At 47.5% G+C, this 62132-nt stretch overlaps 2 protein-coding genes across 2 annotated transcripts; both read left to right on the top strand.

Annotated features, from left to right (window-relative positions):
- The first annotated feature begins 40382 nt into the window (after positions 1 to 40382).
- LOC123066862 (DIMBOA UDP-glucosyltransferase BX8-like) lies at positions 40383 to 40964 on the top strand. Its single transcript, XM_044489857.1, has 2 exons — positions 40383 to 40797; positions 40859 to 40964. The coding sequence occupies exons 1-2, from the start codon at positions 40400 to 40402 to the stop codon at positions 40962 to 40964; spliced, it is 504 nt and encodes a 167-aa protein (XP_044345792.1). The 5' UTR covers positions 40383 to 40399.
- A 4624-nt stretch (positions 40965 to 45588) lies between these two features.
- On the top strand, positions 45589 to 46461 carry LOC123068027 (UDP-glucose iridoid glucosyltransferase-like). The gene has a single exon (XM_044490553.1). It carries the CDS (start codon positions 45589 to 45591, stop codon positions 46459 to 46461), a length of 873 nt encoding a protein of 290 aa, XP_044346488.1.
- Positions 46462 to 62132: the final 15671 nt, after the last annotated feature.

Genomic DNA, 62132 nt, shown 5'->3' on the forward strand with positions numbered 1-62132 from the left:
TACGTTGTGACGTTTGGTAGCACACAAAGTGTTCCTCCGGTAAGTAGGAATTACATAATCTCATAGTCATAGGAACATGTATAAGTCATGAAGAAAGCAATAGCAACATACTAAACGATCAAGTGCAAAGCTAACGGAATGGGTCAAGTCAATCACATCATTCTCCTAATGATGTGATCCCGTTAATCAAATGATAACTCATGTCTATGGTTAGGAAACTTAACCATCTTTGATTCACGAGCTAGTCAAGTTGAGGCATACTAGTGACACTATGTTTGTCTATGTATTCACACATGTATTATGTTTTCGGGTAATACAATTCTAGCATGAATTATAAACATTTATCATGATATGAGGAAATAAATAATAACTTTATTATTGCTTCTAGGGCATATTTCCTTCAGTCTCCCACTTGCACTAGAGATAATAATCTAGATTACACAGTAATGATTCTGGAAGAGGCTTAGTCAACGGGTCTGCAACATTCAAATCCATATGTATCTTGCAAATCTCTATGTCTCCCACCTGGACTTGGTCCCGGATGGAATTAAAGCGTCTCTTTATGTGCTTCATTCTCTTGTGAAATCTGGATTCCTTTGCAAGGCAATTGCACCAGTATTGTCACAAAAGATTTTCATTGGACCTGATGCACTAGGTATGACACCTAGATCAGATATGAACTCCTTCATCCAGACCCCTTCATTTGCTGCTTCCGAAGCAGCTATGTACTCCGCTTCACATGCAGATCCCGCCATGACGCTTTGTTTAGAACTGCACCAACTGACAGCTCCACCGTTCAATATAAACACATATCTGGTTTACGATTTAGAATCGTTCGGATCAGTGTCAAAGCTTGCATCGACGTAACCATTTACGACTAGCTCTTTGTCACCTCCATAAACGAGAAACATATCCTTAGTCCTTTTCAGGTATTTCAGGATGTTCTTGACCGTTGTCCAGTGATCCACTCCTGGATTACTTTGGTACATCCCTGCTAAACTAATAGCAAGGCACACATCAGGTCTGGTACACAACATTGCATACATGATAGAGCCTATGGCTGAAGCATAGGGAACTTCTTTCATTTTCTCTCTATCTTCTGCAGTGGTCGGGCATTGAGTCTGACTCAATTTCACACCTTGTATTACATGCTAGAACCCTTTCTTTGCTTGATCCATTTTGAACTTTTTCAAAACTTTATCAAGGTATGTACTTTGTGAAAGTCCAATTAAGCGTCTTGATCTATCTCTATAGATCTTGATGCCCAATATGTAAGCAGCTTCACCGAGGTCTTTCATAGAAAAACTTTTATTCAAGTATCCTTTTATGCTATCCAGAAATTCTATATCATTTCCAATCAATAATATGTCGTCCACATATAATATTAGAAATGCTATAGAGCTCCCATTCACTTTCTTGTAAATACAGGCTTCTCCAAAAGTTTGTATAAAACCATATGCTTTGATCACACTATCAAAGCATTTATTCCAACTCCGAGAGGCTTGCACCAGTCCATAAATGGATCGTTGGAGCTTGCACACTTTGTTAGCATCCTTTAGATCGACAAAACCTTCTGGTTGCATCATATACAACTCTTCTTCCAGAAATCCATTCGGGAATGCAGTTTTGACATCCATTTGCCAAATTTCATAATCATAAAATGCGGCAATTGCTAACATGATTCACATAGACTTAAGCATCGCAACGGGTGAGAAAGTCTCATCGTAGTCAACCCCTAGAACTTGTCGAAAACCTTTCGCAACAAGTCGAGCTTTGTAGACAGTAACATTATCATCAGTGTCAGTCTTCTTCTTGAAGATCCATTTATTCTCGATGGCTTGCCGATCATCGGGCAAGTCAACCAAAGTCCACACTTTGTTCTCATACATGGATCCCATCTCAGATTTCATGGCCTCAAGCCATTTTGCGGAATCTGGGCTCATCATCGCTTCCTCATAGTTCGTAGGTTTACCATGATCAAGTAACATGACCTCCAGAATAGGATTACCGTACCACTCTGGTGCGGATCTTACTCTGGTTGACCTACGAGGTTCTGTAGTAACTTGATCTGAAGTTTCATGATCAACATCATTAGCTTCCTCACTTATTTATGTAGCCGTCACAAGAACCGGTTTCTGTGATGAACTATTTTCCAATAGAGGAGCAGGTACATTTACCTCATCAAGTTCTACTTTCCTCACACTCACTTCTTTCGAGAGAAACTCCTTCTCTAGGAAGGATCCATTCTTGGCAACAAATGTCTTGACTTTGGATCTGTGATAGAAGTTGTACCCAACAGTTTCCTTTGAGTATCCTATGAAGACACATTTCTCAGATTTGGCTTCGAGCTTATCGGGTTGAAGCTTTTTCACATAAGCATCGCAACCCCAAACTTTAAGAAACGACAACTTTGGTTTCTTGCCAAACCACAGTTCATAAGGCGTCGTCTCAACGGATTTTGATGGTGCCCTATTTAACGTGAATGCGGCTGTCTCTAAATCATAACCCCAACACGATAGCGGTAAATCAGTAAGAGACATCATTGATCGCACCATATCTAGTAAAGTACGATTATGATGTTCGGACACACCATTACGCTGTGGTGTTCCGGGTGGCGTGAGTTGCGAAACTATTCCGCATTGCTTCAATTGTAAACCAAACTCGTAACTCAAATATTCTCCTCCACGATCAGATCGTAGAAACTTTATTTTCTTGTTACGATGATTTTCAACTTCACTCTTAAATTCTTTGAACTTTTCAAATGTTTTAGACTTATGTTTCATTAAGTAGATATACCCATATCTGCTCAAATCATCTGTGAAGGTGAGAAAATAACGATACCCGCCACGAGCCTCAATATTCATTGGACCACATACATCAGTATGTATGATTTCCAACAAATCAGTTGCTCGCTCCATAGTTCCGGAGAACGGCGTTTTAGTCATCTTGCCCATGAGGCATGGTTTGCAAGTACCAAGTGATTCATAATCAAGTGATTCCAAAAGTCCATCAGTATGGAGTTTCTTCATGCGCTTTATACCAATATGACCTAAACGGCAGTGCCACAAATAAGTTGCACTATCATTATCAACTTTGCATCTTTTGGCTTCAACATTATGAATATGTGTATCACTACTATAAAGATTCATCAAAAATAGACCACTCTTTAAGGGTGCATGACCATAAAAGATATATTACTCATATAAATAGAACAACCATTATTCTCAGATTTAAATGAATAACCGTCTCGCATCAAACAAGATCCAAATATAATTTTCATGCTCAACGCTGGCACCAAATAACAATTATTTAGGTCTAAAACTAGTCCCGAAGGTAGATGTAGAGGTAGCGTGCCGACGGCAATCACATCGACTTTGGAACCATTTCCCACGCGCATCGTCACCTCGTCCTTAGCCAGTGTCCGCTTAATCCGTAGTCCCTGTTTCGAGTTGCAAATATTAGCAACAGAACCAGTATCAAATACCCAGGTGCTACTGCGAGCTCTGGTAAGGTACACATCAATAACATGTATATCACATATACCTTTGTTCACCTTGCCATCCCTCTTATCCGCCAAATACTTGGGGCAGTTCCGCTTCCAGTGACCAGTCTGCTTGCAGTAGAAGCACTCAGTCTCAGGCTTAGGTCCAGACTTGGGTTTCTTCTCTTGAGCAGCAACTTGTTTGTTGTTCTTCTTGAAGTTCCCCTTCTGTTTCCCTTTGCCCTTTTTCTTGAAACTGGTGGTCTTATTGACCATCAACACTTGATGCTCCTTCTTGATTTCTACCTCCGCAGCCTTTAGCATTGCGAAGAGCTCGGGAATTTTCTTATCCATCCCTTGCATATTATAGTTCATCACGAAGCTCTTGTAGCTTGGTGGCAGTGATTGTAGAATTCTGTCAATGACACTATCATCCGGAAGATTAACTCCCAGTTTGAATCAGGTGATTGTTATACCCAGACATTCTGACTATATGCTCACTGACAGAACTATTCTACTCCGTCATGCAGCTGTAGAACTTATTGGAGACTTCATATCTCTCAATCCGGGCATTTGCTTGAAATATTAACTTCAACTCCTGGAACATCTCATATGCTCCATGACGTTCAAAACATCGTTGAAGTCCCGGTTCTAAGCCATAAAGCATGGCACACTGAACTATCGAGTAGTCATCAGCTTTGCTCTGCCAGATGTTCATAACATCTGGTGTTGCTCCTGCAGCAGGTTTGGCCGGTGCTTCCAGGATGTAATTCTTCTGCGCAGCAATGAGGATAATCCTCAAGTTACGGACCCAGTCCGTGTAATTGCTACCATCATCTTTCAACTTTGCTTTCTCAAGGAACGCATTAAAATTCAACGGAACAACAACACGGGCCATCTATCTACAACAAACATAGACAAGCAAAATACTATCAGGTACTAAGTTCATGATAAATTTAAGTTCAATTAATCATATTACTGAAGAACTCCCACTTAGATAGACATCCCTCTAATCATCTAATTGATCATGTGATCCAAATCAACTAAACCATAACAGATCATCACGTGAAATGGAGTAGTTTTCAATTGTGAACATCACTATGTTGATCATATCAACTATATGATTCACACTTGACCTTTCGGTCTCGGTGTTCCGAGGTCATATCTGCATATGCTAGGCTCGTCAAGTTTAACCTGAGTATTCTGCGTGTGCAAAACTGGCTTGCACCCGTTGTAGATGGATGTAGAGCTTATCACACCCGATCATCACGTGGTGTCTGGGCACGACGAACTTTGGCAACGGTGCATACTCAGGGAGAACACTTTTATCTTGAAATTTAGTGAGAGATCATCTTATAATGCTACCGTCAATCAAAGCAAGATAAGATGCATAAAAGATAAACATCACATGCAATCAACATAAGTGAGATGATATGGCCATCATCATCTTGTGCTTGTGATCACTAGTAGAAAAGGGGGCAATGGTCCAGGCCGGTCCAGCCCATTAGTCCCGGTTCAATCCAGAACCGGGACCAATGGGAGCATTTGACCCGGTTCGTGAGCCCCGGGGGCCGGCCGGGCCACGTGGGCCATTGGTCCCGGTTCGTCTGGACCTTTTGGTCCCGGTTGGTGGGGCGAACCGGGACCAATGGGCCGCACTCCTGGCCCACCACAATTGGTCCCGGTTGGTGGCATGAACCGGGACCGAAGGCAAACCTTTAGTCCCGGTTCGCGCGACCAACCGGGACCAATGGTGGTGCCTATATATACCCCCTCGCGCAAGAGCAGAGCACACTGCTCTGTTTTTTCTGGCCGAGGGGGAGAGGGCTTGGTGGTGCTCTAGCTCACCTCCTATGCACACAAGGTGTTCGATGGAATGCCCGAGCCACACTACTTAAGGTTTCTCCTCTCCAAGCTCGACCGCCAAGCTCCATTTTCCTCCATATTTGTCTAGGTTTAGCGGTCCGTCACGCCCCGTCCCCGTCTTCAACGTCGTCGATCACCCGCACCGATCTCATCGCCGGCACCACCGTGGTGAGCCTCTTGTTCTTATCTTCTTTCTGAAAGGAAAAATATTCTTATTTGTATGTTTAGATAGATTACTTGTATAATTTTCTTACTTTTATTATTGCATCTTATATAGTGCGATGGTTTTGGTATCCGCCCCCGTCGGCCCTCGTCCTGTCTATGATTCGGATGTGGTATATATTATCTTTTCATAACTATTGGTTCATTTATTGTTTATGACAATTATGCCGACCAACGTGACATAGATTTTATTCATCTAGGAGGTTGTTGAACCGGAAATTCCAACCGACCCTATTGTCGAGAGGTTAAATTTAGTTGAAGAAGAAAACAATTTGTTAAAGGAAAAAATTAGAAAAATTGAGGAGGAGAAGATGATATTGGAGTTGCATGTTGCGGATGTCGTCGATGATCACAAGATCAAGATGGATGCAATGCGCTTGAAGATTAGAAAGATTAGAAAATATGCCATTCATACCGAGGCTTGGTATCATTATGCCGTTGGATCAGTTGTTACATTGGTTGCGATTATGATCGCATTTGTTCTCGCATTGAAATGTTTTACATAGTTTCAGTGTATGGTTTAATTAATTTAGATGCTCTGCAGAGCTTTATGTTGTTAGATGAGAACTATGTATGTACTTTGGTTTTAATGTGATGATGAACTTCTATTAATTTGGTCACTTAATTATCTATTCATGATGTTCTGTAATGATTTTTGACACACTTAATTATATATAATGCACACAGATGAACCGACAATGGATGTACGGTTCAAGACACACCTCCGAGTACATTAAGGGCGTGCATAATTTTCTCGAAGTGGCTGAGGCAAACAAGCAGAATGGTTTATGTGTTGTCCATGCCCTATATGTGGGAATACGAAGTCTTACTCTGACCGGAAAATCCTCCACACCCACCTGCTTTACAAGGGTTTCATGCCACACTATAATGTTTGGACGAGGCACGGAGAAATAGGGGTTATGATGGAAGACGGCGAAGAAGAAGAGTACGATGACAACTATGTGCCCCCTGAATACGGTGATGCTCCAGAAGATCAAGAGGAACCAGACGATGTGCACGATGATGCTGCAATGGGCGAAGCTGCTGAAGATGAAGAGGAACCAGACGATGTGGCCCGATGATGATGATCTCCGCCGGGTCATTGTCGATGCAAGGACGCAATGCGAAAGTCAAAAGGAGAAGCTGAAGTTCGATCGCATGCTAGAGGACCACAAAAAAGGGTTGTACCCCAATTGCGAAGATGGCAACACAAAGCTCGGTACCGTACTGGAATTGCTGCAGTGGAAGGCAGAGAATGTGTGCCTGACAAAGGATTTGAGAAGCTACTTAAAATATTGAAGAAGAAGCTTCCAAAGGATAACGAATTGCCCGACAGTACATACGCAGCAAAGAAGGTCGTATGCCCTCTAGGATTGGAGGTGCAGAAGATACATGCATGCCCTAATGACTGCATCCTCTACCGCGGTGCGTACAAGGATCTGAACGCATGCCCGGTATGCGGTGCATTACGGTATAAGATCAGACGAGATGACCCTGGTGATGTTGACGGCGAGCCCCCCAGGAAGAGGGTTCCTGCGAAGGTGATGTGGTATGCTCCTATAATACCACGGTTGAAACGTCTGTTCAGAAACGGAGAGCATGCCAAGTTGATGCGATGGCACAGTGAGGACCGTAAGAAAGACGGGAAGTTGAGAGCACCCGCTGACGGGTCGCAGTGGAGAAAAATCGAGAGAAAGTACTGGGATGAGTTTGCAAGTGAGCCAAGGAACGTATGGTTTGCTTTAAGCGCGGATGGCATTAATCCTTTCGGGGAGCAGAGCAGCAATCACAGCACCTGGCCCGTGACTCTATGTATGTATAACCTTCCTCCTTGGATGTGCATGAAGCGGAAGTTCATTATGATGCCAGTTCTCATCCAAGGCCCTAAGCAACCCGGCAATGACATTGATGTGTACCTAAGGCCATTAGTTGAAGAACTTTTACAGCTGTGGAATGGAAACGGTGTACGTACGTGGGATGAGCACAAACAGGAGGAATTTAACCTAAAGGCGTTGCTGTTCGTGACCATCAACGATTGGCCCGCTCTCAGTAACCTTTCAGGACAGACAAACAAGGGATACCACGCATGCACGCACTGTTTACTTGACACCGATAGTATATACCTGGCAAGCTGCAGGAAGAATGTGTACCTGGGCCATCGTCGATTTCTTCCGACCAACCATCAATGTCGAAAGAAAGGCAAGCATTTCAAAGGCGAGGCAGATCACCGGAAGAAGCCCGCCATGCGTACCGGTGATCACGTACTTGCTATGGTCAATGATTTACACGTAATCTTTGGAAAGGGTCCCGGCGGACTAGCTGTTCCGAGTGACGCTGGGGGACACGCACCCATGTGGAAGAAGAAATCTATATTTTGGGACCTACCCTACTGGAAAGACCTAGAGGTCCGCTCTTCGATCGACGTGATGCACGTGACGAAGAACCTTTGCGTGAACCTGCTAGGCTTCTTGGGCGTGTATGGGAAGACAAAAGATACAGCTGAGGCACGGGAGGACCTGCAACGTTTGCACGAAAAAGACGGCATGCCTCCAAAGCAGTATGAAGGTCCTGCCAGCTATGCTCTTACCAAAGAAGAGAAGGAAATCTTCTTTGAATGCCTGCTTAGTATGAAGGTCCCGACTGGCTTCTCGTCGAATATAAAAGGAATAATAAATATGGCAGAGAAAAAGTTTCAGAACCTAAAGTCTCATGACTGCCACGTGATTATGACGCAACTGCTTCCGGTTGCATTGAGGGGGCTTCTACCGGAAAACGTCCGATTAGCCATTGTGAAGCTATGTGCATTCCTCAATGCAATATCTCAGAAGGTGATCGATCCAGAAATCATACCAAGGCTAAGGAGTGATGTGGTGCAATGTCTTGTCAGTTTCGAGCTGGTGTTCCCACCATCCTTCTTCAATATCATGACGCACGTCCTAGTTCATCTAGTTGACGAGATTGTCATTCTGGGCCCCGTATTTCTACACAATATGTACCCCTTTGAGAGGTTCATGGGAGTCCTAAAGAAATATGTCCGTAACCGCGCTAGGCCAGAAGGAAGCATCTCCATGGGCCATCAAACAGAGGATGTCATCGGGTTTTGTGTTGACTTCATTCCTGGCCTTAAGAAGATAGGTCTCCCTAAATCGCGGTATGAGGGGAGACTGACTGGAAAAGGCACGCTTGGAAAGGACTCAATAATATGCAGGGACGGATATTCTTGGTCTCAAGCCCACTACACAGTTCTACAGAACTCTACCTTGGTGACCCCGTATGTCGATGAACACAAGAACAGTCTGCGCTTCAAACACCCGGAGCAGTGCGACGACTGGATTACATGTGAACACATCAGGACTTTCAGCAGTTGGTTGGAAGCACGTATCAGAGGTGACAACACTGTTTGTGATGAGCTGTACTTGTTATCCAGGGGACCATCTTTGACTGTATTGATTTGGAAAGGATACGAGATAAATGGGAATACATTTTACACGATTGACCAAGATCAAAAGAGCACCAACCAAAACAGCGGTGTCCGCTTTGATGCAACAACCGAGAGGGGAAAGGACACATATTATGGTTACATAGTGGACATATGGGAACTTGACTACGGACATGATTTTAAGGTCCCTTTGTTTAAGTGCAAATGGGTCAATCTGTCAGGAGGCGGGGTACAGGTAGACCCACAGTACGGAATGACAACAGTGGATCTGAAAAATCTTGGGTACACTGACGAACCGTTCGTCCTAGCCAATGATGTGGCACAGGTTATCTATGTGAAGGACATGTCCAGCAGACCGAGAAAGAGAAAAGATAAGGAAGCAAATACATCATACGATGAGCCAAAGCGCCACATAGTTCTTTCAGGAAAAAGGGACATCGTGGGAGTGGAGGACAAGACAGACATGTCTGAAGATTATGAAAAGTTTCATGAAATTCCTCCCTTTAAAGTCAAGGCTGACCCCAGCATCCTGATAAACGATGAAGATTATCCATGGTTACGGCGCAATAAGCAAATGACACAAGCGAAGAAAAAGTGAAGACTTACACCCGCAACTATTATGATGATACCATGCCAACTTTGTAACTGACGAGTATGATACCATTGTTCGTTTTGTACATGCACATGCTATGTGTGGGTCAATTTATGATACCATGCCAACTTTCAACTTTTTCAGAGTTCATTTGAAATGCTTTAATGTCTTATGGTTCGGCCCTCGTAATACTTAAAAATAGCAACAATAAGTATTTTGTTGTAAGTAGGAACAAAATAAAGTAAGAAAGAAAACAAAAAAACAAAAAAAGTGGAAATTTATAATTTTCCTAAAACTAAAAGCAAAAAGAATTAAAAAATAAAGCAAAAAACAAAAGAAAATAAATAATGCAAAAAACAAAACAAAAAAACAACAATAAGTATTTTGTTGTAAGTAGAAACCAAATAAAATAAATAAAGCAAGAAAGAAAACAAAAAAAAAGTGTTTCAAATTTGAAAAGTAATGACACTAACAGAAAGTTTATAATTTTCCTAAAACTAAAAGCAAAAAGAATTAAAAAATAAAGCAAAAAACAAAAGAAAATAAATAATGCAGAAAACAAAACAAAAAAATGGAAAAAAATAAAAATAGCAACAATAAGTAAAGAAAACGAAAAACAAAAAAAAGTGCCCCCTACTGGGCCCCCACGGCCTGAATCCCTACTTTGGGCCAGGATTCAGGACCGTAGAAGGCCCAGAAGGCCCATCGGGCAAAGCAGTAGCAAGTAGGCCCATAAGCCTGCAGTAGATAGGAGTTTAAGAGGGGAGCGGCAGTGGGGCTTATAAACCACTGCGCTCCCCTCTCAACTAGCGAGGTGGGACTAAACTTTGGCCCCGATGCGGGCAGCACAGGGGCCTTTGGTCCCGGTTGGTGGCACCAACTGGGACTAAAGGGGGGGGGGCATTGGTCCCGGTTGGTGCCACCAACCAGGACTAAAGGCCGCAGCTTCCCGCCCTTTGGGCTGCCGAAAAAGAGGCCTTTGGTCCCGGTTGGTGGAACCAACCGGGACTAAAGGGGGCATTAGTCCCGGTTGGTGCCACCAACCGGGACCAATGCTCCTTGTATATAAGTAGCACTTCGCAGTTTTGCAGAGTTCATCGCCACCAGTTGCCCCCCGACGACGCCGAGCACATCGACGCCGCCAGGCTGCCCCGACACCGCCCGCCGTCCCCGCCGTCGCCGTCGCCGTCGCCCGCGCCCGTCGTCGTCGCCGGCCTCCCCGAGCCCGCACCGTCCTCCCGAGCCCGCGCCATCCTCCCCGAGCCCGCGCCCGCCGTCGTCGCCGCCAGGCTCCCCCGTCGCCGTCGCCCGCCCCCGCGCCCCGCGCCCCGAGCCCCTGCCCGTCGCCGTCGCCCGCCCCCGCGCGCCGCCACCGCTGTGAGCCGCCGCGCCGCACCGGCTCTATTTTTTTCATTTTTATTAGTTTAATTTTTTTGTTCAATGTATATATATATATGTGTATGTATGTGGCTATATATATATGCGGCTCTGTTTTTTTTTCATTTTTATTAGTTTAGTTTTTTTGTTCATATATATATATATATACAATGTATATGTGTATGTATGTGGCTATGTGTATGTAATGTTCAAAAATTGTTCAGATTATGTTTTTGTTGATATATGTATTTAGTGTTCATATGTGTATTAATGTTTTCATATATGCAAAAGATAGATTTTTAGAAAAGTTAGGTTTTTTTCTGTTCATAGATTTTTTTTGTTGATATTAATTATTGTAGAATATGCAAATGTTTGTATATTCATATGAACAATGCATTAGGCAAAACCTTTGTTTTTTTCGAAATTTTCTATTTGAACATTTTTTTTAAAACAAGCAATACTAAAAGAATGAGAGAAAAAAGGAAAATAAGAAGAGGAAGAAAGGAGAAAAAGAGGAGAGGAAGAAGAGGAGAAATAAATAAGAAGAGGAAAAAAGAAGAAAAAGAAGAGGAGAAGAAGAAAGGAATAGAGGAGAAAGAAGAAATTATATTTTTTCTTCTTCTCCTCTATTCCTTTCTTCTTCTCCTCTTTTTTTCTTCTTTTACTTCTTCTTCTTCTTCCTTCTTCCTTCTTCCTCTTTTCTTCCTTTTCCTTAATTATTTTCCTTTCTCGAGGGAGAAGAAGAAAAAGAAGAGGAGCAAAAGAAAGAAAGGAAACAAGGGGGTGGTACCGATACCCCCTCCCCGATAACATTATTTTCCCATGTATATGTATGTCGCGTCGTTGTCGATATAACCCCCTCTAGATACAACTGCAGCACCCCCCTCGGCCCTCTCGCTCGACCAAAACTCTCGAGGACACCCAAACCCTAGAGAGAAAACGATGTTGCAGGTCTCCTACGTACCCCCTCCCGCCGCGCCCCTACCCGACAAATTAACTCTCTCGAGGCCACCCAAATTTATCAAGTTAAAAGAGCGTTATCGTCGAGGCCACCCCAAACCCTTGAAGCTTTCTGTCGAGGCGACCCCAAACCCTAGAGAAGCAGCGTCGAGGCCACTAACATGATTCCTTATTGTGATTAGCTAGCTAGTTCTACGTTTGCCACTATGTACCATGTTTGAATAATAATTGACATGTTGTCAATATTTGCAGAAACTATGGAGCACTCCTGAGACGAAGAAACAGAAGCGATGTTGGGGGAAATAATCGCAAATGGAAGTGATGATGTTGCGTCATTTCTCATCGACACCGTTGGTCAGCTGGATGGAGAAGAGGGCTATGATTATGATGGCTTCGACCCATTAATGCCGGTACAAGAGGAGGACTATGTTCATGATGGCTCCGGTGACACAATAGAGGTACAAGACGAAGGAGACCGTGCTGACTGCTCCGGTCACCGAACCGAGTCCGGCCAGGTATATATATATTAGTTAAGCCCGTGCTGACAAGTTAATTGATGCATCCATTGTTTTGGTATATGTACACATATTAATTACTGTCGTCTTTCTTCCTTGTAATTTCTAGCCCTCCGGATCGAGCACAACTTCGGTAAGGAGACGAGGCCCGAAGAAAAAGTTGAGCTCGGATGAAAAATTTGAGATCATAGAAATCGCGCCCGACGGCGAACCGATTGAACCATCCGGACAAAGAAGGCATTTTCTGCTCAGTGCGGGGTTCTTGTTAGGGACAGGATCCCGATCAGCATCCAGCAATGGTATAAGCCTGCTAAGGATGAAGACGCTGAGGTGTCTTATGTCAATGATATGCAGAAAGAAGATCTTTGGACTGAGCTGAAGGCAAATTTCACCCTACCGCCAGAGGAGGATCCAGAGAAGCCAGCTAAAGAGAAATTAATCATGTCTTGTGCTCTTAAGAAGATGGCAGGCCTAATGAGGAGGTGGAGGAAAGAGTTGAACCAGTTTGTCAAGAAAAAAGAGACACCAGAATTCATCGGCAAATATGAGAAGATCAAAGATCACTGGCCCGCATTTGTGGCCCACAAGACATCGGAAAAGAGTAAGAAGATGTCGAAGACAAACAAGAAAAATGATGCGAAGAAGACGCTTCACCATCGCACGGGGTCAGGTGGCTACCTCAAAGCCCGGCCTAAGTGGTCCAAGGCTGAGCATGATCTGCTTGAAAAAGGGATCGAACCAGAGACAATGCGCTGGCCAGACCGTTGTCGGACTTGGTTCATCGGGGCTGGCGGAACCTTGGACCCTATAACAGGGCAGTGTTAGTTGACGGACGAGCAACTGCAAACACCAGTCAAGAACCTTCGACACTATATCGATGCAGCGCAGCGAGGGACGTTCCTTCCAAACAGGGAGAAGGACGAGCTCACAATGGCCCTTGGGAATCCCGAGCACCCTGGACGGACACGAGGCACGCCAGGCTCCCTTCCATGGAAGGTTGGTTTTCCGGACGCAGGGGGTTACAAAACCCACAAGAGGAGGAAGAAACTGGAGCAGGACCAAATGCAGGCGCTGCTTGGAAGGGTAATGGGGCTAGAGGATCGAGAAGAGGAACGAGAAGCAGCAGATCGCAACAAACGACATGCCGAAGCTTCCCCCGAAGCTACCCCGCCATCTCAGCGGAGAAGCAGCGTTGCTTCCACCGAGCTGCTTCAGCTGGAGCATGTCTTGACGGCTCCTGCCAGCTATCCCGTGGATGGTATCACGGAGTCTCAAAATTGCCATATTATGGCGCGATGCATGAATTTGAAGGTCAAGGCGGCTGTTGGCCAAGTTTATCCTAGTGGACCCGGCACAACTTATCACTGCCAGCCGATTCCAGAAGGATTTGCTAAGGTGATGGTGGATGAAATAACGGAGGGATTTGAGGACCTCGCGCTTGAGCACCCTAGTGGTGAAGGGGAGACTAGGCTGGGTTCTGCTCTAAAGACTCCATGCCTATGGCGGAAGGAGCTCATCGACCTTCTGAACTGGACGCCTCCGCCTCCTCCTCCTCCGGCGAGTCAGGGCACTCCGCCTCCTCCACCTCCTCCTCCTCCGACGAGTGACGATCAGGGCACGCGTGGCGGCACTCCGCCTCCTCCACCGCCTCCTCCTCCCGCGAGTGACGATCAGGGCACGCGTGGCGGCACTCCGCCTCCTTCTCTGGCGCGTGGCGGCACTCCGCCTCCTCCTTCTCCACCTCGCCAGCAAGGGCGGAAGAGACCCGCCGCCGCCCCGGCTGCTCCGACGCGTCGTAGTCCTTCTCCTCCGCCTCGTAAGCAAGCACGAAAGAAGATAGATGCCGCAGCCGCTCCATCTGCTCCGGCGTCTAGCAGCACAAGAAGAGGGAGGCAATACAGATACAGTCCACCTCTAAAGCCTGTAGAGAAGTTACCGTACGAGAGGACCAAGGAGGAAAACAATACGATCGTGCAGGCCCAAGTGAAGGAGTTCTTTGAAGGGGTGAAAGCAAAGATACATCCACCTCCGGAGGAGAAGGTAGATCCGGTGAAAGCAAAGTGCACTCTCGATGCCCTGAGGAAACCACCAAAGTCTCCGCTGAGAACCAACTATGAGCGCATTACTGAACAGACATATCTCCAAGCCAAGCGGTCGGGAACTACTGTCAGTGGTAAAAGGTCAAAAGAACAACGAGCAAAGGGGAAAAAATTGCCCAGCTCAGTGAACAAGCACATCAATCGTGCCCCCCGCTCAATGTGTCTAATCCTCCGGGGACGGTGGCCGGTTATGGCAATTTTGAAGATTACCTGCCTGACGATGTACTTCCTGATTTCATGGAGGTGGACTTATTCAGATACGAGTACGGGAAGCCTCTCGTCAAAGATGAAAAGTCTCTGACAACAATGATGCGAAGATTCCATAGTTGGTACATGAAAACCTGCAGAGAGTCTGAGGGGACGAACACTTTGTATCTGAAAATTAAAGAGGAGCACGACCTCGTTTCAAATGATGTGTTGGCTATTCCATTTGAGGAGTTCTTCGAGTTCTTCAATCAAAAGGCCCTCGATAAATTAATGGTCTTTTGCTACTGCCTGTAAGTACTATTTCTGTCATTAGTCTGTATATATAGCTCGGCTCTTTCATTGCATGTATTTATAATTAATTATCCTCAATATATTATGCAGATTGAAGATCGTCGAGTGCAAAAAAATGAAATCTATGATATTGGGTTCATTAACACAAATATCATAGATGTATTTCTGGTTAAAAAGCGCGTCAAAGAGGCCGAGGACAACTTGCTACAATCGTTGATCAAAAATCAAAACAAAGATACCATACTCTTTCCTTACAACGGCCCGTGAGTGTTACTGTCGTGTGCATATTCGGTTTTCCTTATTACTCGAGCGAGGTTAATGTAATTGATGAGTTATGCATGCGTGTGCAGGTACCACTATATTCTTCTGGAGATTAAGCTTGAGCGTGGACTAGTAACCGTCTTAGACTCCAGACGGAAAGATCCCAGCACCTATGCGGACATGACTGAAATGCTACTGGCGTGCAAGTAAGGTCAATCGATCATTATCGCACCATATCGGAAACTTTTTGTTCATTTCCCGACATCTCAAGTAATAATAATTATTTTCTTTGTCTTGCAGGGTTTGGAAACAGTTCACCGCACAAGATCCGGGACTGCCGAAGGAGCTGCGATATGTATACCCGAAAGTAAGTACTACTGGCGTGCATCTCCCGTTGATTCTATAGCTATACTTTCATCAATGCCATTTATATAATGCTTCGTTATCAGTTTGATTGACCTCTATTTCTCGTAAAGTGCTTGTGGCAGGAGGAAGGGAATGATTTCTGTGGATACTACGTGTGCGAGTTCATCCACAACGCGACTTTGAAAAACAAGTGGGGCTACTCTAGAAGACAATATGAAGTGCGTAAGCAATATTCACAATTTCATTTTATTACACCATCATTTCTGTTGAGTTTCATTCATATATATGTATTAATTAACCCCCTTCTTCAAATTAATTAGACGTGGCAGATGCGGGATGAACTCCTAGAACCAGATCGCATGAAAGCAATTCAAGAGGAATTGGCGGGATTCTTTCTTGAACACGTCATCAGTAAAGCCGGAGAATACCATGTGGAACTTCATTTCAAATGCTAGTGGTTTGTAATTAAGAGATCTTATGCATGTATGTAGCCAGTAAAAAACTTGTTGTTCGACCAATCTCTCGGAGAAGGAGAGGTCGATCGATCTTCTCTCGGTATGCATGACGAACTTCTTTACTGAATGGTTCTCTCGATCACTTATGTATATATACTACGTAGCGTCGACCAAGCACGGACATAAGAGAGGACACTTCTCTCTATTAATTAGCTAGCTAACACAATATACGAAACACCTAAATTAAACCACCAACCCCCCTCCTTTCAAAAAAAACAGCCACTAGAATGCAGACACATGGATGCCTTTTGGTCCCGGTTGGAGCCACCAACCGGGACCAAAGGCCCCCTGACTGGGCTCGGCGTACAGGGCCACGTGGAGGCTCATTGGTCCCGGTTCGTGTTTGAACCGGGACTAATGGGTGGAGGCATTAGTAACGACCCATTAGTCCCGGTTCATGAACCGGGACTAAAGGCCCTTACGAACCGGGTCTAATGGGTGGTTTTCTACTAGTGGATCTCCATCTCCGAAGCACCGTCATGATCACCATTGTCACCGGCGCGACACCTTGATCTCCATCGTAGCATCGTTGTCGTCTCGCCAACTATTGCTTCTACGACTATCGCTACCGCTTAGTGATAAAGTAAAGAAATTACAGGGCGATTGCATTGCATACAATAAAGTGACAACCATATGGCTCCTGCCAGTTGCCAATAACTCGGTTACAAAACATGATCATCTCATACAATAAAATATAGCATCACGTCTTGACCATATCACATCACAACATGCCCTGCAAAAACAAGTTAGACGTCCTCTACATTGTTGCAAGTTTTACGTGGCTGCTACGGGCTAAGCAAGAACCGTTCTTACCTATGCATCAAAACCACAACGATAGTTTGTCAAGTTAGTGTTGTTTTAACCTTCTCAAGGACCGGGCGTAGCCACACTCGGTTCAACTAAAGTTGGAGAAACTGACACCCGCCAGCTACCTGTGTGCAAAAGCACGTCAGTCTCGCGTAAGCGTATGCGTAATGTCGGTCTGGGCCGCTTCATCCAACAATACCGCCGAACCAAAGTATGACATGCTGGTAAGCAGTATGACTTGTATCACCCACAACTCACTTGTGTTCTACTCATGCATATAACATCAACGCATAAAACCTAGGCTCGGATGCCACTGTTGGGGAACGTAGTAATTTCAAAATTTTCCTACGTACACGCAAGATCATGGTGATGTATAGCAACAAGAGGGGAGAGTGTCTCCACGTACCATCCTAGTACGAAAGCGGAAGTGTTAGCACAACGCGGTTGATGTAGTCGTACGTCTTCACGGCCCGACCGATCAAGCACCAAAAGCACGGCACCTCCGAGTTCTTGCACACGTTCAGCTCGGTGACATCCCTCGAACTCCTATCCAGCCAAGTGTTGAGGGAGAGTTACGTCAGCATGACTGTGTGGTGACGATGATTATGTTCTACCGACACAGGGCTTCGCCTAAGCACCGCTACGATATTATTGTGGAGGACTATGGTGGAGGGGGGCACCGCACACGGCTATGAGATCAATGATCAATTGTTGTGTCTATGGGGTGCCCCCCTCCCCCGTATATAAAGGAGTGGAGGAGGGGTGTCGGTGTCAAAACCGACGGATCTCGGGTAGGGGTCCCGAACTGTGCGTCTAGGCGGATGGTAACAGGAGACAAGGGACACGATGTCTTTACCCAGGTTCGGGCCCTCTCGATGGAGGTAAAACCCTACTCCTGCTTGATTGATATTGATGATATGGGTAGTACAAGAGTGGATCTACCATGAGATCAAGGAGGCTAAAACCCAAGAAGCTAGCCTATGGTATGATTGTTGTAATGGTTGTTGTAATGGTTGTTGTCCTACGGACTAAAACCCTCCGGTTTATATAGACAGTGGGGAGGGCTAGGGTTACACAGAGTCGGTTACAATGGTAGGAGATCTACATATCCGTATTGCCAAGCTTGCCTTCCATGCCAAGGAAAGTCCCATCCGGACACGGGACGAAGTCTTCAATCTTGTATCTTCATAGTCTTGGAGTCCGGCTGACGATGATAGTCCGGCTATCCGGACACCCCCTAGTTCAGGACTCCCTCAGTAGCCCCTAAACCAGGCTTCAATGACGATGAGTCCGGCGCGCATAATGTTCGGCATTGCAAGGCGGGTTCCTCCTCCGAATAATTCATAGAAGATTGTGAACACCAGGATAGTGTCCGGATCTGCAAAATAATTTCCACATTTCCCCGTAGAGAGAATATTATGTACACAAGTTCAATCTGCTGACGTATCTTGTAGCATGACGTCACGCCACTACTGAGCCTTTACTTGAATCGTTTTTTATTATACCACCTCAGCGCGTTTAGCGAAGCGGTTTCCTTGGCACGTCTTGTCGAAGCAGAGATTGTGTTCCCCTTATTCCGGGATTCTCATCAATACGGACGTGGGTAACCCAACCACGCCATTGATGGTGGCGCTTGGGAGATAAGCGAGTTTTACTAGGCCGGTGGGGACGCATAGTTTTCGTCCGCCCATATATAAGGGGATAAGGATCCACCTTTTTATCTACGCCTTCTTCCTCCTTTGCTTATCCATCTCTGCGCACTCGAGCTCCAGCACCCAAGTCCGCGCATCTCGTCTCGACCTTCTCCGACCATGTCTGGAGCGGGAGGCAAATGGTTGGCCTCCTTCGTTACGGAGGAGCACATCGCAAGGCTGCGCAGCACCGGATACCTCTCCGGCGACATCGCGCACCGGCTGCCCGACAAGGGGCAGCTCATCCCCACCCCGAGGCCCCATGAGAGGGTCGTATTCCTTTCCCACTTCCTCCGCGGACTGGGCTTCCCGTTGCATCCCTTTGTCCGGGGGCTCATGTACTATTACGGCCTGGACTTCCACGACCTGGCGCCAAACTTCATCCTCAACATCTCGGCGTTTATCGTCGTGTGCGAGGCCTTCCTCTGCATCCAGCCCCACTTCGGCTTGTGGCTCAAGACCTTCAATGTCAAGCCGAAGGTGCTGAAGGGCACTCAAGAGGAGTGCGGAGGCGCCATGTTGGGCAAGATGCCCAACGTCATCTGGCTCGAAGGGGCCTTCGTGGAGTCCATCAAGGGGTGGCAATCAGGGTGGTTCTACATCACCGAGCCGTGCGACCCTAAATGGGCGGCGGCCCCCGAGCTCAGATCTGGTATCCCTATGCAGCTCACCTCCTGGAAAGAGAAGGGCTTGCTATGGGGTAGTTCGGAGAAGCTGACAGGACTCCAGTCCTGTCTCCAGACCCTGGTGAACAAGAAGCTTAGGCTCGTCAATGTGATCCAGGTCATGCTCGTCCGCCGGATTCTCCCTTGCCAACAACGGGCTTTTAATTTGTGGGAGTTCGATCCGGCACAGCACCAGGCCTTGAGCGGGCTCTTCGACACGACGTACGAAGCCGCCTGGAGGGTGCTATTCAAGGGCGGAGAAGCCCCCGCATCCGTGACGGAAGACCGCAGATTCAGCACCAAGCGCCCGGCCGGCGAGGTAACTTTGTTATCCTCTATGGGACATTTATTTTCTTTCATAGTTTGACTCTATGTGGGATCTAAAAACTCCCAATGCCTTTGACAGGACTGGCGGAGGACGTTCGGACAGGTAGACTGTCCGGCTCCCCTTCCCGAAGACCCAGCGGACGCCCGCTTAACGGGGCTGCTAGTCCCGGCACTCTATGTGGTGCTGGAGAAGAAGGCCAAGAAGAAGGCCACGGGAACTCAAAGAAGTTCCCGGCGCCAGGCGATATCAGACTCATCGTCCGATGGCTCCGAGGCGGACTCCTCCCCCGAAGACGAGGAGGAGAAAGAGGACTCTCTCCCAGAGGAAGGAGACAGGAAGAGGAAGGCTTCCCCAACAGGGGAGGCCGAAGGGTCCAAGAGGGGAAGGACTATTCCCCCGGACAGCTCCGCCAATGCCAACGTTGGCGACGAAGAGTGGCCCTCAAGGGCCAGGCCTCCGGCAAGATCGTAAGTATCCGGATTCCTGAATGATTTATAATTTCTCTTTTGTGTCACATAGTGTCCTTCTAATGCCGCACACTGCCTGCAGTCCGGTCGATGATGATCTCCCCGCTTCATCGAGCGGGTCGTTGGCTCCGTCGGATGTAGATTCCATCCCGACTACCTCCACCCCTCGCGACGCTGAGGACACCGAGGTGGGATCCCAGGAAGGGACCCATCAGGAGGAGGCTCCGGAGGCGCCACAAGGTAGCCTCCCAGACTTTGCGCCGGACTCCACGCCGGAACCCGCAGTGGTTCCGGAGTCCGGTAGGCGGCCCCTTCGCAAGAAGGGCAAGACCATGACTCCGGCGGCTCCGTCCAACCGGAGGCGCCGGACAACTTGTTGGAGGCGCTCAAAGGCGCTTCCATCAAGGAAGAACACCGCACTATCATGAGTGCGGTGATTCAGAAGGTTCAGCTCGCCAAGAGCGGGCTGACCGAAGCCTGCAGTAGCCTTCTAACAGGCTTTGAGGTAAGAAGTTAAAAATATGTAATGTAATACCGCATAGACAGTAGCCCCTGATGCTCGGTTCGGTGTTCGGAAAGAAAAACCGGATTGAGGATCTAAAAAAGATATACGCAGGAGTGCTAAGAATTATGTCAATATGGGTTTGTAGGTTGTGCTGCTGACCTCTGCCGCACTGACTGCGAAGGTCGGTGCTTTGAAGCAGGACCTCGAGCGGTCTGAGCAAGAGCTCGGCCTTGCCAAGAAGCAGCTCGAGGATAAATAAGGTGCGTAACACCACTTTTTAAATATATATACCTTACAGAAAAGGATTTTGGTTGCAATAGAAATAACAAGGATAACGTGGGTACTGCAGGGGCCACGAACGAGGTGGCAACCCTGAAGGAGGCCGTGTCCGCGGCCGAACGCAATGCGGCCGCGGAACGGACGGAGCGAGAGAAGCAGGAGGCGCGGGTGGCGGAGGTGCGGCAAGAGCTCCAGGCTCTCATGGAGAAGCATGAGAGTTTGGAGCGTGACTCGAAGACTCGAGAGTCCGAGCTTGCCTCGGCTCTTGAAAGTGCCAAAGCCGCTAAGGCCGAGGCCCATAAGTCCCTCCAGGAGATTGAGGCGGTGAAGAAAATAACGGCGGGTAAGGCATTTTTCATGCAAAGTAAGCATGTTAATGTAAACTACCTGACACTTACCCGAATTCGGAGCTCTCCAGGGGCGTTTGCAGATCTGCCTCGCAGCGTGTCCGATGCCGCCGCATTCTACCGAGTCGAGGAGGGGAGCTCAACAGAGAAGGTCTTCTGGTCTCAGTACGCTAAGGCCGGCCATCCGGTGCCCCCTAGCGACCAGCTGAAGCAGCTGGTCGAGCTCCACAAGGTAGCCAAGCAGGCCATGAAGGGCCTCATAGTCTGGCTGTGGCCTGGAGAGGCCATGCCTGGGAGCTACTTCGGCCTCGTGCGGCGGCTGGTGGATGTGTGCCCCTGGGTGGAGGTCATCAAGCGCTCCGCCTGTATTGAAGGTGCTCGTCGGGCCCTTGCCCGCGCAAAGGTGCATTGGAGCAGGCTGGATGCGGAGAGGCTTATCACTGACGCGCCGCCAGCGGGCAAGGAGTATCGTACGCCCGAGATGTACTATAAGACTGTCCTGAAGGGTGCCCGCAAGATTGCGGATGAGTGCCCCAGAGATGTAATTATTGAGTAAACTCCAATGTGTTATCCTGTGCGCTAAAAACTTTGTTCATATGCACTAAGCTACGCTTATTGATTTAAAATATTACCTTCTGTGCGGCCGTTTATTAAATCTGAGAGATGGCAAGTCGTCGGCTTCAGCCCCCATGCCACGAGTGCTGGGGTGTTTGGGATAAACTTGAGCACTCTTGTTCCCATTTTTGGGTCCATCTAGGGAGGCGCTCAACACAACGAACAAGGCAACCGGACTTATAATGCTTGAACACTCTCACTTAGCCATAGAATTCTATAATTTTAAATTTCGGCGAAGCCCCTAGTATTCGGAAGACCGAGTTCGGGGCGCTATCCACGCCTTGGCCGGACATTATCCGGTTCTTCGCTCGAAGCGGCATAACTCTTTAGGGACTCAAAAAGACCTCTCGAACAACGACCAGTCTCTCGCCTTATCATGACAGTCAGTTTTAGCTTTCTCCACTGAGGCGCTCGCCCAGCTCAACCGGGGCGCAATCGCAGTGGTTCTCCCAGTGCTACCTTAGCCGACAGAATGGAACGTAAGGTACCAAAACATGGGAGCCGAGCAAACCCAACTATTGACCCAAGACATGATTCAGAGCCGATTCATATAATGCTATAAGTTCGGGGTGCCGCACTTGTGAAAGTGTTCGGACTTATCACACCATGATGCGGGGAACATAAGCCCCTGGTGTATTCGGCCGTACCAAAATATACGGATGCGAGATGTCATTGATGAACATATATGTAAGGTAATGAAATTATAGGCAAAAAGTGCTGCATTGTTTATTCAAGAAATTCTGCTATTAGTGCAGAGCGATACAAATAGTGCGGTAAGCAAGGGATTGGACTAATTAAGCATGTCCCCTTCCAGGGGTGGGCTGCGAACTGATGTATTTAATGAATGTAATGCTCGTAATGGAGACCACCTGAGTGTTCGCCGCAACCTTTGTCCCTCCCTGGCTGTTGCATCGTGAGTTCGGCAGGTTCGCCGGCGGACAGGGCCTCTGGTGAACGGAGTCCTGTGTATAAAAAGAAGGAAAAAAGAATAAAAATGAAAAGAGCGACACACTTGGGAGCCCCTGGTGTGGTCGAGCCGTACTCTGGGCCTATTGTGGTCGTGCCCCTCCCCCTATGCCCATGGTATCTCCAGAGCGTAATGATGTACGCGGAGAGCTGGTCTTGCAATCATGCGAGGGCTGGGGTTGGGGCCGCATTGCTACGCGTGCTCGGAACGTGCCAGGTGGTCTTGATTGATGTTGCTCCAGGCGCGTTTGGCCGTGTCCGGCCGTTTAACGGCCGGACTCGAAAATTGCCTTAGAAGGCTGCTCTGTACTTCTGCCGCGAGAGCCGCTGTATGTTCCTCCATTCGGAGGGAGCGTTCCGTATTTCCGTTGACCGTGATGACTCCACGAGGGCCTGGCATCTTGAGCTTGAGGTATGCATAATGCGGCACCGCATTGAACTTTGTGAACGCGGTTCGTCCGAGCAGAGCATGATAGCCGCTGCGGAACGGGACTATGTCGAAGATTAACTCCTCGCTTCGGAAATTATCCGGGGATCCGAAGACCACTTCCAGTGTGACTGAGCCTGTACAATTGGCCTCAACACCTGGTATGACGCCTTTGAAGGTCGTCTTTGTAGGTTTAATCCTTGAGGGGTCTATGCCCATCTTGCACACTGTATCCTGATAAAGCAGGTTCAGGCTACTGCCGCCGTCCATCAGGACTCTCATGAGGTGAAATCCATCGACGATTGGGTCTAAAACCAATGCGGCGAATCCGCCATGGCGGATACTGGTCGGATGGTCTCTTCGATCAAAAGTGATCGGGCAAGAGGACCATGGATTGAACTTCGGGGCGACTGGCTCCATCGCATATACGTCCCTTAGTGCACGCTTCCGCTCCCTCTTGGGTATATGGGTTGCGTATATCATGTTTACCGTCCGCACTTGTGGGGGAAGCCCTTCTGTCCTCTACTGTTCGGCGGCCGGGTCTCTTCCTCGTCATCGCTGTGTAGCCCCTTGTCATTGTTTTCGGCAATTAACTTTCCTGCCTGCTTGAATACCCAACAATCTCTGTTGGTGTGGTTAGCTGGCTTTTCGGGGGTGCCATGTATCTGGCAAGAGCGGTCGAGTATTCGGTCCAAATTGGACGGGCCCGGAGTGGTTCTTTTGAATGGCTTCTTCCGCTGACCGGGTTTAGAGCCTTGGAATCCGGCGTTGACTGTCGTATCCTCATTGTTATCGCCGTTAACACGGTGTTTGTTTTTGTTTCGACGCGACCTGCCATTGTGGTCCTTAGTATCCGGACTGCCAGCATTTTTACTAAGGTTGTTGCTGCGAGCTAGCTAGCTATCTTCTCCCGCACAGAAGCGGGTCATGAGTGATGTGAGGGCTGCCATGGATTTCGGCTTTTCCTGTCCTAGGTGCCGGGCCAGCCACTCGTCGCGGATGTTATGTTTGAAGGCTGCGAGGGCCTCTGCATCCAGACAGTCGATGATTTGATTTTTCTTTGTTAAGAACCATGTCCAGAATTGTCTGCCCGATTTGTCTGGCTGCTGGATTATGTGGCTTAGGACATCGGCGTCTGGTGGTTGCACATATGTGCCTTGGAAGTTGTCGAGGAATGCGGCTTCCAGGTCCTCCCAACACCCAATTGATTCTGCGGGCAGGCTGTTAAGCCAATGCCGAGCTGGTCCTTTAAGCTTGAGCGGGAGATATTTGATGGCATGGAGATCGTCGCCGCGGGCCATATGGATATGAAGGAGATAATCCTCGATCCAAACCGCGGGGTCTGTTGTGCCATCGTAGGATTCAATGTTGACGGGTTTAAACCCTTCAGGCATTTGATGATCCATTACTTCGTCTGTGAAGCATAGTGGGTGTGCGGCGCCTCTGTATTGAGCAATGTCACAACGTAGCTCAAGAGAGCGTTGTCTGCTGTGTTCGGCCCGGCCGGAGTTGCTGTATCCGGCGCGATGGTATTCGTCGTGGGTCGTGGGGCGCCCACGTGATCCGTAGATAGATTTGGATTGTCTTGCCTTGTCCTCCAATATATCCCGCAAGTCCGGCGCGTTCCCCCGTGGCTTCGTACTTTTTGAGCGATGCCGGGGTACGGTTCTGGTGGAGGGCCTAGATGCCTCTCTGTCGCGGCCACGAGGTGGTTAGTCTGCCGTATTGTGCGCTGGTGATGAAGGTTTGTATGCTTCCTCCTCTAGTCGGGGGAGCAACTTGTGTTTTGGGTAGCTTTTGGAAGGGCATTCGAGTTCATGCTCTTCGGCCGCGAGGACCTTGGTCCATCTGTCGGCCAGCAGGTCTTGATCAGTTTGAAGCTGTTGCTGCTTTTTCTTTAGGCTATTTGTTGTGGCCATTAGCCTGCGTCTGAAACGCTCTTGTTCGACGGGATCCTCAGGCACGACGAATTCGTCGTCGTCGAGGCTTGCCTCGTCTCCGGAGGGAGGTATGTAATTATCATCCTCGACCTCTTCGCCTGCTGCTCTCTCGTGAGGGCTGTCTTCTGCGTCCTCCTGCGCTGAATCTTGCTGGAGGGGGTTATCTTCGGCACTTTCTGGGGCGTTATTATCTCCTGTGCCAGAATCTCCATTCTTGCTGTGGCGGGATTTAGAGCGGCGCCGCTGACGTCGGCGCTTGGGCTGTTTCTTTGAGGAATCTGCCTCCGCTGCTTCTTCGCCGTCCCCATCTTTTGGGGTGTCCACCATGTATATGTCGTATGACGAGGTGGTCTTCCAGTGCCCTGTAGGCGCTGGTTCTTGATCGTCCCCGCCATCGTCGTCCATACCGTCGATGTCTTCGGAGTCATAGTCTAGCATGTCGGTTAGATCGTCGACAGTGGCTACAAAGTGGGTGGTGGGTGGGTTTCGAATTTCTTCGTCGTCCGCATCCCAACCATCCTGGCCGTAGTCCGGCCAGGGCTCTCCGGATAGCGAGAGATGCTTTAGGGAATTTAGGATGTCGCCAAAGGGTAAGTGCTGAAAGATGTCCGCAGCGGTGAACTCCATGATCGGCGCCCAATCGGATTCGATTGGCAGGGGCGCAGGAGGTTCGGAGTCCGGCAGGGAGTCCGGCACCTCGGAGTCACGAGCTTTATAGGGGACGAGGTCAGTGTTCGGCTCCATCGCCGTAGAAGTTGCAGCTCCCGAGGCGGTGTCCAGCCACCCGTCCTCGATCTACGCGATCGGCTCCGAACTATGGGTCAGAGCGGATTCGTGTGCGGCCTCCAAGGTACTATCCGGCGGCAGAGTTAGATCATGCCCATCGTGACAGCGCGGCACGCTCGGCTGCGGCTCGGATCCATCGAAGATCAAGTCTCCGCGGATATCCGCCGTGAAGTTTAGGCTTCCAAATCTGACCAGATGGCCAGGGGCGTAGCTTTCGATCTGCTCCAGATGGCCAAGTGAATTGGCCCGCAGTGCGAAGCCGCCGAGCACGAAGATCTGTCCGGGGAGAAAAGTCTCACCCAGGACTGCGTTGTTGTTGATTGAAGAAGCCATCAAGCCTATCGGTGAAGACACAGGGGAACTCTCAATGAAAGCACCAATGTCGGTGTCAAAACCGGCGGATCTCGGGTAGGGGGTCCCGAACTGTGCGTCTAGGCGGATGGTAACAGGAGACAAGGGACACGATGTTTTTACCCAGGTTCGAGCCCTCTCGATGGAGGTAAAACCCTACTCCTGCTTGATTGATATTGATGATATGGGTAGTACAAGAGTGGATCTACCACGAGATCAAGGAGGCTAAAACCCTAGAAGCTAGCCTATGGTATGATTGTTGTAATGGTTGTTGTCCTACGGACTAAAACCCTCCGGTTTATATAGACATCGGGGAGGCCTAGGGTTACACAGAGTCGGTTACAATGGTAGGAGATCTACATATCCGTATTGCCAAGTTTGCCTTCCACGCCAAGGAAAGTCCCATTCGGACACGGGACGAAGTCTTCAATCTTGTATCTTCATAGTCTTGGAGTCCGGCTGACGATGATAGTCCGGCTATCCGGACACCCCCTAGTCCAGGACTCCCTCAAGGGGGCTGGCCAAGGGGAGGAGGCACGCCCAAGGGGGGAGTCCTACTACCACTGGGAGTAGGATTCCTCCCTTCCCAATTTGGAGAGGGAGAGGGAAGGAAGAGGAAGGAGGGAGGGAGGAAAGGGGAGGCTGGACCCCCTCCCAATTCAGATTGGGCTTGGGGGGGGCGCCCCCTCCCTTGCTCCTTTCCCCTGCCTTCCACTAAAGCCCATTAAGGCCCATATACCTCCTGGGGGGTTCCTATAACCTCCCAGAGCTCCAATATTGTCCTAATCTCACCCGGAACCTTTCCGGTGTCGAAATATAGTCGTCCAATAAATTGATCTTCATGTCTCGACCATTTCGAGACTCCTCGTCATGTCTGTGATCACATCCGGGACTCCAAACAACATTCGGTACATCAAAACACATAAACTCATAATATAACTGTCATCTAACTTTAAGCGTGCGGACCCTACGGGTTCGAGAACTATGTAGACATGACCGAGACACGTCTCCGGTCAATAGCCAATAGCGGAACCTGGATGCTCATATTGGCTCCTACATATTCTACGAAGATCTTTATCGGTCAAACCGCATAACAACATAAGTTGTTCCTTTTGTCATCGGTATGTTACTTGCCCGAGATTCGATCATTGGTATCTCAATACCTAGTTCAATCTCGTTACCGGCAAGTCTCTTTACTCGTTACGTAATGCATCATCTCGCAACTAACTCATTAGCTACATTGCTCGCAAGGCTTATAGTGATGTGCATTACCGAGAGGACCCAGAGATACCTCTCCGACAATCGGAGTGACAAATCCTAATCTCGAAATACGTCAACTCAACAAGTACCTTTGGAGACACCTGTAGAGCACCTTTATAATCACCCAGTTACGTTGTGACGTTTGGTAGCACACAAAGTGTTCCTCTGGTAAGTGGGAGTTACATAATCTCATAGTCATAGGAACATGTAGAAGTCATGAAGAAAGCAATAGCAACATACTAAACGATCAAGTGCTAAGCTAACGGAATGGGTCAAGTTAATCACATCATTCTCCTAATGATGTGATCCCGTTAATGAAATGACAACTCATGTCTATGGTTAGGAAACTTAACCATCTTTGATTCACGAGCTAGTCAAGTAGAGGCATACTAGTGACACTATGTTTGTCTATGTATTCACACATGTATTATGTTTCCGGGTAATACAATTCTAGCATGAATAATAAACATTTATCATGATATGAGGAAATAAATAATAACTTTATTATTGCCTCCGGGGCATATTTCCTTCAATCTGATGATGTAGTTCAAGAAATTCCTCAATTGTCATTGGGTTCTGCTCTGGAGGCTATATAGGATCGCCCATATTTTGAAATTCCAAACCAAGGAATACACCCTCACTCTCATCACCCACAATCATATTATGCATGATCACACAAGCTATCATCACTTCTCACAAAGTATCTGGATCCCATTATTTAGCAGGTCCCCGAACAACTGCAAAACAGGCTTGAAACACTCCAAATTTCCTCTTCACATCCTTACTAGCACCTTCTTATGTTGTAGCGAAGTGGCATTTTTCTTTACTTTATGGCCTGGAGATGGTCTTGACAAAGGTCGCTGTCGGTGTCAAAACCGGCGGATCTCGGGTAGGGGGTCCCGAACTGTGCGTCTAGTCGGATGGTAACAAGAGACAAGGGACACGATGTTTTTACCCAGGTTCGGGCCCTCTCGATGGAGGTAAAACCCTACTCCTGCTTGATTGATATTGATGATATGGGTAGTACAAGAGTTGATCTACCACGAGATCAAGGAGGCTAAACCCTAGAAGCTAGCCTATGGTATGATTGTTGTTCGTCCTATGGACTAAAACCCTCCAGTTTATATAGACACCGGAGAGGGTTAGGGTTACACAGAGTCAGTTACAATGGTAGGAGATCTACATATCCATATTGCCAAGCTTTTCTTCCAAGCCAAGGAAAGTCCCATTCGGACACGGGACGAAGTCTTCAATCTTGTATCTTCATAGTCTTGGAGTCCGGCCAATGATGATAGTTCGGCTATCCGGACACCCCCTAGTCCAGGACTCCCTCAGTAGACCCTGAACTAGGCTTCAATGACGACGAGTCCGGCGCGCATATTGTCTTCGGCATTGCAAGGCGGGTTCTTCCTCCGAATAATTCATAGAAGATTGTGAACACCAGGATAGTGTCCGGCTCTGTAAAATAAATTCCACATACCACCATAGAGAGAATAATATTCACACAAGTTCAATCTTCTAACGTATTTTGTGGCGTGACGTCACACCACAACCAAGCCTTTACTCGAATCGTTCTTATCATACCACCTCAGCGCGTTTAGCGAAGCGGATTCCTTGGCACGTTTTGTCGAAGCAGAGATCGTGTTCCCCTTATTCCGGGATTCCCATCAATACGGACGTGGGTAACCCAACCGCGCCCATTGCCCCGCCCCCTCCATCGAAGGCGAGTTTCAAACGGTCACGGGGACGACTCTTGGTATTCTCCCACTTTATAATGAGACCAAGGCCTGTCCCTCTTCTTTGATCCTCGATCGAATCCGCCCCTCGCCCCGAGTTCCAACACCCAAGGCTCTAGATTCGGGCGCTTCGGACCTCCGAATATGTCCGTCTCCAACCTACAGGGCCGGTGGATGCCCTCCTCCGTCACGGAAGAAGACGTGCTAAAGCTGAGAGAGGCCAGGTACCTAACCTACGAGATTTCGCATAGGTTGCCTACCCAAGGGCAAGTCATTCCCACTCCCGAGCCTGGTGAGAGCGTCGTGTTCGTGTCTCACTTCCGTCGGGGTTTAGGCTTCCCGATGGACCCCTTCGTGACGGGGCTCATGTTTTATTACGGGCTGGAATTCCATGACTTGGCTCCGGAGTCCATCCTCCACATCTCATCGTTCATTGTTGTCTGCGAAGCCTTCCTCCGCACTACCCCTCACTTCGGTCTGTGGCTCAAGACCTTCAACATGGAGCCGAAGATGATCGAGGGGCGACAGGTAGAGTGCGGAGGGGGGGTTATAAGTAAGAGGGACGGTGCTCCCTGGACCGAGGGCTCTTTTCAAGAGGAGCTCGGCTTGTGGCAACAGGAGTGGTTCTATATCACCGCTCCCAGGGGCAGCAGGCAGGTGCCGCCGCCCGCCTTTCGCTCGGGCCCTCCACAACGGCTGGCATCATAGGTCAACAAAGGGCTTGACTAGGGGCCTTCCAAGGACGTACCAATATTGCAGAGCTGGATTCGAGACCTCCAAGAGAGGGAGATCAATCTGGTTGTAGTGACGCAGGTTATGCTGATTCAGCGTCTTCTGCCCTGCAAACGTCTCCCCCTCCGCCTGTGGGAATTCAATCCGGAGGGACCGCGAGCTCTTCAACACTTCATGGGTACGACACCCGTGGAGATGTATAAACTGTTCTTCGGATCACAAGAGATGTGTCCGGACTTGACCGAGGAGGCCGGCCTAAGCTGCAATCGTCCGGATACTCAAGTAAGTAGTCCTGTATCTGGACATACCGTCCATTTATTTACCATGGATTTGCCTTTTAACCAGCTATCCCTTGAACAGGAGTGGATAGCGCAAGCAAAACTGATACAGTGTCCGGCCCCCCTCTCAGAGACCACGCCGGATCCCGTGTTAGTCAAGATGCTGGAGGTTGCGCCTTCAGAAGAGGGTGAAGGGGAAAACAGGAAAACTACCGCATTTGCTAAGGAGGCTCTCAAGAAAGGGGGCATCGAGAATCCCTCCCTTCAGGGGGAGAAGAGGACCGCTTCCGAAGATCCGGAGGCCAAGGCCTCAAAGCGGGGGAAGAAATCTTCACCGGAGGGTCCTGCGCCAGGAGAAACACCGGCCACACTATTTCCCCAAGGGAATCAGCCCTCCAGCAAGCCGTAAGTAGAAAAAGGGTGACTTTTGTAATAAGGGACATCCCTGTTTTTTATTTCTGAGGATAACCGAAGTTTTTACCTTGTAGTTCGGATCTCAGCCCTTCTCAGCAGAGCTCATCTTCGGGGGACCTTCGTCCAGAAATGATGGAGAGCGAAATGCCTCCATCTGCCGCACCGTCAGGCGGGGCGGACGACCCTGAGGTGTCGTCACGGAGGGTCTCCCGGAGTCCGGCGGGGCCGGAGCGTTCGGCACCAACTGGTGCACGGCCGGTGGAGCTGAAGGACTTGCTCGAGAGGGCGTCTATCTCAGAAGATCACCGTACATTAATGAGTACGGTGATTGAAAGGATTTCATCCGCTGAGAGCAGGTTGCATGAGGCCGTCATAAGTTTACTAACGGGGTTTGAGGTACGTAAAAATGACATACCTTTTGACAGTTTTGCACATAGAGTGCGCCCTGTATAGATAGTAGCCCCTGAGACTCGGTATGTTGTCGAAAGCGACAGCGCGCCGAGGATCATAATCTCAGTTGTAAGATGTCGCCCTTCCTATTCAGGTGGCGGAACGTTCGGTGGCCAGCCGGACTGATAGAGTTGTCGAACTGAAGTGGCAACTCGACGTTGCGGATGCGGACATCGCGCTGGTCCATAAATGACTTGACGAGCCACAAGGTAGGTGGTTTCTCCGCGGTCACCCGGTAAGGGAGCTAATGCCCACGCCTTACCACATGTATGCTTTGATGCAGATGGCGCTGTTGCTATGGAGGACCTTCGGGCAGAGCTTGCTCGAGCCAAGGAGCAAGCCAGAAAGAGTGATGCGGCTGCCTCGAAGGCAGTCGAAGAGCTAAAAGCCGAAAAGGCGGCCCACTGCCGAAGCAGGGAGGAGATGGCCGGAATGGCCGTGAAGCTGAAGGATGCTACCGACCACTATGAGGTTCTTGAAAGAGAACGCCGAGTGGGGCAAGAGGACCTGAAGAAGGCCACCGCCGAAGCCAAGGATGCCCGCTTTGCGATGAGGGCTATAAAGGAGGAGTTGCGTCAGGCCGGAGACATTGCGGCTGAAAAGCCCTTTCTGCTGCATAGGAAGTTCACGGATCCGAAGTATGCTCAGTTGGGCCAGTTGTGGGGTGCGAAGGATGCTTATCTGAATTTGGCGGCGAGTGCGGCAGACGCAGTCGTGCAGTTCCGAAGCCAAATGGATCACGACATGGAAGAGTTTTTTGGTCTCAATTCCATAGTCCGGAGCGTCCCCTTCCGTTAACTGATCGGTTGGCTGAGTGGGCTGAGCTGAATAGGCTATCCGGACTTGCCATGAAGGATGTCGTGGCTCATCTGTGGCCGGAAAGGCCCAAGCCGAAGAGTTATTTTGGCTTAGTGCAGCAATTCCTTGATGCGGTGCCGCATATCAAGGCGATGAAGCGGTCGACATGCATAGAGGGTGCACGGATGGCTCTCGCCCGTGTCAAAACATACTGGGCAGAGATGGATGCCACCGATGTTGCGTCCCGGGATTCGGATAGAAGTCGATTACCGGCTGAGCACTATTTTGAGGAAGTCCCGCGGGGCGCTCGTTTAGTAGAGTCGCAGTGCTCGAAAAACGTTATGTTCAAATGACATGTATGATTTGTAAAACCATATTTATGATATAAGGGCTTTTTATACTTGTGCGTTCAAGTATTGAAATATCTCCTGTGCGGCCGTTAATGTATATGTATATATAACCTGAAAGATGGCAGTCTTCGGCTTCAGCCCCCACGCACATGGTGCGGGGGTGTTTGCAAAAAAGCGCATTTTCACACTTAATCCAACGTTTTGGTCCTGTGAAGGAGGTTGTAGCGTAGCAAACTAGGCAACCGGACTATAGTGCTTTATCACTTTCACTTAGCCATAGGAGTTCGAAGGTGGGGCTACGATATAGCCCCTAGGGGCACCGCGCTCTCTGAATTCGGGGCGCGTGTGTGCCTGACCGGGAAACGGTCCTTCGTCAAAGCGGAGGAATTCTAGACATTCCGGTAGTCGATCGAGTGGTTGACCAGTCTCTCGCTATATCATGACAGTAAGTTTTCGGCTTTCTCTACTGAGGTGCTCGCCCGGCCGAACCGGGGCACAATCGCAGTAGTTCTCCTGGTGCCGCGTTAGCCGATAGAGCGGAACGTAAGGCAGCAAAACACAGGAGCCGGGCAAACCCAACATTTGACCAAAGACATGATTCGGAGCTGATGCATATAAGGCCTAACTCGAGATGCCGAACACTCCCTGAGGTATTCGGTCTTTATGATAATGGGCAGAATAATGCCCTATGCCCCTAGTGTCCAGGTACGCGCGAAAACTTCTGACGCGGCCGATGCCAAAACGCCAGCCTCCTCCTCGGTTATGGTAAGAAACCGGGGGATGTGTGTCAACAAGAGACAGTAAAAAAGGTTTACGCAGGGTCTTAATCGAAAAAGAATCCTTGTAACGAGTCCCTGCTGCACGTCTGCGCCTGTGTCTCCGTTGTGCTGTATCCTGGACGGGTGTAGCACGTTGTTCATCTGTAAAAAAAAGAGAGGAACTTAGTTTGGAAAAATATCGTGCGAAAAATGTATTTAAGACAGAGTATGGTTTAAAAGATGAATGAAATTGAGCTTTATTGGCTCTCATTGTTCATGCGTGCAGCCCCTTGTAAAGGGGTATGCGGCTAATAAGCCCCTTGTTTATTTATACCGGACTCGCTTAACCGTGTCTGGGGTCTGAATGACCTGTTTTAGGAGCTTTGATCAGCAAAGCCGTATTAGTGTGCGCCTGTCAAGGCAATCTCACGTTCTTCCACGGTCGAGGGACACTCGAAGTTTCCCTTCAATGAGATGATACCGCGTGGACCGGGCATTTTAAGTGTAAGAGACGCGTAATGCGGTATCGCGTTAAAGCGGGCGAAAGCTTCGCGTCCCAATAGTGCTTGATGGCTACTTTTGAATGGGGCAATATGGAAGATTAGCTTTTCGCGATGGAAGTTGTCGGATGATCCGAACACAACCTCTAATAGTAAAGAGCCCGTACAATTGGCATAAGGGCCTGGCGTTACTCCTTTAAAGGAAGTGTTGCTATGGCGAATTTTGGTAGGGTCTATCCCCATTCTGCGGATGGTGTCCTGATATAGCAGGTTTATATCACTGCCGCCATCCATTAGGACTTGTGTAAATTGCAGCCCGTCGATTATAGGATCCAATATCAAAGCAGTCCCTCCTGCGTTTCGAATACTTCTGGAGTAATCCTGATGGTCGAAAGTAATTGGTTTTGACATCCAATTTCGGGACTCCGCTGGGGTGGACCGTGCGGCGCGTACTTTAGTAGGTGCCGCACTATTTTTCCGTGTTATCACATGAAGTGAGTTCACTGTTTTGACTTCTTGTGGGAAAGTCTTCTGTTTTCCGGCGCTGTGCTTGTGGGGTTCGTCATCGTCTTCGCTTGGTGTGTCGAGCCCCTTGTGTTCGGCGTTAAGTCGGTCGGACTGCTTGAAGACCCAACAATCTCTGTGGCTATGGTTTGCAGGCTTCCTGGGGGTACTGTGGATTTGACATATCCTGTCCATGATTTTGTTTAGGTTGGATATCTCGTCACTGTTGTCCTTAAGAGGCAGTATTTTGTTGTTCGGCCGAGAGTTTTTGAACCCGGCGTTAACCGCCATGCTCTTTGGGCCATTTTCCTTAGTCTGGCGCTGGTCTTTTCTGCCTCGTGGCTTCCCATTTCCATCCCTGACCTCGGATGTACTCGGGTTGCTGGTGCTGCATCTTGCCAACCAGCTATCTTCCCCCGCGCAGAAGCGGGTCATGAGGCTCGTTAGTGCGGCCATTGTCCTTGGCTTTTCCTGGCCGAGGTGTCTGGCTAGCCATTCGTCTCGGACGTTATGTTTGAAGGCTGCTAAGGCTACGGCGTCCGGACAGTCGACTATTTGGTTCTTTTTGGTGAGGAACCTGTTCCAGAATTTTCGAGCTGACTCTCCGGGCTGTTGAGTTATGTGACTTAAATCGTCTGCATCCGGAGGGCGAACATAAGTCCCCTGAAAATTTGCTCGAAACACATTCTCGAGCTCTTCCCAACTTCCAATAGTATTTTTTGGGAGGCTTTTGAGCCAATGCCGAGCTGGCCCTTTGAGCTTGAGGGGTAGGTATTTTATGGCATGGAGATCGTCTCTTCTAGCCATATGTATGTGTAGGATATAATCCTCAATCCAGACTCCGGGGTCTGTTGTTCCGTCGTATGCTTCTATGTTTACGGGCTTGAATCCCGATGGAAATTCATGATCCAGTACCTCATCGGTGAAACATAGGGGGTGTCCGGCGCCCCTGTATTTAGGTGTGCCGTTATTTTCGAACACTCCACGTGTTGTGTTGCTTCCTGGAGCCTTCTTTCTTGACCCATAGATGGACCTGACCGGGCCATCCTTTTTACGAGGATCCTTATGTGGATCGTGTGCCGGCTTGTGTGCGGAGCCGCTTGCCACTCTTGGCTTGTCATCTGGTCGTCTATCCGACCAGTCGGCCTCTTTATTTTTTGACTGTGGGGGCTCTACGGCCTCCTCGTCAAATTCGGGCAACAGCTTGCGCTTCGGGTAGCTCTTTGCTTGGTGACTATCGCCGTATTTGTCTGCGGTCTTGAGTACTTTGCTCCATCTCATTCTGAGTACATCTTCCGCTGTTTTGAGCTTCCGCTTCTGCTTCTTCAAATTTCTTGAAGTGGCGACGAGCTTTTTGTGGAGTTTCATATGCTCCGGTGATGTGTCCGGCGTGAGATCATCTGGACTGTCGTTTTTGCCGGGGATGGGTTGCTCGTCCAATTCATCCTGTTCGGACGGTTGCTTGGTGGCATATTCGTCGTCCACTGGTTCGCCCTGCTCTACGGCTGGGTCTGTGTGGGTGCTGTTGTTATCGAGGCGGGACTTCGGGCGGCACTTGCATCGCCGTTTTGGCTGTTTTTTGGGGGAATTATCCTTCGCCGTGTCCCGTTGTTCCTCGTTATCGCTTCCTTTTGGTGTATCCACCAAGTATACATCGTGAGTTGAGGTGGTTTTCCAGTGCCCTGTGGGTGCTGGTTCTTGGTCATCTCCGGCATCGTCGTCCATACCCTCGATGTCTTCGGAGTCGAAGTCTAGCATGTCGGTTAGGTCGTCGACAGTGGCTACAAAGTGGGTGGTGGGTGGGCTTTGAATTTCTTCGTCGTCCGCATCCCAACCGTCCTGACCGTAGTCCGGCCAGGGCTCTCCTGATAACGAGAGATACTTTACCGAATTCAGGATGTCGCCAAAAGGCGAGTGCTGAAAGATGTCCGCAGCGGTGTACTCCATGATCGGCGCCCAATCGGATTCGATTGGCAGGGGCGCGGGAGGTTCAGAGTCCGGCGAGGAATCCGGCACCTCGGAGTCACGATCTTCACAAGGGAAAGGGTCAGTATTCGGCTCCATTGCCGTAGAGGTAGCAGCCCTCGAGGCGGTGTCTAGCCACCCATCCTCGATCGGCGCAGTCGGCTCCGAATTAAGGGTCGGAGCGGACTCATGTGCGGCCTCCGGGGCACTGTCCGGCAGCAGAGCTAAATCATGCCCAACGTGACAGTGCGGCCCGCTCGGCTGTGGCTCGAATTCCGCGAAAATCAAGTCTCCGCGGATGTCAGCCGTATAGTTCAAACTTCCAAATCTGACCTGATGGCCAGGGGCATAGCTTTCGATCTGCTCCAGGTGGCCAAGCGAATTGGCCCGCAGTGCAAAGCCGCTGAATACAAAGATCTGTCCGGGGAGAAAAGTCTCACCCTGGACCGCGTCGTTGTTGATGATCGAAGGAGCCATCGGGCCTATATGCGACGACACAGAGGAACTCTCAATGAAAGCACCAATGTCGGTGTCAAAACCGGCGGATCTCGGGTAGGGGGTCCCGAACTGTGCGTCTAGGCGGATGGTAACAGGAGACAAGGGACACGATGTTTTTACCCAGGTTCGGGCCCTCTCGATGGAGGTAAAACCCTACTCCTGCTTGATTGATATTGATGATATGGGTAGTACAAGAGTGGATGTACCACGAGATCAAAGAGCTAAACCCTAGAAGCTAGCCTATGGTATGATTGTTGTTCGTCCTATGGACTAAAACCCTCCGGTTTATATAGACATCGGAGAGGGCTAGGGTTACACAGAGTCGGTTAGAATGGTAGGAGATCTACATATCCGTATTGCCAAGCTTGCCTTCCACGCCAAGGAAAGTCCCATCCGGACACGGGACGAAGTCTTCAATCTTGTATCTTCATAGTCTTGGAGTCCGGCCAATGATGATAGTTCGGCTATCCGGACACCCCCTAGTCCAGGACTCCCTCAGTCGCCAACGAGGGATAGAAGTACCCCACATTGTACTCATGTCCATTGATGATATAGTTGCACGTAGGAACTTTGCCCGCACACAACCTTGCAAACAATTAAAACTGTTGCAAACATGTTCATGTCATTATGTGACTTTGATATGTCAAAGCAAGAGTGTCAAATCCAGAGGATTTTTGATGCAACTGCTTCAAGCATAATGTTGGGCTTTTTATGATGGCCCTAGTATTGTCCTTCTTGAGCATATGAGCAGTTCTTCCATTTCCAGTTCATTCAATCTAGAGATCCGACATATAAGCAAATTCTCTTGATTCTCCAACTGCCATGAGTATTGCTTTGTCTTCATCATTTGGTTCTCACACCTACTCTGATCCAAATACGTTGACCATTAATGTAGCAAATCTGACCATGGCCTCCAATCATGTGCTCTCATACATCATGATGTACTCGTCCCACAAATCCGCGGTTTGCCATACGCAAGCATCCTCATGGCAGTCGTGCACTTCTGTATACCTGAGAACTCAATGTGGCCAATGTCATCTTTCTTCAGCTTGAAGTAATCATCATAGCCGTGACACTTGTGTAGAGGCGCATGAACAATGGTTGCTGCATTTGGAATCAATGTGGAAAATATTTTTTTGAATGCCACATCGAGGCAAAGTAGTCCTCGTAGACATATGCCCTTGTGCCCTGTTCTGATTCAGCACTTGATGTCCCCTTGTTGAACCCTTGAAGTGAAAAACATGTTCTCTATGGTATTCCAAGAATAAATGTCATCATCGCTATTTCATCCTCATCTTTGTCATCGTCCGATAAACACGAATCTATTAACTAGGCGTAGTAGTACTCATTTTGAATCCATCGTGTTTGTTTCAAAGTGAACAACGAGTACATCAAAATATTGCACTATGGCCTTTAACTGAACAATTGTCGGGTGCGGTGTGCACCAGGACGGTGTATACAGGGGCGGAGGGTACCTGTGTGGCGACTGGATCAAGGGGGTACGTTGTTGGTGTCTGGCAAGGCATGGGCGGCAACCGCAGGGCTCCAATAGGGCTCTGGTAAAGGCATGGGTGGCGTCCAGGGGGCTACAGCGGCGGTCGTCGGGAGCGTGCTATAGAGAGCGAAGGAGGAGGGCAGTACTATGGAAATATGCGGGCTCCAGATGGGGTTGTGGAAGAGGGCTTGGACGGTGTTCGGGGGGGTACAACGGCATCTCTGGGACCAGGAGACAGATAATGAAGGAGAAGGTTATTATTGTGAAAATATGCGGGCTCCGGGTGGGATTTTTGGATAGTCTGAAGTGTCGAAGTATGAGGTGAAGGATGTCTGGGGTCCTTATAACTGCGCTCAATCTGGAGCCAGGCCGCAGGATTTCTGATTTCCATATCAGTCCGGATCAATTTGATGATCCACATTGGATGGCTAAGGCCAACTCCAATGCATGATCCCATTTGGTTCACGCACGTCCTTTCGGGTCTAAACTAACAAAAAATGATGGCCCAACGTATCGAGCCATTCTAATTTTTTGTTCGTTTCTTATTCGTTCGGACTCATTTTTGTCCCGAATTTGCTTGCGTTTTACATTCGTAGCGGACACAAACCGGATGTTTTCTGTGTCCTTCGCGTCCGCAGCATCCGAGCGCGGACCCATCCGGCATTGATACAAGGGGGACCAAGACCAACCCCACACATCTCACCTTCACTCTCTCCTCCCAACATCCGATGGGCGCAACGACTCCAACGGCGGCGTGCCAACATGCGGCAAGGTGGGGCAACGCAAGGCTGGGCGGCGGCGCGAGCGCTCGAGGCCACTCTGTCGTGCAGCTCCACGGAATTCCTGGTGCGTAGTTTCGCGACCACTCCGGCGTGCAGCTCCGAGGTAACTCGGGCAACTCCAGCGGACACCTCAACCCACCGCTGGCACCATCTCAACTCGCCGCCTCACGCCTTTTTGACGAGATGCTTCCGGGCCTCGTCTCGGGCGAGGACTACTGCCTGGAAGATTTGGGCAAGCAATGGCTGCCGGTAGGATTTCCCGCGTACCAAATCACCACCAAGAGCAGCAGCAATAGAGGGAGGGGGGCAGCTGATGCGCCTGTGCTGCGACGGGCCACACCCGACCACAACAGCGCGCTCTCCCTCGCGCTCAACGGGCAATTCTCGTGTTTTGACCCCTTTGACAAAGTTTAGCCGGATTTGACCCTCATCCAAAAGTTTTTCGAAAACTGACTCTTTTCCTACCGCCGTAGTCCTTGGCGATAGGGTTACATAACCTACCGTAAAGATTAATAGCGGTAGGACTTAACTGCGCCGCTACATCCGTTTGATATTAAAAAAAACTACCGCCATAGAGTTTGGCGGCAGGTTCTTAGCCATGCTCTGCCCTGCAGCAGTCGGTCAGACATATATTGCACTGCGGCAGCCATGTGTTCATCAGCTAAAGTAAAAGCTAGCCATGCATGTGTGGCCTAGGGAAGCACAAGAGTGCAAGCTAGGCCATGCATGTGTAGCCATACGTGTGTGGCCTAGGAAACAGTAGATAGGCTGGGGTAAGTGGGACAAGACGTGAAGCATAGCCATGCATGCATGCGTCGTGCATGCAAGGTACGGCTAGAGTTAATTATCTCACTCCCAGGCATGCAGGAATAGCCATGCATGCATGTGTAGCCGGTCTCCAAGAGCCTACCCTCAAGGATTACTGCGGTAGGGTTACACAGTCTACCGCCGAAGACTCTGACAATAGGGTATTTTCGATGTTGAGCAGATGAAATGGCACAGTTAAGTCCTATCGCCTTTAACCGTGATGGTAGGTAGGTTGTGTAACCTTACCGTCAAGGACTATGGCGGTAGGGAAAAGGGTCAGATCCCGAAATATTTTTTAATAAGGGTCAGATCCGACTAAACTTTGTTCAAAGGGTCAAAACACGAAAATTGTCCCGCTCAACAACAACGACATCAGGTCCGCCACGTCGGAGAGCATGCTCGTCATTGACGCTGGCGTCGGCCCTGCCTTCCAGGTGTTCGACGAATGACATGAATGGACAATATTCGCGTCCGTTCGGGTCGCCGGACGGTCGGCCTGGTCCGGACATTTGCAATCGTTTTGTCCCTAAACAAAGCACGCACTCGAATCCTGGTGCTGGCATCCCGTATCCATCCATCCATCCATCCATCCGCTCTCTCCCGCTCTAACCGATTCATTGCGCTACTACTAATGATTAGGAACCAAACACTATACGGATCGATATCTCCATCACCAATTAGGCAGCCCTCCTCTTTCAACAAAAGCCATGGCCAGCGAGGCGGGGAAGGCTCCGGCGAGCCCCGGCCGGCGCGTGCTCATGTTCCCGCTGCCGTTCCAGGGCCACCTGAACCCGATGCTACAGCTGGCGGACGTGCTGCACGCCCGGGGCCTCCGCGTCACCCTCTTCCACGCGGCCTTCAACGCGCCGGAACCCGTGGCAGGGTACCGCTTCGTGCCCGTCGGGGCCGGCGTGCCGGCCGCCGACCTCGTGCCCACGGGCAGCGACGCTGACTTCGTCGGGGCGCTGCTGCGCTTCAACGAGCGCCTGCAAGGAGCTTTCCACGACAGCCTCCGCGAGGTGCTGGAGGAGGAGGAGGGAGCGCGGCCGGCGTGCCTGGTGCTGGACTCCAACCTCCGAGGCATGCAGGTGGTCGCCGACCGGCTCGGCGTGCCGACGCGGGTGCTTCGCACGGGTGGCGCGGCCTGCCTCGCGGCCTACATGGCCTTCACGGCGCTCTGCGACAAGGGCCTCCTCCCGCTACAAGGTACTACCACCACACCTACCTAACAACACAAACAGTTCAGATCACTTTCTGCATCGGGACAGTTGACATGCAAGTAGTACTGCAACTTTTTCTTAGCCGATGCAAGTAAAACTTTAGCCTTTAATTAGGGGTACTGTTAATTAGTAAAACTTCAGCCTTTAATTAGGGGTACTGTTATGAGATCGCGTTTTGGCTCTTGGATCCTCGAACCTGAATCCAGGAGCAGGCTGCGGGGACGCCGAATCTTCATCGAATCGTACCGAATCGGACCTCGTTCCCAAATCCGATTTCGGGTCGATGAATCGAGATCGAGGGACGACCTACCGCTCCCCGTTTCCGGCTACTATGAGTCTCACACGTTTAATTTACCTTTTTTCCCCGTTGAGAATGCCTACTTCAATTGGACTTTTAATACAGAAAAAGTAGAAAATTCAGAAAACTATAAATTTTGTATATAGACACCATATAAAACCTTAATACGAAATACTTTTGTCTAATATATTAAGTAAACATAATACACCCATCTATATCTATGCAGTAATATGGAAAATAAGCTATGCTTTCACTGAGTGAGATAAAATGTTTAGCAATTTAGATGAGTATGCAATAGCAAACATTGCATTAGACGGAGAGGTGACATAGCAATTTAGAGGCATCATTGAGATGCATGACATTGTAACCGATGCTACAAGTACAACGTAGTTATCTAAATGCATGGCAATTTTTTTCCTAGTTAACTACATTCCTTTATGTGTTTTACAAATTTTGAGTCATCAAGTAATTTCCTTTTATATATGATGTGCCCGAAATTTCCTACGACGCCTTTGGATGTGTTTTGAATAGTCACAACATTTTTGGTGGACATTTTTATGGCGCTGGATGAAAAAAAATCATTTAATATATGGAGCATTGTTTTTAACTATTGACATGTTTTCTAACTTAAGGTGAACACATCATTTTCAAAACCGCCAAGCATTTTCATGTTACCGTTGAAAAGTTTTTCTTGAACAAGCGCACATTTTTTAAGGCATGTTTATAATTTTATTGACATTGTTGAACATTTTTCTTGAACTAGTATTACATTTCCTGATGTGAGATGATGCTAATCATTGGAAATTTTTCTTCAACCAGAGGCCCATTTTCGAAAACCAGCTGAACGCTTTTGTTGCGACCTTGATTTTTTTAAAGAAATGATGCGACATTTGTCAAAAGAAAATGTTCCTTTGCACGTAACAATTTTTTATGACCTATCAGAACAATCTGCACTAATGCTTTGTTTGTGTTTTCCCCGAATTTCTTAGTGCACTAATATAATTTAGGTTTTTTATGGAATCCAAAAATTAAGATACAACTCTAGAGCAGAGTAGCTACCTTTTTTTAGCAAACTGCAGACTGGCTACCTAGTTCAGCTCACATGGATGTAAAGCGTTAGAGATGCTGCATAGAAACATATCGTGAGCCGGCCCAAGTGAGCAACGCTATCGGGTATTGAATTCATGCTCCAGCCAACTTATCCAAAAGTCCGAACTGATGGAGGGAGGCGGGCAATATATTTCAACACTCCCCCTCACGTTTAGGCTATTTTAGTCCTTAGACGTGGGATCGGTGTAGGCCGCAGGATCTTTTTATTTTAATACTGCGTTGGCAGGGTCTTGAACTCAAGACCTCTTGGCTCGGATACCATATTGAATTCATGCTCCAGCCAACTCATCCAAAAGTCCAAACTGATGGAGGGAAACGGGCAATATATTTCAACATCGGGGTCCCTCAGCTACGTCTCTCCTTCCACTAAAAAAACCCAACAACTCTTGCGGAGTAACTAATTAAGGGTTATCCCTTGGAGGGCTCCTACAAAGGTCTCTTTCTTGTATTGGGAGCGTGTCAAGTGATATGCTCAACCTCCGTCACGTCTCACGCGTTGGGCATATCCTCGGGTTTTCAGGTTTTTTCACACGTTTTTGGGTTTTATGTGTTTTTTTGGCTCTTTTGTCTTAGTAATTTTTTCTTTGTTTTCCCTAGGTTTTGGAGGATTATTTTTTTGGAAGCAAATCTTTTTTCTGAGAAGCATAGCTATGCTTCCACAAAAAAGGGGAAAACATGGAAGCGACGTTTTGGCTCTCGTGTGCGTCTGCACCCGAGGATGCAAGATAAACTTGTTTAAAATAGTAATTTTTTAAAAACTAAGTTTTTTATTTGTGACTCATATGCGTGCAATCTGTACCGAATTTCGTGGAGGTTGGACATTTCAGTAGCTGTCGGTAAAAAAGACAAATTAGATGTATGTTAGAAAGCTTACTGTTTGCGCACTGTTTGGGCCAATTTTGTCTTTTTTACCACGAGCTGAAATTTGACACGGACATCACATAACCCAACATCTTCCATGTAAAAGAATTCTTTTTTTTCGGATTTTCAGTAAAAAAATTCAACTTACTATTCACCGGAGCAGACGAGCCTGGGCTCATAATTGATTATTCAGGAAGATACAACCTATGCTACCAGCGGAGCACACCTATGTGTTTTATTTAGTTTCCTTTTTTATTATTTTTTTGGTCTTTGTTTTTGTATATTTTTTTGTTCGTCCTTTTTTATTTCCATTTTTTGATTTTTGTGGTTTTATTTCATATATTTCATTTTTTAAGTTTACAGAAACCTATCAACATGTGATCTAGTTTCGAATATCTCAATCGAGAAATCCAACGATGAAAATGGTTAGGGCTGTGGATGCATGGTTCAAGAGATAAACCGTTTTGTAAAAAAAGAACCTATCAAGAAAAGGAAAAAATCCTAGTTTGCAACAAGTGGGGCACCTGCAGTGCATCACTTGTCACCGCCAGATAAGGTGGGAATGACATTTAGAAAGGTTACCCCTTATTGATTGATTTCATGGCTCTCGTGCCAACAAAGCCATGGCCTATCAATCCAGTAAGGGGCCCGGCCCAAAGTAAGGAATATATCAAGCCAGTTTTTTCAGACATGATCATGGAAGCGTTTGTTTTGTCAAAGGTAGTGGAAGCTCCTATATGACGCATTTTGCCTCAAATAAGGATCCAACACACAGGCGAGGCCACAACTAGACCTTCCCACTTCATGCGTATTTGTAGCGACCGATGTACTGACTGGTGCACCATATCAAGATGTTTGTTGCAGTAACTATCACCATAATGAACCGGTCACTTTACCGACCTGATAACTATAGATATTGGTTCATTATGTTCTTTACATTTTTTTTGTTTTATTGAATATATGAACGTTTCTTAAAAAAACGAATATATTTTGAAAACACAGTTATTTTTGAAATATCTACGATTTTTTGGAAAATGGAATTTTTGAAAGTCCAAATTTTTTAAACTCGATACAATCATTATAATTTCAATCGTTTTTCAAAAACACGAATATTTTTTGAAAATTCTCCAAAAAAAACTTGAAACATGAATATTTTTACATGTGTGAATGAATTTTCATAACACAGATGTTCTTGAAAAACATTTTTTATTAAAATTCCTGGATATTTTTAAAAATTTATGAAGAAATTTCGAAAATATGATCATTTTTAAATTTGTAAAAAATTAAACATGAATAATTATTTTAATTGTCCTACATTTTTCAAAATTCCAAACGATTTTCTGAATTTTTAAAAAGGATTTTGTAAACAAGAAAAAGAAACAATAGAAAACTGGTAAAAGAAACAACATATAAAATAAAAAATATATAACAACGGCCATGAATCTTCGAGAAGGTTCTAAAAACCGATATCCATGTGGACTAAATGGGTCCGCCATAAAAGGAACTAGGTGAGCTCTTTGCAAAACTGCAACAATTTGACGCAATGTGCGTCCAACCAGTAGTACCCACGATAGCTAATTAAATAAAATTACCATAAAAAAACTAATCACACAAGGTAAGAACAACTATAACTAAATGTTTTCTCAAGAAAAATGATAAATCTAATAAATCTGACTGTGGTTGAAATAGACAATCGCTTGAATATTCGAAAAGTACCGAGTACCGAGGTGCAGCTCCAACAAACAAGTGACAATAGCCAAGCAACGTATCCTGTGGTGCAATAAAATTTAGAAAAAATGCTAAACACAAAAAGTACACTAAACCAAGCACCAATTGCAAGGGAGATAGTGCAAGCTCCAAGAATGAGTCGCATAGAAAAGTAGATGGCACATGGAGTGAAGTGCAATAGCATGCAAAAGAGTTGCCTCAGTTTAACACAACTCGCTAGATTGATTCCTTTGCTTGATATGATTTGATTTGCTTCTGTTGTATTCATGTTTTTCTTAGTGGCATAAGCCTTAGTACCCTAACTGCCCGTTCATGCTCAAAAATTAAAATAATATGCAGTAGGAGACATACTTTCTTCCTCACATTAACACAACTGGTATTTGATAAGACTCATGTTAAGAGTATATCGATGGGGTGACTTGCATAAAGATGGAAGAAGAAAAATAAAAGTAAACGTAGTTACTTGTGAATATATAGCATTTTATAAACAAAAATTATTACTCACATTAACATATGTACACTACCACACATAATCACAATCACCTACAAGTATCAATATTTGTTGAAAACCTGACTCACATATTTAAGGTTCCTAATTTCCTAATGGTGCATTCTCACATAGTCAACCAATGACTGGCCAATTTTTTTACCAATTTTTTCAGATCATGCGCAATTGAACATGCAACTGTATGATCTCCAACCACTCCAATTGGGAGATATGGTCTTCTCAACCACTGCTCCGCATGAAACAATGTGCAATTGCCTTGAGCGCATTATGGAATCTGCTAGGTATTCTTCTGGTGTCATCATTAATACCTTCAGTGAGCTTGAAGGTGCCGACCTGCAAAAGATCATCCATGGTGTAGGTGTCCCAGTGTATGCGGTTGGTCCGCTTCACAAGATATCTTCAGGTGCCCAGAGCAGCCTATTGGATGCCGATAAAACTTGTTTGAATTGGCTGGACAAGCAGGAGGCGAAGTCCGTTCTATTCGTGAGCCTTGGGAGCTTGGCATCCATGACCCATGAAGAGCTCGTGGAGACCGCATGGGGCTTAGCCAATAGCTGCATGCCATTTCTTTGGGTGATTAGGAAAAACTTGGTTCAGTGTTCAAGGAAGGTAGGCCTACTTGAAGGCTTTGAGGAGGTAACACGCGGTAGGGGAATGGTGGTGAGCTGGGCCCCTCAACAAGAAGTCCTTGGGCACCAAGCGGTTGGTGGCTTTTGGACCCATAACGGCTGGAACTCGACGTTGGAAAGCATATGTGAGGGTGTTCCAATGATATGTAGACCCCATTTTGCCGATCAGATGATTAATGCTAGGTATGTCCAAGAATTCTGGAAGATAGGATTTCAGTTAGAGGGAAAGTCGGAGAGGGGGAAGATTGAGACGAGTGTTAGAAAGTTGTTTTGCCAGGAAGAAGGTAGAGACATGAGGCATAGGGCAAATGATCTCAAGGACAAAGCAACCCAGTGTATGAAGAAAGGAGGCTCTTCAAAAACTAGAATCAATTTGTTAGTGAATTTTATAATGTCATTACCTTCTTCCATTTAGACGTGACTTGTTTTGTATTTTCATATGAATTCATTCCTAAAACTTGGAATGTTGTTCCCGTAAATGGACTTGTTTGGCATATGAGTGAACTCTTACATATTGCTTAATACATTTCTGCCAACTTCTGCATAATTTCATTTAGCACATAATATTATTTATGTTACATTATTAGAGTTATAACATACTTCATCTTGCTTAAAAATAAGATCTATAATTTTTTAATCTGAAGTCAAATTGTGCAAAGTTGAAGAAGTATCAATAACTACATACCAAATTAGTACCATTAAATACATAATAAAAGAAATCATATTAGATATTTTTAGTTTGTAGTCATTCATAATTTTTTCTATAAACTTGCTCAAACTTTGCAAATATTTAGAAACTAGCAAATTGATATTCCATTCATTAACATATAATATCTGGCAACCGAGAAAAATTCCACCATAGCACTAATAAGTTGAAGTATTAAATGTAAGATGATGTGAAGAACATGGATGGCACAATATTAAAAGACAACTATTCTTCAAGCGAGTAAAATAAAATGTTGAGTTAGTTGAGTATACAGTAGGAAGCCATCGCATTAGATGGAGAGGTGACGTATAAATTTAGGGGAATCATGTAGATTCATGACACTGCACTAATGTAAGAACATAATCGTCTAGATGCATGCATTTTTATTTTATTATTATTTTGTCGCTGTTGAGTCATGTCTTTTCTTTTATGTGATGTTCCAGCAGAAATTACTAAAAGAGCTCGAGCTGCATGAAGCCCTTTTTGGAAAAGTAAAAAAATAGGTTTTAAAAAATTATGAAAAAAAATCCAAGCACAATATGGATGTATACAGCATTTTTTTGCAAAGTCCATGGCGAAATATTTTTCTAGTGAGCTACAGAAAAGACAAAATCATGTATTTCTAGCACATGTACTATTCACTATAAAAGTACATGATTTTGTTTTTTTTGTACAGATCACATCGAAAGATATTTCATGATAAAATTTCACACGCATCTTGTATACATCTACAAGAACTTGTGCATTTATTTTCAGATTTGGTTTTTAATTTAGAAAGTTCATTGTTGAATTTTCGATTTATTTTTGCTCCATAGGGCCCTCGAGCAAAAAAATTGACTTTCACGTTCCATATATTTGTAGAATGCTTTTGGATGTGTTTTAAATAGTTATAAAATATTTCTTAGACATTTCCATGACGCTGGATGGATAGCTGGGAGTTTTTTGTTGAACTTGCAGCACAATTTTTAATGGCATGTTTACAATTCTATTGAGATTGGTGAACATTTTCCTTGAACTAGCATTACATTTCCTGATGTGAGATGGATGTTTTAAGTCAGTAACTGGAATTGTTTTCTTTATTTGGTGGCACATTTCCGAAAGACATATGGTTGTCAACCAAAAAAGTTCGCTTCCATGAAACAAATTTTTATGACATGTTGGAACAACTTGTGTAGTTAAATGATCAACTTATAGCAATGCTTTTTTAGCATTTACTTTGCAAAATTCTTAATGCACAAACATAATTAATGTTTCTTTATGGAAATAGAGAAATTAAGATATATACTACTTTAGCTCACATCAATGTAAGGCATTAGAGATGCATACAAGTGGGCTGACCTCCCTCAACTGAGGTGCTGTGCTAAAAGCCATAACTTGTCATTGGAATAATGGGCCAGTCCGAAATCATTGAATTGATGATTGAAGTATATATTTTTGGCAGAATCGAACAACTCATAAACCGAGCAAAACTATAAAAAAGATAGTTGCTTGCATTTCGGCAACGAGTAGCGGGAACCTAGAAGCATATCCAATGGTGCAACTAAATTTGGAAATAAAGGGTAAGCAAACAATCAAGAAATCAAAAAAATAAAATAGAGCAAGAATCTGTTGAAAGGGAATATAGAACATTTCTACAAAATGCAAGAGCCAAGGATGAGTCATAAAATAAATATAGATAGCACATGGAGTCGAGTGCAACTGCATGTAAGATTGTATATAGAGTGACCACCATTGAGATGGAGTACACAAATCAAAGTAAAAAGAGCTTCCTAGTAACGCACATGCATCCTCATATACGTTTTGTAAACATGTACTACAACAGACGGCAATCACAATAACAATAATTATAAACTAGACTCACATATTTATATTTCTTAGTTTCCTAATAATGCAGATGCATCCTCACATACGTCACTCGACAGTTGAGAATATTGTTATCTAAATTCAGACGTTCGCAACTGAATATGCCACTGGAGATCTACACCACTCTGGTTTCGAGACACGGTCTTCTCAACCACAACTCCATATGAAATGATGTCCACCTGCCTAGAATGCATTGTGGAATAATCAAGGTGTTCATATGGTGTCATCCTCAGCACAATTTGTGACCTCAAAGATGCTGAGCTCTGAAAGATCATGGATGGCGTAGGTGTCCGAGTGTACGCGATTGGATCGGTTCCCAAGATATCTTCAGGTGCCTAAAGTAGCCCACTGGCTCAAGATAGAAGTTTTTTATATTGCTTAAACAACTAGGAGGCAAAGTCTATTATGTTCATGAGTATCGCCATCCTAGAGGGGCACTGGCGCGCATGGTGCCGCTGCAACAACAATTCCTGGAACATGATTTCCGTTGCAAAAAAATGTAACACAACATTTGTTGCAAAGGTTTCTGCAACATTAGCTCTTTTGCAATGGTGGAGGGAACCGGTCGGCCGCTCAATGGCGTCAGATCTTATAGCTTGCAACCCATCCGATCTATTCAAAAGATCAGCCCGCTGACACATAGCACGCCCGGCATAGTAATATATTCCAAGTTTATTTTGAACTCGTGTGTTAAGATGTACTCCCTCCGTCCCGAAAAACATGTCGCGAGGGCAATTTTACAAAAAAAACCTTCAGTTTCTCCCTACCAAACCCGCACTCCTCCTCGTCCTCCTCCGACAGAATCCCCAGCTGCGCTGCTCCCCGCTGTCGTCGCTTCCCCGCTCCCCCACTGCAGCTGCGCTGCTCCCGGCCGCCGCGGCTCCCCTGCTCCCCCGCTCCCTCGCCGCAGCTGCCTCCTGCTCCAGCACCGCAGCTTCCGCTCGCCTGCCTCCCCAAGCTCCCCCCTTCCTCATAAAAATCTTCGATTTCCCCAGCTTAAGCTCGACGACCCACGCGCCACCAGAGGAGGAGGGAACCAAGGTCGGCGCCCCTGCCAATCTCCACAGCCTCCAGCGACCAACCCCATCTCCTGCCCCCTGCAACTGGTCCTGCCAGTACGCCGCGTTCGCCGCCGGTGAATGCCCTCCGGAAGGACTGCGCCTAGCCCCTCTGCTTCGGCGCTCCTCGGCCGTCCCCGGCCCTCTGCCTGGTCGCCAGGGACGTGCTGCTCCGCGCCTGCTCCAGCCGGGGGCCGCCGCCTGCCGCGCCGGCTCTGGCCCTTTGCTCCGGCCAATCCCGGTGCTGCTCACCTGCTCGGCCAAACTCTGCCGCCCAAGACTTGCTGTCAACAAACTGCAAGCAGGCTGGGACAGGAGTAATGTTCTGAGAAAGCTCTTCTTTCTGCTGTTCTTCCTACCAGTATATGATGAAAATGAAATTAAATTTTAACTGCAAATTTGTGTATCAGCATGTATGAAGCTGAATCATGCTTATAACACTGAAGATCTACTGAATTTTAATGAATGTGAGATGTTTTGATCTGAACTAGCTATGTTACAACAACTTGACAAAATACTCTGAAAGATGTTTGAGATGTTTTGATCTGAACTAGCTATGTCAGAGTCTAACTGATTTGGTGCTTCTTCAAAGGTCATGTATGTTTGTTTTTTGGGCATCTGCACATCAGGCCCTAATAGTGCAACAAGTCATGGTTTTCCTTTTTGAATTGAGATATTTGACATAAAGCCTCTGTGGTCATCTCCTATCACCAGTAATAGTTTTGGTCTAAATTTGGTTCGGAGAGTTGAATCCCGGTTTAAATAGAGGCTTTATTTCCTAGTACTAGGAAAATATCCTAGGTACTGGTTGTTGTGGTGCAGCTATATCTTCCTTGTGAAGTTAAGCAAAAGCAGATCAAGTGCTCTGTTTTTACCTAAAGGATTCTACAGTGTCATCATATCTGAACTAAATCAAGGAAGTGCTAGATTAAATTTTTAATGATCTTGCTTTAACTTCTTCTCGGGAATTATTTTTGATCACAAACAAGTACCGGCCACCCAGTGTCCCAAGATCATGTGCAAACCTTTCAAAGTGCCCAGGTTTCAGTGAACTAGTCTCAGCTTGAAATTTGGTTCAGTTAACTCCATACAAGGTTTCTGTAAATCTTTTTTTCAGTGTAAAGTCAGACTAGATTTGAATTCCGAGCAATGCATTCAGAGAAATGCATTCAGTGTAAATTCTCACAGATTCAGTGTAAATTCCGAGCAGCATATTCAGTGTAAATTCTCATAGATTCAGTGTAAATGCATTCAGTGTAAATTCTCACAGATTCAGTGCGAAATGCATTCAGTGTAAATTCCGGGCAGCACATTCCACACTAGCTTCATCTTTGAAATTTAATTAGTGCATTTGTACACTTTAAACTGGAGTACATTTTGATTTTGATAACTGACAGCATATTCATGCATTGATTTTGATTTCGGTTTTGTTTTCTATACAGGACAATTAGCTTCTTCAAGAAGGTAGAAGACGCCGTCCACCCTGTGTCAAGATTTCAGATTCAGAGATGAGTACTGAAACTACTTGATGCTAGGATTCAGACTAAAGTTACTGTCAAAACTGTCAATTTTCTCCTTGATGTGAGCATTTATAGTTTGATCCAGAGATTCAGCCAAATTGTCCATTTAACAGAAGTTAGGTTCATAACTGATCCCTAGCTATCAAAATTTAGTTAATCAAACTGTAACAAACTGTCCATTTAACAAAACTTAGGTTCATACCTGATCACTAACTGACAAAACTGAGAAGTGTACTCCTGGAGTACTCCTGCTTGGAATATTTTCCATTTTGAAACTAAGATCTGCTTGGAGCATTTTCAGTTTGCAAAACTGTAGTACAGCAGAAGTGTATTTTCCATTTTCAGTTTGACAAATTTCACTGAATTCAGTCAATAGCAATCATTTTAAATGGTGTACACAAGAATCAGTAGTTATCTGATTTTTACAGTAGAGTGGATCTTGTTTGAACTACTCTGAATTCTGTCAAGATGACAAGATGAGAATGCCTCCCCTTTCCTAGAGCAGCCTTCCTTTAGTTTCATTCAGTTTGGGCATGGGACCTCCACATTTTCGTTTTTACTGGACCTCCACAGACTAATGGTTTTATTCTCACAGATTGATCATGAAATGTGGGGGCATCATTCATCAAAGCCATGACATGAAAAAAAGTTGGGTCATCTTGACATCCTGTGTTGTGTGTGTGTGTGTGTGGTGTAGGAAAAAGCTTAGACTTGCTCTTAGTGGATCAAAACATGCTGTTAGGAAGTCTAAGTTTACTCAAGGCCTTGTTGTTAATGCATCTTTAACTGAATTTACTCAAGGCCTTTTTTTAACTGAATTTCCCTTACTGCAAGTGCTCTTCAAGTCCCATTTGCTCCTTTGTAAACCCAAGGATTGCAACGTAAAGATACTCCTACTTCTTCCTTCTCCTCAGTTTTGAAACTTCAACTATCCTATCTACATTACCTAGCTACCGTCAGAATAGAACACTGTATATCTATGGCTTCATTTTAGAAATTTAATTAGTGCATTTCTAAAATGGAAAACATTATGTTAGCACAAATATTCAGTTTTAATCCAAATTATTCAAATTAATCCAAATATTTTAAATTAATTTAAATAACTAAAATTAATCCAAATCAATTCAAATTCCAAATAACCCAAATTCCAATAAATTCCAACAAGGAGTTTATATACAAGGATTAGACAAGGCATACACAAGGGCATGACCTCTTTGTCCCCTCTTGACACAAGATTACACATGACATAAGGGCCTCTTTGGCCCCTCTTGACACAAGATTACACAAGACATACACAAGGAGCACCTGACTACATGACATAAGGGCCTCTTTGTCCCCTCTTGACTACATTCTTTTCCTTTCTCTGGCCACTTCTTCCCTTCCCTTCCCTTTACTTTTCTTTCTTTTCCCTTCTCTAGCTAATTCTTTCCTTTCATTTTCTTTTCCAATTGCAATTTCCATTTCTTCTATAATGGCCCTAGTATCAACAACTACCCGACTATCGCAATATACACCGGTTATTTCCATTCCAGCATTCTGAACGCGATCCTTGTGCAAGTGGGGCAACTTATATTGATTTCCTCCTTTGTCTTTCATAACTTCAAACATAACTGCTTCTAATGTGATAAAGCTTCTGTGCAACTTGTCGGGATCGTAGTTCTTGAATTCCTCTTCCACACCCTGTACCAGTTCCTGGATGTTTGTAGGTGACCTGCAGTCGGTTAGAGACTGGAGAGAGGTATGGAAGCAGAGGTCCAAACAATTTAACTCAGGGCTATTTGGGGGCTGTTGTAGCAATCGGATGTCAAGATCAGTTTGTTCTACAGCTTCTCGAAAAGCTACATCATTGGGAAGGACATGGGCTTTGCATTATCCTGTTGGATGAATATTGTAGCTCCCTCGTCATCGTCAGGCCACTTATCCTGAATTGCCGGGATAACCTTATTGATTAGATAATCTCTGCACACAGGCCTTGTTACTTTCACTGATGTCAACACTTTTGTTCCCTTTGTTCTATTATGACTTGTCCGCTTCGCCTCAGTCTCTTCAACGAATGCCCAAATGCCAATCTTCCCGTCGAATGTTAGCTCCCCCTCATTGTTATATCGAGGCATGGCAACGGCTGTTAGGAACATCACCTTCCCAATGCTGTGAGTGTTTGACACGGTGCGCTTCGGCTCAGGTTCTCCTGGAAGTACATAGTAACTATTCTTCACTCTCGTCATGTCAAACCACTTCTCATCGATGTGAACCATATTCGTCATTGGTTTAAACATAGCCCGAGAAGTTGAGATTGAATTGTCATCGACCATGGACATACAAAATTTCAATCTCGCAAGCTTGTTCTCTAGCTTGAGGTGAGGCTTCACGGTGCTTGTGATGCGGTTGAGCTCATTCAACTGGAACCTCTTATGTAGGGTCGATCGGGCCACACCTAGAGACCGTGCCAGAGATCGAATTGTCCTTCTTTTATTTAGTGGGATTGTTGAGGTCCTCTCTAGATCTAGCTCCTTTCTCTTTCGGCCAGATCTTCCTGGCTTCTTGCTTGAGACATCTACTTCTTTGCCATCGGCAATTTGCTTTTTGGCTTCTTCCCAGATTCTTTCAACAGATCGTACACTTATGTCCAACAGGTTTGAGACTAGCAGCTTGTCGTCTGGTTGAACAGACCCATCTCTGAGCTCGATTACCAGCAAAGCGAAGTAAACACCATGCCTCTCCTTATCTGACAATTCTCTTCTCTTCTCTTGAAGTATCCAATTCATATCTTCATCCTCTTCCTCTTGAGCTTCGTCCTCTTTCCCTTCATCTTCTGGAGGCATCCAATTCATAGCTTCATCGTCTTCCTCTTGAGGCATCAAGTTCAAATCCATAGTTCCATTCTCTGCCACTTGAGGTTCCTCCTGTTCAGGGATCCAATTCAAATTAATACCTTCATCGTCTTCCTCTTGAGGCATCAAGTTCAAATCAATAGTTTCATGTTCTTTCTTTTGAGGCATCAAGTTCAAATCCATAGTTATGTTTCCTGCCATCAATGACAAAAGATGAGTACACCATGGTACCATAACAAGAATATACACACACAAAATGAGTATGCAAGTCAAACAAGAAATAGGTGCCATGGCACAATTTCTAGTTTGGTTGCCACGGTAGCCAAACAAGAAATGCTGCCATGGCAGCCAAACACTTTGCTCTAACCATAACCATAAGCCATTTTTTGTAGCCAAACACTTTGCTCTAAACACAATACAATTGGATGTAGTGTAGTGGTAATCACCAATGTTCATCCATATTTTGCATTTAAAAACCCAGATTTGAGTCTGGATCAACTCAGTTGTACTGTGTCAATATCCAACTTAGATTTTACTGTATGTATCTTAACTGAATCTTAACTGAATTTTGACCATGTCTTGATCCTTTCTTGCTTGCTTGCTTCTTTTGGTGTGGATTTTACTCAAGGTTGGCTAGATTTTCCCACAAGGTGAGCTAGATTCCTGTGAATGTATTTACACAAATAGGCTCATAACTGAATTTTTTGTGCAGTAGTTTAACTGAATTCTAGGGAGTATCATGTTTACTGAAACATTTGCAAACACAGGTCATGGCAGCAGAACATCCATGCTGAGTATTCTTTGGGACCTCAGCTGAGAAGATCTGCTCTAGTGAGTAAAACAGGGCAGAAGGATTACTTGCTTTGCAGTGAGTAAAATAGGGCACTTTTTGACAGTGAGTAAAATAGGGCACTTGCCTACACATGTCCTGCAGAGAGATTAAACAAAAAGTGCAAACATGTTCCAACAGTACTCCAAATTTGATTTCTAGAGTACTCCAAACTAGAGTAATTCCAGCAGTACTCCAAATTTGCATATGATTAGTGACTGCATATGCTCATTGACATAACAGTTTGACAGTTAGCAAAGTATAGTGATTGCGTATGTTCAAAATTGGCTTATCTGCTCTAATTCCACAATGCTAGCAATAATTGATCTAGACAAACATTGAATTTCACATGACTACCAGTTTCACCATGAAAATTGGTAGTAAATTTTACTGAAACCTGACATTTAAACTGAATTTTACCTTCTTCCTTCCTTAGGAACACGAGCTCTAGCGGCAACACAAGGAGCAGGCCAGAGGAGCACAGGGCAGCTGCTACTAGAGCTCTGCTGCTGCTGGTCAACACGAATATCGAGCTGCGGATCAATTTCACTCTGTATCAACAGAGGAGCACTGACAAGCGAGCTGTGGATCAAATTCACTCTGTATCTGCTGCAGGATCAGAGCGGAGTAGCAGAGGTAGAGCCGAAGGCCTCGGGGGTCGGGGGCGGGGATCGGAGGGCGACGGCAGCAGAGGCATCGCCTACCACCACCACCTCAACCAGCCGGCGAGCCAAAGTGGACCAGCACGGTGACCAGCGCGGCGGCAGTGAGCGGCGGAGTCGTGGGCGGAGTGGACCAGCGCGGCGGCGGTCGGTGGTGGAGGCCGCTCGTCGGTGGGCGCCGAAGGACCCGCCCGTCGGTGGGTGCCAGAGGACCCGCTCGTCGGTGGGCGCCGGAGGACCCGCTCGTCGGTGGCCGGCGGAGATCCTCCTCCTGGGAGGGCGGCGGAGATCCTCCTCCTGGGCGGGCAGCGGAGTCCTCGTGGGCGGGCGGCGGAGATCCTCCTCATGGGCAGCGGAGGTCTTGTTCGTGGGTGGGCTCGTCGGTGTCTCAGGAACTGCGGCGGCCGGCCGTGGGAGACGGCTGGCCGTGGCGACGCGGGCGACGGGAGGAGGGAGATGGGGGCTTAATTTCTAGAGTTTTGAAAGTGGAAGGACTAAAATGCAAAAAATCAAATATACTACCCCCGCGACATGTTTTTCGGGATGGAGGGAGTACTTTACAAGCCAATTACATGCATTGTCTTTTCAATGTTGAGTCAAGAAATTCCTTATGTTCATGTGACTCATTCTAGATAATTCCTCGGAGCGCGGTGGCTCGGTCCTCTCCGGTACGACTAACCGGAGCACCTGGCCGGAGAGAGTCAAAGGAGCAGCTAATTATTCTAAGCCGGCCCCCGACCCCCGCGTCGCCTAGCTCTGGCGACACGGGGGTAGAAACCCTAGCGCCGCCACAGTCCTCGCCCCCTCCCTCACATGTCTCGCCGCCGCCAGAGGGCGCCCGCCGGCGAAGCCCGGGCCGGCCCTGAGGAAGGCGGCGGCGGGGCGCTATCCCTGGCCAGTCTGGCGCGTCGTGAGGGTTGACCCGCCGGCGCCCTCTGGAGTCTGGGATCTGTGCGCCTGGCTGCGTGCCCGTCCAACGCCTGGTGCGCACGCCCTTGGCTGCGCGCCGATGGGGTTGGGCGCGGCCACGGCTGCGGGGATGCCCCGGGATGGTGGCGGCGGAGACCGCTCCCTTTCGGTGGTGTCCGGATCTCAGGCGGCGGCCTCGCTAGTGTGGACAGTGTCGTGGTTCTAATCCTGACAGTAGAGTGGAGGGTAGGTATGGAGAGGCAAGGTCCTAGCTATGGAGAAGTTGTAAACACAAGAGATGTACGAGTTCAGGCCCTTCTCGGAGGAAGTAAAAGCCCTACGTCTCGGAGCCCATAGGCAGTCGAGTGGATTATGTGTATATGAGTTACAAGGTGCCGAACCCCTCTACCTGTGGAGGGGGGTGGCTTATATAGAGTGCGCCAGGACCCCAGCCAGCCCATGTAGGAGAGGGTTTAAGGTGAGTTAAGCCCGGGGCGTTACTGGTAACGCCCCGCATAAAGTGTCTTTACTATCATAAAGTCTACTTAATTACAGGCCGTTGCAGTGCAGAGTGCCTCTTGACCTTCTGGTGGTCGAGTGAGTCTTCGTGGTCGAGTCCTTCAAGTCAGTCGAGTGAGTCCCTCGTTGGTCGACTGGAAGGTGACCTCTTCTAAGGGTGTCTTTGGGCAGGGTACTTAGACCAGGTTTGTGACCCTACCCTAGGTACATGACCCCATCATTAGCCCCCGAATGGATTGAGGCTTTGTTGATGTTATTTCCGATTAACTTTTGCGCACTGGTCGTGCGTTGTTCTGGACCAAAGAATCTCTTCGTTGATAGTGACCAACTTGTCTTCAGTCGACTCGATCCATTCTCTTCTTTCGTCGAGTGATCTTTTGGGCTTTGACGATTTCCGAGCGACGGGTCGCAGGAAATCCCGCGGCTGACAGACCGGTCTGCCGTTCGCTGATTCCGTGGGATGCGAAATTTGGGGAAGCGCGCGAAACGGAGCGGACCGTGGCGTTCGGATGGGACGGGATATAGACGCCTCGATCCTCGCGCCGCTTTCTTCGCCACGTATCCCACCTGCATAACTGTTCTGGATATGATTAGATCGACCAGGCCCACCTGTCATTCACTCGGAAGGGACCTTATAAATGCGCCCGGCGAGGGTTTTTTGTACAGTGCCTCAGCATTCTCTTTCTCTGCTCCCTTCGTCTCCGCCCAACGCGCTCGCTCTCGCCTCTGCCCAACCTCTCCTCGCGCTTCTCGCCGGCAACCATGGCCAAGGAGAAGACGGCGGCGCTGGAACGCGCGAAGAAGGCGTCGGGGACGGAGAAGGCGAAGAGGAGATCCACCAGCCGCGGCGGGTCTTCGTCTAGATCCCGCCTGCCGAAGGGCTGGGTCCGAGGAGATTGGATCCAGTCGACCATCACGGAGAAAGATCTCCTCGACATGGCCAACGAGGGCTTGATCCCCCATGGAGCTGCGAGGCTTCCGGGGAAGGAGTGGCAGCCCCAGCTAGAAGAGGGTGAGTGCGTGCTCTTGGCCACCCATGTTGATCATGGATTTTCTTTGCCGCTGAGTATTTTCTTCCGTGGTTTCTTGAACTTCTTTGGAGCGCAGCTCCACCACTTTACCCCAAATTCTATCGCCTATCTTGCCGCGTTCGTGTCCATGTGTGAGGGTTTTCTGGGCTGTCGACCGCACTGGGGCTTGTTCAAGCATATATTCACGTGTCGCTCTCAGACCATGAAGAAGGCGAGCCCAGGCGACGAAAGAACCCGAGTCGTCCAAATGTGTGGGGGCCTGGGGATCCAGGTGAGGGATAAGATCACCTTCCCAGCCATGACTTTTCCCGAGTCAGTCAGAGGCTGGCAGTCGACCTGGTTCTACTGCCAGGATCAGTCGACGCCGGGGCAGTCGAGTGGACTCCCTCAGTTTACCATGGACCGAGTGAACAAGCCCTCCTCTCTGAAGTTGATTCCGGAGGAGAAAGCTAACGTGAAGATGTTGATGGAGCGCGTGGTACAGTTGGTTCGGGAGGGAGTGACGGGCATGGATCTCCTGGAGGTTTTCCTTAGGCGTCGTATCTAGCCCCTTTAGTTCCGGAGCCACTGCATGTGGTTGTACTATGGGACTGAAGACGAGACTCGAGTCCATCCAGAAGCAGTCGACGATGTCACTCTGGAAAGATGGATGGCCGCCGTTACCGGAAACAAGGATAACCCACGCGGAGCCAGAAGGATTCCTCCACTCGACCACAAAAGTGATCCAGACAAGGTATGCCTGCTCTGCTCTCTACTGTGTTCTTGTCATATTCATTTCTGTTTATTCTGCCAATTGGTCGATTGATCCTTGTCTTGATGTCTATCAGGCCCTCACCGAGCTGTACTCGATGCCCAATGGAGCACAGGCTCCGACTGAAGAGGGTGAGGCGAGTGGGGGCGAGAGCCAGGAGGAGGAGGAATGGGACTCGGACGTTGCTGAGGATGATGATGACGATGACGACGATGACGGTGATGAAGATGACGCTGAAGACGAGAAAGAAGAGGAGGAGGAGGTCGTACCACCGCGCTCAGAAAGGCGGTCGAAGCTTGTCCACGACCCTTCGACTGAACGTGGCAAGGGAGTTGCGACCGTTGCACGGTCGACCAAGCGCCCTCGGACCACCTCTCCAGCGCCGACTGAAAAGGCGCCGAAGCAGCCCCGGGCGGCTCCGTCGAAGCCGACCAAGCTCCTGCCGAAGATGAAGGTGTCCATCCCCACCATATCAGGGTAATCATGCTGCTTAAGTCTTCTTATTTTGTGTGAACTTTGTCTCTGGTCGACGCTGAAGTTAGTCGACTGATTCTTTGGAGTTGCAGTGCTGCTACTTCTGAGACCTCAGCCCGGGCTGATGACCATGAGATGGAGGACGCAGCAACCTCAAAACCAGGTACTATACTCTTAACGCCGTTTTTAGTCGACTGACTCGTGATCTCTAATCCTGATTCTTCTCTGTAGCTCCACCCAATGTTGTTATCACTCTCCCTGATGATGATGAGGATGAGGAACCGCTGAAGCGCAGAAAGAGTAGGAAAGCGTCTGCCAGCAGGGTGCCCCAGGATGTGGTGGCGCCTGAGACTCTGATTGCGGAGGAAGAGAATACCACTCGACACACTGTGTCTTTCGCAGATCCACTGACGAGTGCTCAGCAGCCCTCCCTCTTCACGACGCACCACGTCCCAGAGGACCAAGCTGGCGCCGCGAAGGAGGCGATACGCCAGGCAGGGATCATGATGGAGCAGTTAAGGACCATCCGGGATGCGAGCCAGGCAGCTTACGACGCCAGTTCCGCCCTTCAAAGCAATGTTCAGGTCAGTCGACCACCACCTGTTCTGTTAGGATATGCTATCAAAAACTTTTCTTTCTAGAATTTATAGTAGTCACCCACTGGGTGTGTCGATTCAGACTCCGTGTTAGCGGGAGCACGCTGAGTGCACCCGCTGGGTGTAGTCCCCAAGGCTAAGGTCGACTGCTGGCAGTCGGCCTTAGGCTTTATAATTTCGGGTTTTCCGTCATTCGACTATGTCGAATGGATTTCGCAAACAGGTCGACTGGTCGACTCTGTCTTCAATAGGATTAGTGGGGGCACGCTGAGTGCACCCACTGGGTGTAGTCTCCAAGGCTAAGGTCGACTGCTGGCAGTCGGCTTTAGGTTTTATAATTTCAGTCTTTGCGTCATTCAAGTATGTCGAATGGATTTCGCAAACCGGTGGGGGCATGCTGAGTGCACCCACTGGGTGTAGTCCCCGAGACTGTGGTCGACTGCTTGCAGTCGATTACAGTCTTAAAGAATACATCTCTCTCTCTTTTTTTTGAGGTCGACTGGTCGCCTCTATCTTCGATAGGATTAGTGGGGGCACGCTGAGTGCACCCACTGGGTGTAGTCCCCGAGACTACGGTCGAATGCTTGTATTCGGCTGTAGTCTTAGAAACGTGTGATTTTTCCCTTTTTCACTCGGAAGTGAATTATTTTTGACATCTAGTCGATTGGTTCTTCGTAGAACTCCTGTGATCTTGTGGCTCGCTACTCTGATCTGGAAAACAAGCACACTCAACTCGAGCTGAACTTGAAGCTGGTTCAGGAGAAGCTGACGAAGGCAAAGGAGGAGACCGAAGGTATGTTTGGTGAGACCCTGACGACTGCTTTTCCCCTTGTTTGTTTCAAAATCTGATCTTGCTGTAACTTGCAGGTAAGGGAAGGGAGGCCCAATAGAAGAAAGACCTTGAACTAGCTGAAAAGATCAAGCTTGCTGACGAGAAGTTAGCTTCAGTCACCAAGCTTGAACAAGACAATACCAATCTGAAAGCTGCTCTTGGGATCGACAACAAGGAGGTCAGTCGACTGAAAACTGATAAAGCTGCCCTGACCGACCAAGTCAGTAAGTTGACTGGGAAGAAAAATGATCTGGAGGCCTTCCTGAGTGGTCTTGCCAAGAAGCTGTTTCTTATGCTTGAAGGTGAACCTCTATGCTCGGCAATCATTTCCAATCGTGGTTTTTCCATTCGACCATTCCCTTGACTCAGTGATCGTCCTTGCAGAATTTTGCCAAAACTTTGAAGAAGAAACTAGCCGGCTGGAGCCAAACCTCGACCCCGTCAATTCTCCGGTGAACGACGAAGTTGCCATGGATGTTTTCCGACTGGAGTCCCGTGTTGCAGCTGTCGTGGACTATCTCGCAAGGCTGAAGGTCGCCACATCTCGCATCGACTCGACGCTCTGGCCCGGGGAGACACTTCAAAATGACCTTGAGTCGCTGATGGCTCGCTTGAACACGATCCCTGGTCGAGTGCAGGAATGGAAGAAGTCCTCGGCTCGGTGCGGTGCAGATGTTGCTCTGTGTCTGGCCCGAGTCCACTGCAAAGATGCGCGAGAAGAGAAGCTGGCAGCCCTTCGGGTGGCCAACACCAAGAAACACGACTTCAGGTCCTTTATGGAAACTTTCCTTGCGGCTGCCACTCGGATCGCAGACGGAATTGATTTTGATGAGTTTGTTGCACCTTCCAGCCCTCCACAGGAGGGGTAAAAAACTTCTTCTAAGCTCGACGCTTTAAATTTGCCTCGGAATGCCGAGTGGAATTGTAACCGATAAACCTTAACGGGCTTAACGCCTGAGCACTTTCGGTTCCTTTAGATATCGATTCGAACTTGAATTTGGTGCTTGAATATGATTGCTTTTGGCTCGAAATGTCTTTTGCAGGTTCAAAGCAGGGCGCCTTTACTGCAATCGACTTATTCCTTAGTCCACTTAGGCGAGCACTGGGCTGTGGCTAAGCCTCCGAGTGGAAGTCCGGCTTACCACTCGGTAGGATTTCGATAACTTAGGCGAGTTCTTGGACTGCAGCTAAGCCCCCGAGTGAGAGGTTTGCTCTTCACTCGGTAGGATTTTTTTACAAACTTAGGCGAGCACAGGGCTGCAGCTAAGCCTCCGAGTGAGAGGTTTGCTCTTCACTCGGTAGGATTTTTATAACTTAGGCGAGTGCTGGGCTGCAGCTAAGCCTCAGAGTGAGAGGTTTGCTCTTCACTCGGTAGGATTTTTATAACTTAGGCGAGTGCTTGGACTGCAGCTAAGCCTCCGAGCGAGAGGTTTGCTCTTCACTCGGTAGGATTTTTTACAAACTTAGGTGAGTGCTTGGACTGCAGCTAAGCCCCCGAGTGAGAG

Source organism: Triticum aestivum, chromosome 3B (assembly GCF_018294505.1).
Source record: "Triticum aestivum cultivar Chinese Spring chromosome 3B, IWGSC CS RefSeq v2.1, whole genome shotgun sequence".
Classification (NCBI taxonomy): Eukaryota; Viridiplantae; Streptophyta; class Magnoliopsida; order Poales; family Poaceae; genus Triticum; species Triticum aestivum.

What these genes read in the sequence shown, in the direction of transcription:
- LOC123066862 (XM_044489857.1), top strand. Translation starts at nt 40,400, where the DNA reads ATGGCCAGCGAGGCGGGGAAGGCTCCGGCGAGCCCCGGCCGGCGCGTG. An exon ending in CAGGTGGTCGCCGACCGGCT is followed by an intron (nt 40,798 to 40,858) that starts CGGCGTGCCGAC and finishes GCCTACATGGCC; the next exon opens with TTCACGGCGCTCTGCGACAA.
- LOC123068027 (XM_044490553.1), top strand. Translation starts at nt 45,589, where the DNA reads ATGCAACTGTATGATCTCCAACCACTCCAATTGGGAGATATGGTCTTC.